The 71533-nt window shown below is 52.4% G+C and overlaps 1 protein-coding gene across 2 annotated transcripts; it reads right to left on the minus strand.

Moving 5' to 3' along the window:
* Positions 1-45282: 45282 nt before the first annotated feature.
* On the minus strand, positions 45283-49181 carry LOC136006733 (olfactory receptor 14A16-like). Of its 2 annotated transcripts, none has more exons than XM_065664797.1 (2): positions 49145-49181; positions 45283-46283 (listed from the first exon to the last, which is right to left on the minus strand). In XM_065664797.1, the coding sequence occupies exon 2, from the start codon at positions 46258-46260 to the stop codon at positions 45283-45285; it is 978 nt and encodes a 325-aa protein (XP_065520869.1). In that variant the 5' UTR covers positions 46261-46283; positions 49145-49181. The 2 variants fall into 2 exon arrangements, with proteins under 2 accessions (XP_065520869.1, XP_065520868.1); XM_065664796.1 differs by lacking the exon at positions 49145-49181 and adding an exon at positions 48006-48055.
* Between the last annotated feature and the right edge of the window lie 22352 nt (positions 49182-71533).

Below are 71533 nucleotides of genomic sequence, written 5' to 3' on the forward strand. Positions count from 1 at the left end.
AATCAATATTAAAATAATTAACAGCAATATACCTGCAACCAGTTGCCTCAACCAGGAGAGATCAGGTAACCATGAAGTTAACTTTTTCCAGGATAGGAAGGATAGGATACCTGTCGATAATAATTAAAGTAAGTATTACAGCACCTAAGGTGCTTGCCCCCTTCCAGCTGGGGACTAGAGTCTTACAAGCATTTTCTCCTCACAACCAAGGCCATCCTTTCCCTTTAGGAACGGGCCACCACTGGACTACGATACCCTCTATATTAATAGTATGATTGCAATTTGAATGGTGACCTGTATCTGTGGCACTTAAACAAGCATGATCTCCTACCCTGGTTCCTGGTGTAATACATCTTTGTGCACAGGTGTAATATTTATTACCTGGATTAGGATTAACTATTCCAAATTTTAACCTTTTAATTCCAGGAGAATTTCTCCTTTTGAATTAATGACACACTCATAGCTTCAATTAATTGGTCCTCTTTTACTTTTAGTTCTATTTCACCTCTTTTGAAAGTTATGATCACCTCCAAATGTTCTAATAAATCTCTTCCCAAGAATGATTTGGGTGAATTTGGCATATATAGAAATTTATGTTTCCCAATTTGTTTTCCTATCTTAGATTTTAAAGGTTTTAGAAAGAATGCTTTTTCCTGATGGCCTGTAGCTCCCACAACCATCACAGACTCTTCCTTTTAGTGTCAAATCTTGGTTCAGAACCAAATAATTTGTCCCAGTATCTGTAAGAAATTCCACTTCTTTTTCTGTGGGCTCTAGCTTGATTTTAACCAGTGGATCCGCTAGGGAAGATTCCCAGGTCCCCGTCAATCTAATTCCAATTCAGTGGTCAATTGAGTTTGTTGTTTTCCCTGTGGACATTACCATTTCCAGTGTCCAAATCCTTTGCAGTTTGCACATTGATCCTGACTAAGGGGAATTCTCCTATAACCTCCCCTCTGCCTCTCATACCCATTCCTTGGCCAAGACCTCTGCCTCTCATTCCCATTCCTTGGCCATGACCTCTGCCTCTCATGCCACTATATCCCTCATTCACTTGCCCCAGTGCTGCAGTCGTAGCTGTTGTTATGACCTTTCCTAATTTCTTTCCTTTAACTTGTTCTCTATCCCTGTATACTTTCCAAGCCACTTCCAGTAACTTTTCCATATCTCTTATTTCAGTCACAGATAACTTTTGAAGGTTTCGCCTGATATCCTCCAATGACTGCCCCACAAAGAAATTTGCAAGCTGTAATTTTCCTTCCTCCGAGGAAGGATCCAGTGTGGTGCATTTTTGCATAGCTTCTCTGAGCTTATCCAGAAACTCTGTTGGCCACTCCCTCAGCCACTGTCTTATTTCAGACGACACCGACCAATTTACTGCTTTAGGTATAGCATTTTCAAGCCCATATTTAATCCAATTCTGATCTTTTCAATGATGCATAATCTTCATCATCATCATAATCCCAATTTGGAGCTGTAAGGGGAATACGATCTTCAACCCTCCCCTCTATCACTCCTGCAGTAATCTGAGCATTTACCTAAGTACAGACAGTTTTTATAACCAATTGTTTTTCTGTCTCTGTTAATGCATACAGGATTACATCTATACCTTTTCAGTCAGGATCCTGGCTTTTTACCAGTATCTCAAATTTCTTTGCTACCCCTATAGGCTCATTTCAATACTCTTTTGCAATCTTCTTCCAATTATCCAAATCTCCTAAGGAAAAATTCACTTCTATTTTGGTACATCCCTCCGGTCCCATTGCTGCCCTCAGAGGGGCTTGCAGGACAGTCTTAGTTTTACCACGAATCCAGGCAGCAACAGGAGAGGAGGAAATTTGCTTTACACTTTGTTCTTGTTTTACACTTTGTTCTTGCTACTCATCTGAATCAGAGGATTCCTCCTCAATCAGAGGTGGTCTCTGATCCGGTACTTTTGGGGAAATATAATCCTCCATTCTATCCTCAACCCTGTTATCCTCAGCTCATTTCTTAAGTTTCAAACAAAATTCCCCAATATCACAACCAGAACAACATCTTTCCAATCTATTCCCTGCCTGCTTCCTTTCTCTTTCTAAAGCCAAAATTAAAGGATCTGAAGGTGCTATATTAGTTCCACATTCTTTTTGCATTCCAGGTGATTTTGCAACGCAAAAAACATATCTGCATATATTACTTCATCCCATTTTCCTTGCCGCCTCAATAACGCCATCCTCACAAATGGCACCCGAAGAGGGACTTGACAGAGAGCCGTGACTCAGCAACCGGTGAGGATGCCCAGCTGAACTCTGAAAGGCTGCAGCAATTAACCGATACCTCTGACTGAGGTAAGCAGCCGGGAATGGGAACATGGGAAATGCAGCATCCCCCGAGCACAAGTCGGTGTACAGAGTACTAGTGAAATTCCTAATGAAGAAGGGGGTTACCGTGAATGAAGATAGACTGAAAGACTTATTAATATGGGCCTCGACCCATGCCCCTGAGGCGACATCAACTAATATTTATCAGAAGGGAGTGTGGGACAAGATTGGGGTCTACCTTTGGGACGCAGCCACAAGGGATGACACGGCGGCACCCAAATTGCTGGGGGTATGGCGTTCAGTCTATGAGGCCCTTTACGGGGCAGTAGAGGAGGCGTCGGCACCATCAACCACTTCTGTCCCAACAAACAACACCCCTTCTATTTTTGCAAACAACACTCCGGACCCTCTTGACCCGGGGCCGATAGACCCAGAGACTGAGCCAGATATATCAGCGCCTGATCCTGATACTGGCTGTTGTAAGGCACAAGCTTTGCCGGTGCTCACACACTATCCTGTGCGCACCGATCGGTGGGGAGATGTCTGCCGGGAGGCTGCAGCAGAAGGAGATGTAGAGCGCTTGAAAGCACTCTCTATGCCTGTCCTTTTGTGAGCGAATGGGGCAGCAGAATGGGAAGTATTTCAATGAGGCCTGATTAAAGAGATTCGACGTGGTGTAAAGGAGTCCGGTCTCCACTCACCGTATACGAAAGGTCTCGTTCAGTCGCTTTTTAACACCACTCTGATGCTACCCAATGATTGCCGCACTTTGGCGCAAATAATACTAACCCCCGACTCAACATATGATGTGGAAGCAGGCTTGGAGGGATAATTGTGAGCGTGTTGCCATGGAAAATGTGGGGCGCCAGCAGGGGGTTCCCCTATACAGTATCGGGCCGAATGTTTTGCTGGGGGAGAGACACTTTCATGAGCATAATACGCAGACTGTGAATTGTTAGAGATGCTTTGATCCAGGGACAGAATGAAGCGTTGAAGGCCATGTTTATCCTTCCTGAGGGGCATGGAGGTGGCTCAAAGTCTTTAGCCACTGTAAAACAAGAAGCTACCGAGCCATATATGAGGTTTATTGATCGACTACATGATGTGTTAGAGCGACAGGTTGAACACCCTGAAGCCCGCCAGATACTTTTAAAGGACCTCACGGTAGCCAATGCTAATGTCGATTGCAAAAAGGTTCTTGATTCGCTACTGGCAGCTAATCCTGATGCGACTATTCTCCAGATGGTGGAGGCTTGTAATGTAGCGGGAGCCCAGATGTGGCAAATGCAAGCTCTGACACAGGCCTTTGCTGCCTGTCAAGCACAGGGGGCTTGTTTTTCTTGTGGCCAGATGGGCCATTTGGGACGGGATTGCCCGAAGGACCCCCCAGTATGTCCAAGGTGCAGAAAAGGCAAGCACTATGCCAATCACTGCAGGTCAAGATATGACAAGGAAGGAAAGCTCCTGCCTGAATCCTGGGGGGCGGGAAACCGATATCGAAGCGCCAAGGGGAAGGGCGCGAAGATATCAGGTGTTCCCCAGGGCTCCCAGGGCTCAAAAGTGTGGGCAGGGGCGGCAGCAGCCAACTCGGAGCGGCCACCCGCGGCAGCACCAGGTTGGACTTGGCCACCTCCAAATCCACATACCTAGTGGATTACAAGCCTGTAGCCATACCACTGGTGTACAAGGGCCCCTGTCGGAAGGACATGCCCTACTTCTGGGACGCTCTTCCACAACCCTCATGGGCCTATTCGTGCTGCCAGGGGTAATTGATGCAGACTATACAGGGGAAATAGAAATTATGGTGTGGACCCCTCAACCCCCGTGTTTTATACCAGCAGGATCTCGAATTGCCCAGCTCGTCCCATTTTGTGTGGTGCGAGATGAGAATCGAGAAACTTTAACTGATTCCCAAAGACTAGAAAAGGGTTTTGGCTCCACCGGGGCCCCAGCTGTTTATTGGGTTGAGGACATTAAGGCAAAGAGACCAATGTTCAGCTGTAAGGTCTGCAATTCCGCTAATCAGGAGGTAACTGTCAATGGTCTGATAGATACAGGCGCGGATGTTACCATCATTGCGGTCCAAGATTGGCCTTTGCATTGGGATTCAGAGCCGCCCCACACCTCGGTGACTGCGGTAGGTGGTCATATCAGCCCCTACCAGAGCAAATCTTTGACACTGATTGTAGGTCCTGAGAACCAAGTGGCAACACTTAAGCCCCTGATCCTCCTGTTTCTGGTAATGCTGTGGGGATGAGACACACTATCCCAATGGAACGTGTGGCTACAAAATTTTACCTAGAAGCCAGTGATGAGCAACCTACCCCAAAAATGACATGGCTCATAACTATACCTGTTTGGGTTGATCAGTGGCCTATGACTGCAGAAAAGTTGTGGTATCTTAATGATCTTGTGAATGAGCAACTGCGGCTAGGACATACAGTTCTAACCCACAGCCCTTGGAATACTCCGTTTTTTGTTATCCAGAAAAAGTCAGGAAAGCGGAGGCTTTTACAGCACCTCCAAGTTGTGAATGCTGTTCTTGAAGATATGGGCCCTTTACAACAAGGCCTGCCTTCACCACCGCCATTCGTCAGAACTGGCCACTCGTTATCATAGATTTAAAAGATGTTTCTTTACAATTCCACTTCACCCTGATGATACTCCATGTTTTACCTTCTCCATCCCATCCATAAATATGGCTGAGCCTAGCAAACGACATCACAGGACAGTTTTGCCCCAGCGAATGAAAAACAGCCCAACTGGATGTCAATGGTATGTAGCGTGTGCACTGTCACCAGTTCGTATATCCTTTTCTGACTCTTTGATATATAATTACATGGACGATATCCTAATCGCTGCCTCCACTGGACCACAGCAAGAAGTACTGACCGCAACAGTAAAAGCCCTAACTGCATTTCATCTTGTAATAGCTACAGAAAAGGTCCAGAAGATGGTGCCATGGCAGTACTTGGGATGGCGGATAGGGGAACGGGCTGTAGCGCCCTCATCATTGCAGATTTCGCAAGACGTAAAAAACCCTAAGTGACTTACAAAAACTCTTGGGGTCTATTAATTAGATAGGACCTACCTTCGGAATTTCTACAGAACTCTCCCCCTCCGTTTGACCTATTGAAGGGAAATCCTGATTTGTCATTCCCAAGGGAACTATCCCCTATAGCGCGAACAGCACTCCAGTCAGTCCTTGTGAAAATTCAGCACTCTCATTGTCCTGGGTTCAGCAGTGGCAGTCATTTTTTTCCTTCTTAGTAGCTAGTGCAGTGCTGTGTTTTCATTTTTTGGCCTGGGAAGAGAGCTGATAACGCTGATGTTTTCAGTTGCTGTTCAAATGTTTGGTCTGGCCAAGGACTTTCTGAGCCTCATGCTCTGCGAGGGAGGAGGGAAAGCTGGGAGGAAGCAGAGACAGGACACCTGACCCAAACTGACCAAAGAGGTATTCCATACCACAGCACGTCATGCCCAGGATGTAAACGGAGTGAGTGACCCGAAGGGCTGAAAGGACTGGAGGGTTGAATGAGGTATCGGTCGGTGCTCGGCTGGGGGGAGTGGGGCGAGTTATCAGTCGGCTGGTGCTGAGGTGTTGTATTCTTTCCTCTTGTTATTTCTTTAGCACTATTATTATTGGTGGTAGCAGTAGTGGTTTGTGTTATACCTTAGTTGCTAAACTGTTCTTATCTCAACCTGTGGGAGTTGCATTCTTTTCGATTCTCCTCTCCATCCCTCCAGGAGCAGGGGGAGGGCAAGAAGTGGGGGGAGTGAGTGAACGAGGTTTGTGTTGGGTTTAAGCCACGACACTCATGCTGACCGTTATGACCCCAGATTTCCGGTTGTTCTTTATATTTTATCACACACCTTCAAGCACACACCTCTCTCCCGGGACCTATTGTAGAAGGCAACTGCTATGCCGATGCTTTAAGGACCCCTGCACTGGTCCCGAATACCTTAATGAAGGCACGGCTGTCACATGATTTTTACTACCAAACGCTGCTGTTGCAGTGACAGTTTCACCTGTCCCAAGCACAGGCACGAATCTTGCCACAGTTGTCAGAATTTTTGGTTGCACCCTTCCATATGGAGTCAACCTCGCGGTCTGCATTCACTCGACCTTTGGCAGACAGATGTTACTCATTTCCCAGCCTTTGGCCTACTGAAATACATTCATGTTTCCTTAGATACTCACTCTAACCTCCTCTTTGCCAGCCCACTTGCTGTGGAAATGGCCCGCCATGTTTGCCAGCATTGGACACAGGCCTTTGCCTTTATGGGCACGCCAAGCTGTGTGAAAACTGACAATGGCCCGGCATACACATCCCATAAAGTTGCTGCCTTTTTATCTGCCTGGGGCATTGAACATGTCACAGGCATCCCACACAATCCCACTGGGCAAGCGCTTATTGAACGCGCCTTTGGGACCCTTAAAAACATGTTATTAAAACAAGAAGGGGGAAGCAAGGGCTATAACACCCCCCAAGAACGCATAGCAAAGGCACTATATGTTTTAAAGTTTTTGAATCGCTGGCAAGACGACCAGCCGCTGGTGGAAAAGCAACCTTGGAAGTAATTCACGGCCCAGCTCCAGTTACAATAAAAATTTTAGAATCCGGTCAATGGGAAGGGCCATATCCTTTAATAACTTGGGGAAGGGTTATGCTTGTGTCTCCACAGGTACCCGTATCAATGGATCCCTGCTCGATGGGTCCAATCGGCACTCAGATCCCCTGAGCCATAAATCTGAGCGTGTACATGCCGATTCATCAATGGTTTGGAACTGACTCCTGGGAATTACATAAGATTGGCTACTCGCTCCTCAGGGAACCAGCAAGCGGAACTACCACCTACACCAGTGCTTTCCACACCGGGGTAGCACATCCATTAGCAAAAATGAGGTTTATTGTGACATGTGCTGTTGTGTGCATTTCTGCGATTGCTTTATCACACCCCAGAGCCATTTGGGAACCAATAGCGGAGCAGCGAAATATTTGGGTGACCATGGTGAATGTTAGCGGGCAGGACACCATCTGTCTCTCGGTGTCATCCGCGAGCAACCCCTTTCGGACCTGTTTGCTAGGTCTTTCCCAATACCAATCGCATAGAATTACTGTGGAACGCAACACTTCATGTACCCCAGGTGTGCAGTAAATGGTATGACCATTGAGATGGATGGATACTGTAGCTACCCCATCTCCACAGTGAGCCACAAGAAACAGAGCTGCTAGGATCTGTAAAAATGGATTACTGGCTGTTCTTCAACTATTCTGAAACTAACATGTCGCGGGGGGTGGTCACTGTTAATGCTAGTATGCCAGTGTATCATAATAATTCTGTCTCGTGTAATTATACCAGTCCCAATATATCTAAACCCCTAAATAAACCAGTAGGTCTTTCTGCTGGTATATTTTTATATTTCAGAACTCTCCAATGACGCTGCTGTACTTGTCCCTGGGCCTGGTGCAGCTGCCGTGCTTGCCGGCTCTCCCACCATCAGCTTCTCTTTCCCTGGGTGCAGCTCTTCCCCCTCTGCCTTGCTGGGAAATGCTGCCTGGACTCCTGCATCTTCCTGGGGCTCGGCGGGCGGCTGCCAGGGGATGCTCTTGGCCGTCGCGGGGCTGTGCTCGGCCGCGGGGCTCAGCTCCTCCGCCGCCTCCTCCTGCTGCTCCTTCCTGGCCTCCGGCCCCGCTCCCGCTGCCGCCTGGTCCCCGGGGACGTTCTCCCGGGCAGCTTCGGCCACCGCCGGCTCCTGGGGCCGCTCCCCCTCAGCTCCCCCCAGCCTCATGAAGACGGAGGCGAGGACAAGGGCCAGGACGGTGAAGAGCAGCGGGACGGCCACGTACAGTTCCACGGCCACGTCCATCCCACCCTGCTGCTGGAGCCCGCCCGTATTACAAGTCATTGCCGCAAAGTACAGTGAAACAAGAACCTTAGCCCAAGTCCCACACTTGATAAACACTAACACAGCAAATACCGACTCTAAGTAAGATACAACATTCTGAAACTGTGAGATCAAAAGGAACAACTTTGAGAGCCAATAAATCAGCATTGTGACGAGTGACTATTGATCTAAAACAATGCATGCTTATCACAAATATGATTAGACACACTCTTGTCAGATTTGTCGTTATCTCAACCCCTCGTGCCCCACGTTGGGCACCAAAAGTCAAAACACAGCACTGCACCAGCTACCAGGAAGGAGAAAACAACTGCTATTGCTGAACCCAGGACAGTATCCACCCCTTATTCCATGCCATTCACGTCACGCTCAAATCCCACATTTTCAATATACCATCACTCTTATCTCAGTGCACTCTTATTTTAGTGTATGGACCAGTCCCTATAAAGCTGCTGAGTCCATCTGCTCCATGATGTCAGGCTCCATCTCTTGTAACAGTCTCTCAGAGCAGGAGAGGCTGTGTGCAGTGCTCACACTCGTGAATAACCTGGTCAATAGTGTCCGTTGCTAAGTGGAAATCCCATCCCATCCCATTCCATCCCATCCCATCCCATGCCATCTCCTCTCCTCTCCTCTCCTCTCCTCTCTCTCCTCTCCTCTCCTCTCCTCTCCTCTCCTCTCCTCTCCTCTCCTCTCCTCTCCTCTCCTCTCCTCTCCTCTCCTCTCCTCTCCTCTCCTCTCCTCTCCTCTCTTCTCTCCTCTTCTGTCCTCGCTTCCCCTCATCATATGCTGTAGAATATGATATTGTACCCTATAACATATTATAGCATCTCAGGACATATCATGCCATATCAAAGCATAAGATAGCTTACCTTGTATCATATTATATAACATATTATGTTTTATCATGTTATATCATGTTACATGATTTTATATTGTCATATCATAATTTCATTTCCAATTCATTGCATTTAGTTTCATTTCATCCTCGTAATTTTCTCTCCTCTCCAAAAATATTATGTTCGATAGTATTGTATCGTATTGTATTATATCATCTTATCATACCATATTTGATCATATCAAAATTTATTATATAACATCTGATCATATCACACCATACTCTACCATACCTTAATATCATATATTATATGATAGTATATCATATCATAGCGTATCATAAATACCATTCCGTACTGTACCGTATCATACCATATCATATAATGTGGTTAATTTAATTTCATTTTCATTTCATTTCCATTTCATGTCCATTTGATGTCATTTCAATTTTATTTCAGTTCATCTTCCTCATCTCATAGCGTATGCTGTATCATATCATATACTGTATTATGTTTGATCATGTTAGATCATGCTACATCATGTTATAGCATCATGTCGTATCATATAATATAATCTCATTTCATTTCCATTTCATTGCATTTGATTTCTTCTCCTCGTCATTTTCTCTCCTCCTCCTCTCTCCATAAATATACCATTTCCTATCATATTATATCATATAATTTCAATTAATTTAAATTCATTTTATGTTATTTAATTTCATTTCATGTCCATTTGATGTGATTTCATTGAATTTCATTTCATCCTTCTCATCCCTTCCTGTCTCGTCTCTTCTCTTCTCTTCTCTTCTCTTCTCTTCTCTTCTCTTCTCTTCTCTTCTCTTCTCTTCTCTTCTCTTCTCTTCTCTTCTCTTCTCTTCTCTTTTCTTTTCTTCTCTTCTCTTTTCTCTTCTCTTCTCTTTTCTCTTCTCTTCTCTTCTCTTCTTTTCTCGTCTCCTCTCCTCCCTCTCCTCTCCTCTCCTCTCCTCTCCTCTCCTCTCCTCTCCTCTCTTCTTTTCTCCTCTCCTCTCCTCTCCTCTCCTCTCCTCTCCTCTCCTCTCCTCTCCTCTCCTCTCCTCTCCTCTCCTCTCCTCTCCTCTCCTCTCCTCTCCTCTCCTCTCCTTTTCTCTTCTCTTTTCTCTTCTCCTCTAATCTCCTCTCCTCTCCTCTCCTCTCCTCTCCTCTCCTCTCCTCTCCTCTCCTCTCCTCTCCTCTCCTCTCCTCTCCTCTCCTCTCCTCTCCTCTCCTCTCCTCTCCTCTCCCCTCCTCTCCTCTCCTCTCCTCTCCTCTCCCCTCCTCTCCTCTCCTCTCCCCTCCTCTCCTCTCCTCTCCTCTCCTCTCCTCTCCTCTCCTCTCCTCTCCTCTCCTCTCCTCTCCTCTCCTCTCCTCTCCTCTCCTCTCCTCTCCTCTCCTCTCCTCTCCTCTCCTCTCCTCTTCTTTTCTCCTCTCCTCTTCCCTTCCCTTCCCTTCCCTTCCCTTCCCTTCCCTTCCCTTCCCTTCCCTTCCCTTCCCTTCCCTTCCCTTCCCTTCCCTTCCCTTCCCTTCCCTTCCCTTCCCTTCCCTTCCCTTCCCTTCCCTTCCCTTCCCTTCTCTCATTTATCTCCTCTTATCTCCTACCTCATATCTCTTATCACTTATCATCCCATAGCATCTCAACGCATCTCATCGCATTGCATCTCATCGCATCCTCGCATCCCATCCCACCCAGTCTCACTCCATCCCATCTCACCCCACCTCATTGATCCCAATCCCATTCTGTCCTGCCCCTTCCCAAACCTTCCCACATCCCAAACCTACCCCATCCCCTTGTGACCGAATTGAACTGCATGTGGACTGTCCATGGATTGACTGATTGCTGTGAGGAACTGGACTGGGACTCTTGACTGTTCAATTGGACATGATTAAAGAAGCTGTTTGTAATAAATTGATTTGTGTTTGGGCCCTATGAGGGTTTCAATGGTTCAATGCTGCTCTTCACAATGGGGTTTCAGCATTACAAATGGGAAACTAATAGGAGATGAGGCTTATGGGATCTATGTGCACCCCGTGAAGCTCAAAGGGGGGAATCGTAAGCTGTAAATCAAAACCACGCTTCATTGCTAGCTGTAGATTGGGACCTCTTCTGTTGAGAGCAAGATGAGGCTGGTTCTTCAAGGTAATGAACATTTCAGAACCAACTGAAGGAAAGTCCCTCTCCAGCATCCTTGTAACCCCTCTTCACACACTGGAAGCTGCTCGAAGGTCCCTTCTCCAGCCCCAACGTTCACAGCCTCTCAGTAGCTTCCTTCAAGGGGCTTCCATCACCTGCAGCAGCTCTGCTGGTGCAACACCCTCTATGGCCAGCACAGACATACGGGGCCTGATGCCCACCCTGCAGCTCTGCCACTCCCCCAGACCCACAGCTTCCGTGTCTTCACGTGAGGGTTTTGGTTCACCTCAGTCCCAGGCATCTGCATCACTCCCAACATTCCCACTCCCCCAGTAGCCCTGGTGCCCTTAAAGCATCCCATAACCCATCTGGTACCCAGAAACACACCCTGCCCCAGCCATCTCCATCCATCCCAGTAGCCCTAAGCCACTCCAAAACCAGATGGTACCTCAAAAGCCAACCAAACCCAGGCATCTCCATCCCTTCCAATCCACATGGTACCCCTAAACCACCCCAAAATCCACTCTGTACCCCAAACCCAACCAACCCCAGGCATCTCCAACTCTTCCAATCCCCGTGCTAGCCCTAAACCACCCCAAAACTGCATGGTACCCCAAAACACAACCACAGGCATCTCCATCCCTCCCAACACTGCTGGTACCCCTAAGTGACCCCAAACCCCATCTTTATTGAGCCCCATAAGGAAGGGTCCCCACAACGCAGCATGTTGGGGTGCAAGGATGCTGCTTTGGGTGACAGCCCCAGCTCATGGCCCTGCAGCAGGTTCTCCCACAGCTTCAGTCTAGAACCCAGCCGGGTCACCATGGCAACGGGTCAAAACAGGGCCCTTTGTGACCTCATTTGTCTCACCCTACTTGAGCGCTTTGGTCAGGGGAGCAGACAGTGACAGGAAAGAGCGGGAGGAAGGAGCCATTGGGTTGCTTCTGAGCTCAAGCCCTGTTGCGTTTGGTCCAAGCTTTCCCCTTCGCTACACTGATTCCTTTCCTGCATCCTGTGGGATGATGGAGAGACCCCCCAGAACCCCCTGGCAGGCTTGGGAGAGGGATGAGGCTCCTGAGGGGAGCATCTCTTCACTGGAGTCCTGTGAGGAATCCCTGGTCGTGCCATTGAGGACTGGTGAGTGTTGGTCTGGGAGCAGGACAAGGGGAGATGGGTTCAGTCTCGAAGAAGGGAAGTTCCACTTGGATAGAAGGAAGTAGTTCCCTATGGAAGGGGTGAGGCACTGGCACAGGGTGGATGTTCCATCCACGGACAGGTTGGATACAACCTTTGTTACATTGGATCATAGAGGTATAGGATGGGTTGGGTTGGAAAACCCAATGGATGATCTCCGGGTCCTTTCCAACCCAACCCATTCTATGATTCCATGACTTTATGACCAGCACCACTTTCCTTGGATGCTGGCGGGGGTCAGATCTTCCTCTGCTCTCCAAACCTCCCCTCTTCCTCCATTAGATGCCAGCTGGCTACCCGTGTACACACTGGAGCAGGATGACGTGGAGCGCATCGAGGCCTTTGTCAACACACCAACCACGGTGAGCACGGCCATTACGATGGTCATGGGTGCTGTTGGGTGCTGCCCTCACTGCTAGTGCTCCAGTACCCCTGTCCCCTCTCATACTCCCTGTTTGTGCCTCCATCCCCACTGGTTTCAGTCTGAGCATGAAAAGGTTGGATTCCTTGAGAGCGTTTGTTCCGTGCTGATCACCGCCAGGTTCTGTGACTTGCAACAGGGCCTGGATGTCTTCTGCCATAAGAACCACCTCGCAGAGACCATCCAGGTGAAGGGACCCCCATGGGGATGCTATGGGGCAAAGGCCTCCAGCACCCAGTGAGGGCAGCATTGGTGGACTCCCAGGTCCCTTATCCCCATTCTGCTCTATAGACACTGCTCCACGAGCAGCCCATGGACCAGCTGTGCACGGAGGTGCAGCATCTTGCCATGGATGCGATAGCAGAACTGAGGTACTAACGGCACATCCCTCCTGGGGTCCCCATTGCTCCAATCACCAGCATCCAACAGGAGCCTTCTTCCCTTTGCAGCTCAGTGAAGTCAGGGCTTGCGGACCAAGGGAGACACCTCTTAGAGACCTGCTGCAAGAGCGTCTTCTTCCTGCCTCCAAACGAGGAGTTTTCAGACCTGGATACCTACTACTATGTCCGGGTAAGGTGCTCCAGGAGCCAGCAGCTTCCTTTGGAGCACTGGGGCTGCAGGATGCCCATGGTTGAAGCTCTCTTGGTACCCAAAGGGCTCCGTTCTGTCCCTGCAGGCACTGCAGTCCATGGATAACATGCTCCAAAGTCTGGTGCTCAACTCTCCTGACCCCAGGGGCGGTGAGGAGCTGCAGAGCATCCTTCAGGTCTGGCCTGTGCGGAGCAGGGTGCACAGGGGCTGCTCCTCACCCACAGGGCCCCCCCAGAGCCATGGGGCCCCCTCCTCTGGGTAACCCAAGGCCCTCCTGGAGCATGGGGCTGCAGGGGGTGGCGGCTGCTGCCCACAGAGCTCAGGGCAGGGACCCCACATCAGGAGGCTGAGCCCGCCTGGGATGGGGTCTTTGCTGCCTCCTGGTATCATGGGCCGAGACCAGGCTGCTGGGGCCCATGGACTGGTTCCCTTGCCCTGAACTGGTGCATAAAGAGGTCTTTGTAGGAGGAGCTTGTCTATTATAGATATAAGTATATATGTATGTATATGTGTGTGTGTATATATGTATGCGTATACACGTGTGTGTATGTATATGTGTGTATTTGTATCTACTTATATATTTAGATATATTTATATCTACTTATATCTAAGTAGATGTATTTATACCTATATCTATATAATTTCTATTTGTATCTATTTCTATTTCTATACAGATATCTATAATACTGAAAATTTAATAATAATATATTGATGAACATTAGTATTAATATTAATACTTAAATCTATATTAATATTACTATTTTAATACTGATATTAATATATGTCTATAGGTAGACATTTATATTGTTTAATGTCTATATTAGTATTTTCATTTTTACTTATCTATATCTATATCTAACCCTAGATTTATTTATATTTATATGTGTTAATATTCGTATTTATATTTACGTTAATATTTATAATTTTTTATATATATATGTTTATATATCTATAATTATAATTATTTTTCTATGATATTTAGACCTACCCTATATCTATTTAGCTCTATGGCTCTATTCCTATTCACATGCTTTTACACGTACCGCGCAGCCCTAGGAGCACAGAGCGGGTTGGGCTGGAAAGGACCCAAAGCCCCTGCAGCCCCAGGGCAGGGGCAGCGCTGAGGCACTGATTTTCCCCGCCAGCTCCAGCCCAGCCCAGCCCTGGAAGCGGGGCCGTGCCTTGGTCCTTGCGGCCGGGGCATCCCCCACAGTGAGGGGACCAAGCCCTCACCCCCTGCACCCCTTCCCGTGCCACTGCCTCCATCCCTGCCCACCCCGCGGTGATGCTCAGCGGGAGCTGCACTGGAAGCGGGGAGGGTCCAGCCCCTGCCGCAGCTCCGGGGCTCACCCGCGCCTTCTCCCCCTGCCCAGCTCCTGCTGCACTTCAGTGGCTCCCCCAGCCCCGTCGTGAGGGAGAGGGCCCTGGGCAGGATCGTGGCCCTGACCCAGCTGCTGTGGCACCACCGCACGCGGAGGGTAAGGACCCGGCAGGACCAGGGCGGGCGGCAGCAACTCCTGCACCGGGAGACGGGGACCTGCAGAGCATCCTGGGTCTGCCTGCTCCTGCTCCTGCCCCTGCTCCTGCTCCTGCCCCTGCCCCTGCTCCTTCTCCTGCTCCTGCTCCTCCTCCTTCTCCTTCTCCTGCTCCTGCTCCTCCTCCTGCTCCTGCTCCTGCTCCTGCTCCTGCCCCTGCTCCTGTTCCTGCTTTTTCTCCTTCTCCTGCTCCATCCTGCTTCCGCTCCTGCTCTTTCTCCTCCTCCTTCTTCTGCTCTTGCTCCTCCGCCTGCTCCTTCTCCTTCTCCTGCTCCTGCTCCTTTCTTCTTCCCCTTCCCCTTTTCCTTTCTTCTTCTTTCTTCTTTCTTTCTCCTTCAGATTCTTCTGCTCCTTCTTCTTTCGCCTTCCTTCTTCTTCTTTCGCCTTCTCCTTCTTCTCCTCTCTCTCTTCACATTTCTTCTTCATTCTTCTTTCTTCTTTTGTTGTCCTTCAGGTTCTTCTTCTGGTCCTTGTCCTTCTCCTCCTCCTCCTCTTCCTCCTCCTTCTTGTCCTCCGTCTCCTTCTCCTTCTCTTCTTTCTCCTTCTCCTTCACCTTCTCCTTTTCCTCGTCCTCCTACTTCTCCTCCTGCTCCTCCTCTTTCCCCTTCTCCTCCTCTTTCTCCTTTCTTTCCTCCTTGTTCTTTGGGTTCTTCACCTTTTGTTCCTGTTCTTTCTCCCTCCCCAGGACCTGTGCCCGACCTGGAGGAGCCCCTTCAGCCACATCCCCTCAGAGGAGCTCCAGGTCCCGCTCCTGGGCCGGCTCCTGGGCTACCTCCTCCTCTTCCGCTTTGCCAAAGACGGGACGAGCTCCCCGGCCCTGAATGCTCTTTACGGCCTCCATCAGTACCTCCTGCGGCAGAAAGGTACAGGAAGCCATGATGGGCTCCCACCAACCTCTCCCGTTGGCTCCCTCTGTCCCATTGTCTCCCCTCTGTCCCACTGACTCCCCTGTGTCCCATTGAATCTCCCGTATCCCTTTGTCTCCCTTGTGTCCCACTGACTCCTCTGTGTCCCACTGACTCCCCTGTGTCCCATTGAGTCTCCCGTATCCCGTTGTCTCCCCTGTGTCCCACTGACTGCCCTGTGTCCCATTGAATCTCCCGTATCCCTTTGTCTCCCTTGTATCCCACTGACTCCTCTGTGTCCCACTGACTCCCCTGTGTCCCATTGAGTCTCCCGTATCCCGTTGTCTCCCCTGTGTCCCACTGACTGCCCTGTGTCCCATTGAATCTCCTGTATCCCATTGGATCTCCTGTGTCCCACTGACTCTCCTGTGTCCCATTGACTCCCCTGTATCCCATTGACTTTCCTATATCCCATAGAATCTCCTGTATCCCATTGACTCTCCTTTACCCAATTGACGCCCATATCCCATTGACTCCCCTGTATCCCATTGACTCCCCTGTATCCCATTGACTCTCCTGTGTCCCCCTTGCTCTTCAGAAAGGCCAAAGCCTCAGCATGAAGTGGAAGAGCTCAGATGGTATACAGATATCAGCCCCCAATACCTCACCATGGTAATGGAGCTGCCCCAATTTCTGGACACTATGGTGGGATGCTTCCCCAAGCAGGGACAACGCAGCTCCCATGCTCCCAACCTTCCTCCCATAGAGGTTTGCAGGCTATCTTTATCAACGGGAGAGGACAGAAATCGTCTGCGTGGTCATCGAGGCCATGAAGGACTCGAGCATCTTCGACAGGAGGGTGGCAGAGGACATCCTGGAGCTGGTCATGAGCGACCTCGACTTCTGGCTGACGGAGGTGGGTGCCCCATGGCTGCGTTCCCATCCCCTTCAGTCCTTCCTCCTCCATCCCAAACCTAGGAGGGGTCTTAGGTACCCAAAGCAGCAGAGACGGATGGGGAACATGGTCCCAGCACCATCCTCGCCCGTGCTCCCGCTTCCAGATGCCGAGCGTCGTGAGGAGCATCCATGAATGCCTGCGGCATAGCAGCAGGGAAGCGACGCGGCGAAGGATGGACACGCTCCTCGTACCGATGGCCATCAAGCACCCGAGGGCATTGACGATCAGCATGGTCCTCAACACGCCCTTGAGAGACAGGTACCAGCCTTGAGGGCTTGGTCCCTATGGCCACCAGGCCCAAGGACCCACAGCAACAGACGACCTTAAGGCCCTTTCTATGACGCTGAGGAGCGGGTCCCTGCATCCCACCCCATGGCATTGGGGCTGGAACTGGATGACCTCAAGGCCCTTCCCAGGATGCTGTGACATCCCTAAGGAGTGGGTCCCTCCATCTCAATGTGTGGCATTGGAGTTTTAATTGGATGATCTTAAGGCCCTTTCCATGATGCTCTGACATCCCTGAGGAGCAGGTCCCTGCATCTGACCCCATGGGGAGCACCACCGCTAACCCTCACAGTGCATCCCATGGGATGCATGGACCACGCTGACTCAGCGCCCTGCCTTCCAGCACTGACATAGAGATGTGGAAGATGGTCCTTACCATATCCAAGACATTGGAGGCCCTACGGGAGCTGCTGAGGATGCTCCAGGACACCCGGGATACTTCCATCCACACCTTGGTTGTGAGTCCCAAAGGGCCCTGATGGCCTCCCATGAGCCCTGCAGGCTCGATGGGGTCTCAATGCCTGTGTTTGCCTTAGACCATGGCCTCCGGTGCTGGTGGTGCTGAGGGCGCTGAGGAACCGCAGAGCCTGGTGACAGTGTCCGTGCTGCTGGAATGCCTCTTGAAGCTGTCGGAGAATCCTGACTTGGTGAGTGGGGCATGGGCATGGGTCAGGACATGGGCATGGGGCAGGGCATGGCCATGGAGAGCCCTTCTGGCTATGGGGTAGGACACGGGCATGGGGGAGGGCATGGCCATGGGGGACCCTCTTGGCCGTGGGACACGGGGAGTCCTCTTGACCATGGGGCAGGGCATGGCCATAGGGATGCCTCTTGGCCATGACCTTGGTGACCACAGCCTTAGGTCAAGGCTTCCCCACAAGAGCCCCAATCTCTTCCTGCAGGCAAGGAAACTGCAGCGGCTCCTGCCCCACATCATGGGCAGTATCCAGAATGCCAATGAGGAGCTCAGGATAAAGGCCCTGATGATCCTATGGAATGTGATGTGTTACCTACCAAGGGCAGAGGCCAGCCCCATTGCCGTGGGGCTGGTGCGGGACCTCCGGCCCCACTTTGATGGAGTAAGAGCTGCGTGGGCCCCATGCAGTGATTTGGAGCTCACATGGGGATGGCTCCAGGGCTTCGCATCCCATCAGGATCTGCCCCACATCCTCCCTTTTCCTCCTTGCCTCCAGGGATGCAGCCAGCTCCAAGAGCTCTCCATCCGCCTGCTCCGGTTCCTCCTGGAGCTGGTGCTTGGCTGCGACAGGAGGAGGATGCGGAGCAAAACCTGGGATCTGCTGCTCCCACTCTTCTTCCACATGAGCGACCAAAGCCGCAGAGTGGCTGAGGTATGGCTTTCCCCACCCCCGCCCCATATCCCACATTCCTGAGGGTGGGATCATCCCCAAGGTGCCGTCTCCCATCCCATCCTGTGCAGGCTTCCCGGGAAGCTCTCCTTGCTGCGGTGACGCTCCTGGGATGGGAAGAGCTCCAGCGCCTATTGGAGAGAAGGCAGATGTGGAGGGTTGCGGAGTGCTTGGTATGGGCCATGTATCCATCCCTGTTCCCACTGGAACCCCTTGGACCGCTCTGCCCATCACACATTGGGATGGGAAAGGGAGCGTTGGGAGTGCTCCAGCCAATGGGGGGTTCCGTAGTATCCCATTCCCTCTGCAGGTGGAGCGGAGCAGGAAGAGGACTAAGGGATACCTGTACCAGAGCCTGCAGTACCTGCAGGATGCTCAGGTCCCCCTGCAAGAGGCAGCCGTCAGGTTCATTGGTGAGCCCCTGCGGTCCCCATCCCGGCCCCCACTGCTGCATCCCTGATGGATGCTGATGGATCCCAATGGATGCTGATGGATCCCAATGGATCCCTGTGCCCAGGACTGGCTGCACGGCCCCTAAGAGGGAAAAGCCCAAGGAAGCTGGAGGAGATCTGCAGAGGTGAGGAGGGAGCAGGGGCTGGGGGGATGCTGGGAGCTATGGAGGAGCTCATCCCGGGTCTTTGGATCACAGCCCTGGAAGCGCTGCTGCATGAGGGCAATCCCGGCCTCCGTTCCCTGGCGGCACAGACCGTGCTCATCCTCAGGAGTGCACCGGAGCGGCGGAGCCTGGGACGCCGCCTGCAGACGCTCTGCTGCTGGGAATGGCACAGTTTTCCTTAGGGAAAAGGATGGCGGAGAAAAACACAGACCAACGTGCTCCACAGACCGAAGGGCAGCGCCTCCACCGCCCCATTCCCTGCTCTCCATCTCCATCAATAGCATCCGGGCAGTACGGCCACCAACCCTGATTCCCTGTTATCCCGTAATGAAGATGCAGTGATTCCTTCCGAGCTTCCCTGCTTCCATGGGTCAGCAAAGGGGGTGCCACTGTGGAAGGAAACGGTGCTTCCAAAGGAATTTGGTCCATTATAACGACAAAAGTCACGCATCAGCATCGCAATCCCCCCACCTCGCTTCCATTGAGCGCACCCGGGTACCCCGGTGCGGTCCCCATTGCTCCTCCACTTGGTACTACCCACTGGATAAAGCCACGCCTCCCAAGCAGGCACAGCCAATCAGAGCCTGCCCCATCCAGATTTGCCACCCCCCACTCCTGTGGGCGGGCTCATCGGGCATGAAACAGAGGGGTCACTCCCCCCAGTACCCAAAATTTGGTAGCCAATGCCTCAAAATAGGGGACACCCCCCCAAAATGGGATTCCAGCACCCAAAAATGGCTTGGACCCGCCTCCCCAGACACTCAAACTGGTCGCGACCACCCTTTTTTACCCCTCCCTTGTGGAACAAAGGACAATGGGGAGGTGGGGGTGGGCAGCAGCTTTATTCCCATCAGCATCAAAACGGGAGGGGAGGGCATTAAATAAGAGCATGGGGAAGTAGAAAACAATATACACAATTTGGGGGGGGAATGATTTTGTGGGGGGCAATGCGGGGATCACATGGAGGCCCCTCCCCCAGCCGTGGAGAGAATGGGTAGATAAAGGCACGATTTGGGGTTGGAATGGCACCATTTATACAAATATAGTGATTTATAAAGGGGGGGGGGGAGGGAAGGGTGGGCTAAACTCATTTGTTTCCACTAGGAATATATTTAGTGAGGGGGGAGAAAGTGCTGGAAGAGTCTAATTATTAATTAGCATTCATTTATTCAGGATTTGGGACCTAAATGAGGGACTGGGGGGGGGCTCCTTCACCCCCTTATTGCCTTGAATGGTATTGTCCCATTCCTGCCCACTCCCGCCCAGGGATATGGGGGGGAAAGGGGATGTATGGGGGTGCAGAGGAGCCCTATAGGTAAGCCTCAGTGCCGTAGGGAAAGCTTGAACCCCATATTGAAAGCTCAGCCCTATAGAGAAGGCTCAGCCCCATAGGGAAAGCCTGAACCCCATAGGGAAGCCTCAGCCCCATAGGGAAAGCTTGAACCCCATAGGGAAAGCTTAGCCCTATAGAGAAGGCTCAGCCTCATAGGGAAAGCCTGAACCCCGTAGGGAAGGCTCAGCCCCACAGGAAAGGCTTGAGCCCTATAAGGAAGGCCTGAACTCCATAGGGAACGCTCAGTCACATAGGGAAGCCACCAGGCCCATAGAGATGGATATTCTCAGTCCCCTATGGAGGTCTGTGGCCCCATAGAGATTCTCTCAGCCCCATATGGATGCCCTATGGATACCATCTTGATCTGCTTCTCCTATGGGACACAACTTCAGTGCACCAAAGAAGCCCCAAAACACTCCAAAAACAACTTGTCCTGCTTCTCCTATAGGATACAGGGTCAGAGAACCAAAACATCCCCGAAACACCCCAAAAAAACACAAAACCACCTTGTCCTGCTTCTCCTATGGGATGCAGGGTCAAAGACCCAAAACATTGCCACAACAGCCCAAAACAGCCCAAAACCACCACAAAAACAAACCAAAACCACTTTGTCCTGCTTCTCCTATGGGATGCAGGGGCAGAGTACAAAACCTCCCCCAAAACACCCCAAAACCACCCTAAAACTCAATAAAAGCTCCTTCTCCTGCTTCTCCTTTGGAATACAGGGTCAGAGCCCAAAAACTGTCCCAAAACCAACCCAAAACCAGTCCAAAAACACCCTAAACCACCCCAAAACGACCTTGACCAGCTTCTCCTACAGAATACAGGGTCAGAGCCAAAAACTGTTTCCAAACACCACAAAAAAACGCCCCCAAAAAATCCTTGAAAAAAAACCCAAAACACCTTGTCCTGCTTCTCCTATGGAATACAGGTCATAGCCCCAAAACAGTCCCAAAACAGACCAAAACCACACCAAAAGCACACCTAAACCACCTTCTCCTGCTTTTAATATGGGATACAGTGTCAGAGCCCCAAAACAGCACATAACACCCCAAAAATACCCAAAACACCCCAAAAACATCTTGTCCTGCTCCTGCTATGGGATACAGGGTCAGAGAACCAAAACAGTGCCAAAACACGCCAAAAGAAAGCCTGCTGAGCATTTCCTGACTCTCCAGTCTACGAATCAGCTGTTGGATAGGAATCAGGGAGTCTCGGCTGGTGCGATATTGCCGCCGGTGCACTGTTGTGGTCGCGATTGGCACTTGTCGTTCTTCCACTTTCAGCAACCCCACAACAGAAGGATCCTCTGAGAGACCAGGCAAGGTGGACAGCTGCTCAATTTCCTCAGTCTCCAAAGCAGCAATACCAAAAGCCCATCGGTACCCTTTTGGCTCTTTGAAGTACCCTCTCTTGAGGTAGTCTATGCTGAGGATGCATGGAGCCTCTGGACCAGTCACAATGGGGTGCTTTTGCCATTTCCTCCCAGCCAGGCTGATTTCAGCCCCCAGTACAGCCAACTCTTGGGATCCTCCTGTCACTCCAGAAATACAGGTGGGTTCCACCCCTTGACAGCTGCTTGCTTTTCCTACCTTCTAGCTCGTGACCATCGGCCCCATTGTCCCAGCATCGGAGCAATCAGGTGATGATGTGCTCCCCTGGTTGACGGGTAAAATCTTTTCGCATATTCCATAGCTCGGTTGAGGTCCGAGGTCAAGTCACCCCTTCTTCTTCTTCGTCGTGTGATGACTCCTGATCAAATGCTGGACCGGGTGGTGAACACATTGTTTCTTCATCTTGCTTCACCCTTCTTGCCTCTTTTTTTGCTTTTTCTCTTGCTTACAGGGGCAACTGATATTGGTACGAATTGGTCTTCTGCTTTAGCTGCAGTTATTATCACTGTGGTTTGAGTAGCAATTGTACTTGTCGCTGGGGGTGGTGTAGCTGTTGTACTTGTCGCTGGGATAGCTAAGCTGAAATCAGACTAAATGGTTGTGGGCAAAACACACTCTGTATGCGTGCCAACATGGTGATCCCCATCACAATCAGCAAACAGGTCTCAAAAGTGTTAAAAGGTCATTCAAAAACTTCAAAACTCTCCAAGGATGCTGTAAATGGTCTGGGGGGGTTGGGCTGGGAGGGTTAAAGAATGTCTCCTTCACAGGTTGACCACTCGAGAAGGAGAAATAAGATGTGTAATTGCTAAGCACTTTTATTATATACCTCCCGAAGTATAAAGGTGGTGACCTCACTGGGAACATAAGCCAGGTAAGTTTCGTGTCAATGATTCTATTGTATTACAAGTCATTACCATAAAGTACAATGAGACAAGAACCTTAGCCGAAGACCCACACTTGAAAAACACTACCACAGCAAATGCCGGCTCTAAGTAAGATACAACATTCTGAAACTGTGAGATCGAAAGGAACAACTTTGAGAGCCAATATATCAGCAGTGTGACGAGTGACTACTAATCTAAAACAATGAACGCTTATCACAAACATGATTAGACACAGAATCACAGAATCACAGAATCCCAAGGGTTGGAAGGGACCTCAAAAGATCATCTAGTCCAACCCCCCCGCAAGAGCAGGGTAACCTACAGTACATCACACAGGAACTTGTCCAGGCGGGCCTTGAATATCTCCAGTGTAGGAGACTCCACAACCCCCCTGGGCAACCCCTTCCAGTGCTCTGTCACTCTTACAGTAAAGAAGTTCTTCCTGATGTTAACGTGGAACTTCCTATGCTCCAGTTTACACCCATTGCCCCTTGTCCTATCACTGGATATCACTGAAAAAAAGCCTAGCTCCATCATCCTGACACCCACCCTTTACATATTTGTAAAGACTGATGAGGTCACCCCTCAGTCTCCTCTTCTCCAAGCTAAAGAGACCCAGCTCCCTCAGCCTCTCCTCACAAGGGAGATGTTCCACTCCCTTAATCATCTTTGTGGCTCTGCGCTGGACTCCTTCAAGCAATTCCCTGTCCTTCTTGAACAGAGGGGCCCAGAACTGGACGCAATATTCCAGATGCGGCCTCACCAAGGCTGAGTAGAGGGGGAGGAGAACTTCTCTTGACCTACTAACCACTCCCTTTCTAATGCACCCTAAGATGCCATTTGCCTTCTTGGCCACAAGAGCACATTGCTGGCTCATGGTCATCCTCCTATCCACCAGGACCCCCAGGTCCCTTTCCCCTTCGCTACTTTCCAGCAGGTCACCCCCCAACCTGTACTGGTCCATGGGGTTGTTCTTCCCCAGATGCAAGACTCTACACTTGCCCTTGTTAAATTTCATCAAGTTTCTCCCCGCCCAACTCTCCAGCCTGTCCAGGTCTCGCTGAATGGCAGCACAGTCCTCTGGTGTGTCAGCCACTCCTCCCAGTTTTGTGTCCTCAGCGAACTTGCTGAGGGTACACTCAGTTCCCTCATCCAGGTCATTGATGAAAATATTAAACAGCACCGGTCCCAGCACCGACCCCTGAGGAACTCCACTAGTCACAGACCTCCAGCTAGATTCTGCGCCATTGACCACAACTCTCTGCCTTCTTCCTTTCAACCAGTTCTCGATCCACCTCACTACTTGATCGTCAAGCCCACACTTCTTTAGCTTATCTATGAGGATGCTGTGGGAGACAGTATCAAATGCCTTACTGAAATCAAGAAAAATTACATCTACCGCTCTACCATCATCCCTCCACCTAGTCACTTCCTCATAGAAGGCTATAAGGTTGGTCATACATGACTTCCCCCTCATAAAACCATGTTGGCTGTTCTTAATGACCCCCTCATCCTTGATATGCCTAGTGATGGAGTCAAGAATAAGTTGTTCCATCACCTTTCCAGGGATGGAGGTAAGGCTGACCGGTCTATAATTACCCGGGTCCTCCTTCTTGCCCTTCTTATAGATTGGTGTGACCTTTGCCATCCGCCAATCCTCAGGCACCTCGCCCGTTTCCCACGACTTACCAAAGATGATGGAAAGTGGCCTAGCAATGACCTCCGCCAGCTCCCTCAGCACCCGTGGGTGCATTCCATCCGGACCCATCGATTTACAGATGTCCAGTTTGCATAGCTGATCCCTAACCCAATCCTCATCTACCAAAGCAAACTCCTCCTTTGTCCTGACTCCTTCTGGGGCTATAGAAATCCGGGGCCCTCGGGGAGAGTCTGCAGGAGTAAAGACAGAGGCAAAGAAGGCATTCAGCACCTCTGCCTTCTTTATATCCTCTGTCTCCAGGGCACCCACTTCGTTCAGCAGTGGGCCTATATTGCCTCTTGTGTTAGTTTTATTTGCTATGTATTTGAAGAAGCCCTTTCTATTGTCTTTAACCCGATTAGCAAGATTGAGTTCCAAGGAGGCCTTAGCTGTCCTAATTGCCTCCCTACATCCTCTAACAACTGTCCTATATTCCTCCCAAGCGGCCAGCCCCTCCTTCCATAATCCATAGATTCTCCTTTTCCACTTGAGTTTGCCCAGCAGCTCCTTGTTTAACCACGCCGGTCTCCTAGATCCCTTACTTGATTTCCTACTCATTGGGACGCTCCGATCTTGAGCTTGGAAGAAGCGGTCCTTGAATGCTAACCAACTATCTTGAGCCCCTTTACCGCCTAGTACACTTTCCCATGAGACTTCCCTTAGCAGTTGACTGAAGAGGCCAAAGTTGGCCCTTCGGAAATCCAGAACTGTGGCTTTGCTAGGTATTCTATTCCTCCCACACAGGATCCTAAACTCCACCATCTCATGGTCACTGCAGCCAAGGCTGCCATTGACCGTCGCCACTTCGACCAAACCCTCCTTGTTGGCGAGTACTAAATCTAGCAGCGCTGCTCTCCTAGTTGGTACGTCCACCATTTGCATTAAGAAATTATCATCAATGCACTCGAGGAACCTCCTAGACTGTGAATGACTGGCTGTGTGAGTCTTCCAGCAAATATCGGGGTAGTTAAAGTCCCCCACGACGACTAAGGCATGTAGCTGCGAGGCTACTTCCAGTTGCCTGTAGAAAGCCTCATCAACTCCTTCGTCCTGATCAGGAGGTCTGTAATAGACCCCCACAACTGTATCACCCGTGCCAGTCTGCCCCTTGATTCGTACCCACAGACATTCCACTTGCTCCTCATCCGACCCCGGACAGAACTCAATACATTCTAGTTGCTCTCTCACGTAAAGAGCAACTCCACCACCTCGCTTCGCTGACCTATCTTTCCTAAAAAAGACATGGCCATCCATGACCACATTCCAGTCATGTGAACTGTCCCACACCCGGGTCAGATCTGTCGCTATCTCAACCCTTTGCGCCCCACGTTGGGCATCAAAAAGAACTGTTTTAAACCCAGCTACGCAGCTCGTTCACCAGCTCCCTCTGGACTTGTTCCAGCAGTTCCATGTCCTTTTTATGTTGAGGACACCAGAACTGCACACAATGCTCCAGGTGAGGTCTCACAAGAGCAGAGTAGAGGGGCAGGATAACCTCCTTCGACCTGCACACTCCTTTTCATGCACCCCAGGATACGGTTTGCTTCTGGGCTGTGAGCGCACACTGAAGCCGGCTCGTGTTCATTTTTTCATTGACCAGCACCCCCAAGTCCTTCTCCGCAGGGCCGCTCTGAATCACTTCTCTGCCCAACCTGTAGCTGTGCCTGGGATTGCTCCAACCTAGGTGTAGGACATTGCACTTGGCATGGTTAAATTTCATGAGGCTGGCATCAGTCCACGTCACAAGCGTGTCGAGGTCCCTCTGGATGGCATCCCTTCCGTGCAGCGTATCAACCGGACCACACAGCTTGGTGTCATCGGCAAACTCGCTGAGGGCGCACTCAATTCCATTGTCCATGTCAGCGACAAAAATGTTGAACAAGACCGGTCCCAACACCGATCCCTGAGGGACACCACTCGTTACCGGTCTCCAGCCGGACATGGAGCCATTGACCACAACTCTTTGTGTGTGGCCATCCAGCCAGTTCTTTATCCACCAATTGGTGCATCCATCAAATTGATGTCTCTCTAATTTAGAGAGAAGGATGTCGTGTGGGACAGTGTCGAACGCTTTGCACAAGTGCAGGTAGATGACCTCAGCTGCTCTAGCCCAGTCCATCAGTTCAGTAGCCCCATCATAGAACGCCACGAGATTGGTCAGGCAGGATTTCCCCTTAGTGAAGCCATGCTGGCTGTCATCAAGCACCTTGTTGTTATTCATGTGCCTTAGTATGCCTTCCAGGAAAATCTGCTCCGAGATTTTGCCAGGCATGGAGGGGAGACTGACTGGTCTGTAACTCCCTGGGTCATCCATTTTCCCTGTCTTGAAAATGGGGGTTATATTTCCCTTTTTCCAGTCGTTGGGAACTTCACCTGACTGCCATGATTTTTCAAATATGATGGCCAGTGGCTTAGCACCTTCATTCGCCAGCTCCTTCAGGACCCATGGATGGATTACAGCAGGTCCCATGGACTTGTGTGCGTTCAGATTTTTAAGATGGTCTCGAACCAGATCCTCTCCTACAGTGGGCCCAAGGTCTTCATTCTCACATTCCCTGCATCTACCTTCTAAGAACTGGGTGGTGTAGTCAGAGCATTTGCCAGTGAAGACAGAGGCAAAGAAGTCATTCAGAACCTCAGCCTTCTCCAAACCCTGTGTAGCCAGTTCTCCCGAAAGCTTCCTCAGGGGGCCTACATTGTCCCTAGTCTGTTTTTTGTTTGCTACGTACCTGTAGAATTCCTTCCTGTTACCCTTAACATCCCTGGCTAGGTTTAATTCTAACTGGGCCTTAGCCTTCCTAACCTGGTCCCTAGCTTCCCGGACAACATCCCTGTACTCTACCCAGGCCGCCTGTCCTTGCTTCCATTTTGTATAAGCCTCTTTTTTCCTTTGAATTTTCCTCAGCAGCTCCTTATCCATCCAAGGAGGTCTCCTGGCCCTTCTGCCGCACTTTCTTCTAGTTGGGATGCAGCACTCCTGAGCTTGTAGCAGGTGATCCTTGAATATCAACCAAGCATGGTTGAGTCTCTTTGTCGGCTCCTCTATTACTTGCAGAAGGAAGTTGCCTTCCACACAATCGAGGAACCTCCTGGATTGCTTGTGCCGTGCAGCGCCATCGCTCCAACAGATGTCAGGGTGGTTGAAGTCCCTCATGAGAACAAGGGCCTGCAAGCATGAGGCTTTTCCTATCTGTCTGTAGAGTGCTTCATCCACAGGTTCTCCTTGATCAGGCGGTCTGTAACAGATGCCCACAGTAATGTCTCCCATGGCTGTTTTCCCTTTAACCCTGGCCCACAAACTCTCTGTCAACTGCTCACCTGCCCCCAGACAGAGTTCCATACTCTCCAGCCTATCCCTAACACAAAGGGCAACTCCCCCTCCCTGCCTGCCGGGCCTATCTTTTCTAAAGAGCCTGTAACCTTCCATTCCAACACTCCAGTCATAGGAGCCATCCCATCATGTTTCTGTGGTGCCTATTATATCATACCCCTGTAGACGTGCACACACTCTAATTCCTCTTGTTTGTTCCCCATGCTACGGGTGTTTGTATAGAGGCATCTGAGCCAAGCTCCAAATGAAGCCGGCTCGTTGGCTGGAGCAGCTGGAATATCTACGTTGCTCTGAGCTTTTATTGTAGGTGCTGGCAACTGACTGGGTGTGTTGGGATGGAATGATGCCCCCGTCCCCCAACATATGTAGTTTAAAGCATCCTTGACCAGTCTGGCAAGCCTCCTACCGAAACCACTCTTCCTTCTCATCCACTAGCCCCCAGTAGACCTGGCCTACAAACTTGGGTCCCGTGTCCTAGACACCCAAACCTCGGACTGCCACCACCTTTTTAACCATTTATCGACCTGGCCAATCCTCCTAGCTTTTTTAAGGCCCTGCCCTTTATCCTGGAGAATTGACAAAAAGGCAACCTGAGCTCCAGAGCCCCTAACCACCTCTCCCAGGGCTCTGTAGTCCTTCCTTGTGTTTCCCAGGCTACTACTGTCTCTATCACCAGCACCCACATGGATCACTAGAAGTGGGTAATAGTCCGTGGCACGTACTGGAGCAGGCAGGCTCCCTGCAACATCCCTGATCCCTGCCCCAGGTAGGCAGCACACCTCCTTCGAGACTGGGTCAGGCCGGCAGACGAGTGCTTCTGTCCCTTTCAAAGTAGAGTCCCCTATTACTACGACCCGCCGCTTTTTCTTGGCAGCGCCAGTAGAGATCTTTACCTGTGCATCCTCCGGCTGTTTCTGGTGCAAGTGCCTTTCCTCATCAGCCCCCTGCAGGACAGCAAAGCGGTTCTGGGCGGAGACAACAGATTTAGGAGGAAGCCCCTTGCTTTTAATTGTCCTCTTCCTCCTTTTCTTGTTGTTCTTTTTTGTCACTTATTCCCAGCTTCCCGGGTTGGTGGCCTCCTTCTTTCCTCCATGAGCTTCAGGGGACGCTTGAGGCCCCTGCACAGGTTGGCCCTGGAGCAAGCAGCCCTGCTTCCTCTCAGCTTCCCTGGCATCTTGCAGTCTGTTAATAGCGTCCCACAGCTCAGCCCCTGCTGCAGGAGGACCTGCGCCAGGGAGCACCGGGTGCAGCCCTGCCCCTCGTGCTCCGTTCCCTCCCCAGAGCAGTGCAGGCCCTCTCTACACTGTGGGCTCTGCACTGCAGCCTCCCCTCTCCTCGGCTCTGTCTGGGTGCCTACGCTGGCCACCGCCGGGGCAGGCAGAGCAGAGCTCCCAGAGCGGGCCCTGCTCACACCACGGGTGCTCCCCATCCCGCTCGCCTGCCCGCGCCAACTGCCTCGTCCTGCTCTGTTTGCCCGCCCTGCTCGCCGCGCTCCCTGGGGCAGGTTTTTACCCACTCAGGGCTGGTGCCGCTGCTCCTGGCCCCCCCCCGTGAGTCCCTGCTCACCTCAGCGGAGCTGCCGGCTCCCGGGCAAGGCCTGACGAGGACTTGAGGCTCCCTCGGTGGCTGTTGCCGCTCTGAGTTGAGGCTCCTGGACGCTGATCTCCCCCCGCCCCGGTGTTGAAGGCGTCCTCTCTCGAGCTGCTCACCTCAGCAGTTGACCCATGTCCTCCTGATGTTGAGGACACCAGAACTGGAAGCAGCTCCAGGTGGAGATACTGGGCTGCATCAATAGCACCATGAGCAGCAGGTCATGGAGGGGATCCTGCCCCTCTGCTCCGGAGGGATCCCGCTTGGATACTGCATCCAGTGTCCTCAGCGTAAGGACACGGAGCCGTTGGAGCGTGCCGTGTCCTTGCCCATGACAGGGGGTTGGAACTGGAAGATCTTAAGGTCCTTCCCACCCCAACCCATTCCCTGCTTCCCCGCCTTTTCCCACATGGATCCACGGAGCCAGGCCGCTGAGCCTCCCAGAGACGCCGCATCCCTCCTCATCCCCATCGGAGCGGCCGCAGCCATACCGGCAGCCATCGAGCAGCTTCTCCGCACCGGGCAGCACCTTCACCCGCTATAAACCATCCCCATAGGGGTGGGTGGCACCGTGGGGACCCCCGCTGTGCCCCATAGGGGTGGGTGGCACAGTGGGGACCCCATGGCGGGGGGGTTGGCACCGTTTTGGGCTGGATTAACCCCATTCCCATTGCAGGTTTGTGGCAGCACCGCAGCCACCCGATGGTGACTCCTCGTCGGGGGGGGTCAGCAGCCACAAGAGCTCCATGGAGCGGCACAACCCGGGTACGGTGACCCCGGTGTCCCCCCATGTGGCCACCGCGGCCCCTGTGGTGACACCAACACAACGGGGACTCATTGCAGAGCCCCTCTGGCACGTCCCAGCGCAGCCCCGCTTGCCGACAGGCAGGAGAAGCAGCGAACAGGAGTCGGCTGGGATGGATTCTCCCAAGCGGCATTCCAGGGTGAGGCACTGGGGTGATCCCAGGGCATCCCAAGGCGGGGGTTTAGGGAGCCCCAAGGTGATGCTGTGGGGGTGTCCCACACGGTGAGGCGCCGTACTCCAGCCATTCCAGCACCACCTCCAGCGACGAGCGCTGGTTCGACATTCCGGATCCCAACGACAGTGCTAAATTCCCAGATCCTTTCCCCAAAGGCAGCTCCAACGGCAGCGGCATTGACACCCCCAAACCCCCCCCCCCCCCCCCCCACTATCCCGGAGGGATAAGGGCCCCAAACCCATAGTGGCTCCAGGGGAGGATGACGCCACCACCACCACCAAGGGGGACCCATCACCCCCCAGCACAAGCTACAGGCACAGAGGAGGGACCCCCCACAGCCCAGGTGAGCCCCCCCAAATTGGGGTGTCCCCCCTCCCTGTATTGGGCCACCCCATCTTTATGGGGGGGGTACCCACATTCGCATCCTATCCATGAGCTTCCATCCTCTTCCTCTTAGCTCCAGCCCGCGGATGGGGTATCCTGGCTATGGCACCCCTGCAACTGAAGCTCCCCTTGAGTGTCCTCATTGGCTCCTCCATGATCATGGAATGGTAGAAGTTCCGGTTGGGTCTCCATGAGCCGCCTCTGGGCTTGGAAGCCCCTTTCCAAAGCGGAGTTGGGCTTTGGATTCACTCCTGGAGCTGGGAAGCTCCTTGTCTCCGGGTGCTACGGGATGGCCTCAGCTACCCAAGAGTGATCCCAAAGTTGTTGTCACACCCCCCACATTCCAATCATTATCCCTAAGGATTATCCCAAGGGCCTCTGTTGCTGTTACTGCGTCCAAATCCTGTGGGCTGGAATCCCTAAGCCCTGTTCCTTTTCCCGGTGCCACCACCTTGTCTATGGTTGTTTTCCTGATGGGATAATCTGGGAACTGGGAGCAGGAAACTGCCCATGGAAGCAGGAAACTGGTGGTTTGGGGTGATTTTGGGATGCTGAGGTTGGTTTTGAGGTGTTTCGAGGTGGTTTTCAGGTGGGTTTGGGATGCTGAGGTCAGTTTTGGGGTGGTTTTGAGTAAATTTAGGGGTTTGGGATCAGTTTTGTGGTGCTTTAGTGTGGTTTTCAGGTGGTTTTGGGGTGGTTTGGGGTGGTTTTGGGATGCTGAGGTCAGTTTTGGGGTGGCTTTGGGTCGATTTAGGGTTTTGGGGTCGGTTTTGTGGTGCTTTAGTGTGGTTTTGGGGTGCTTTGGGATGGGTTTGGGTGGTTTTAGGGTGTTTGGGGGGCATTTTTGGGGTGTTCTGTGATGGTTTTGTGTGGTTTTAGGGGTGTTTGGGTGCAGTTTTGGGGTGTTTTGGGTGCCAGTGGTCCCCGTGTCTCTGCAGGCCACATCTCTGCCTTGGAGCTCTCCCTGCGCCACGTGGATCCCGGGATGATGCCGCTGCTGGACACGGCTGCGGGGCTGGAATGGGCCAGTCTGGTCAATGCAGCCAAGGCCTATGAAGGTATCACACACACACACACACCCAAATGCACCCTCAGCATGGGGTCGGTTTGGGGGGTTTTGGAGGATGTTGTGGTGGATTTGGGGTGCTCAGGTAGGAATTGGGGTGGGTTTGAGGTGCTTTTGGGGTGCTGAGGTTGAATTTGGGGTGGTTTTGTGGGTGCTGTTTTGAATTTGGGGGTGTAAAGCAGTGGGGTTGGGGGGGGTTTAGGGGTAGTTGGGGGGTTTTGGGGTGTTTTGGGTTAGTTGGGGCTGGTTTTGGGGTGTTTGGGGCTGGTTTGATTGTTCGGGGTTGGTTTAGGGGCGTTTTGAGCTGTTTTCAGGGTGTTTAGGGCTGTTTTGTGGTGTTCCGATCTGGTTTGAGGGTGTTTCAGGCTGTTTTGGGGATGGTTTGGGCTGTTTTGGGGGTGTTTTGGGCTGTTTGGGGGATATTTTGAGCTGGTTTTGGGGTGTTTGGGTCTGCTTTGGGGTGTTGTGGGGGTGTTTTGGGCTGGTTTGGTCTGGTTTAGGGGTGTTTTGGGCTGGTTTGGGGGTATCTGGGGCTGGTTGGGGCTGGTTTTGGGGTGCTGACGTGGCATCCTCCAGTGCAAAGGGCCGTGTCCCTGTTCTCCCTCACGGAGCTGGGGTGAGCCCCGACCCCCCACCCCCAGAGAGGCTGCGGGGGTTGCCCCCCCCATCAGGTACAGGGACCCCCACTATATGGCGACCCCCCCATGTCCCCCTTGTATGTGGGGCTGGGACCCCCACATGTAGGTCTGGGAACACCCCCACCCAATATGGGGACACCCCAGGGCCTCCCCCCCATTGCCCTTTGCCCCCCCCACAGCACCCCCACAGCCTTGGACCTACCCGAGAAGGTGATGCAGCTCGAGGCCATGTTAAAGCAGCTCCACAGCGGCCTACAGAAGGTACCGTTTTGGGGTGGTTTTGGGGTGTTTGGGGGGCAGTTTTGTGAGGCTTTGGTTTGGTTTTGGGGTGGTTTTGGGCTCTGACCATGTATTCCATAGGAGAAGCTGGACAAGGTGGTTTTGGGGTGGTTTGGGCGTATTTTGGGGGTGGCTTTGGGCTGTTCTGGGGCTGGTTTTGGCTCTGAGCCTGTATCCCTTAGCAGAAGCAGGACAAGGTGGTTTTAGGGTGGTTTGGGGAAGTTTTGGGGTGGTTTAGGGTGTTTTTCAGGTGGTTTTGGGCCCTGGCCTTGTATCTCATAGGAGAAGCAGGACATGGTGGTTTTGGGGTGGCTTTGGGGTGGTTTTAATTGTTTTTGTGGTGGGTTCGGGGTGGCTTTGGGGTGTTTTGGGGGTGTTTTTGGACCCTGACATTGTACCCCGTAGGAGAAGCAGGACATGGTGGTTTTGGGATGGTTTTGGGTGGTTTTATGTTGGTTTGGGGGTGTTTCAGAGTGGTTTTGGGTGGGGGTTGGTGTGTATTTATGTACTCTGACCCTGTATCCCATAGGAGAAGCAGTACAAGGTGGGTTTGGGGGTGTTTTGGGGGTTGGTTTTTTGGCTGTTTTGGGGCCAGCTTTGGGCTGTTTTGGGGCTCTGACCCTACATCCCATTGGAGAAGCAGGACAAGGTGGTTTTCAGGTGTTTTGGGGGTGGTTTTGAGAGGTTTTGTGTTGGCTTTGTGGTGGTTTGGGGTTCTGACAATGGATCCTATCGGAGAAACAGGACAAGGTGGTTTTGGGGTGGTTTTGAGTGGTTTTTATGGCTGTTTTGGGGCACTGACCCTATATCCCATAGGAGAAGCAGGATAAGGTAGGTTTCGGAGTGGTTTTGGGCTGTTTTGGGGTGGTTTTGGGCCCTGACCTTGTATCCCATAGGATAAAGAGGATAAGGTGGGTTTTGGGGGGGGGGAGGTGTGGTTGGGTTTGGGGTGGTTTCCAGTGTTTTGGGGCTCTGACCCTGTATCCCATAAGAGAAGCAGCATAAGGTGGTTTGGGGGCGTTTCTGGTATGTTTTGGTGGTGGTTTTAGTTAGGTTTGGGGTGTTTGGGGTCTCTGGCCCTATGGCCCATAAGAGAAGCAGGACAAAGTGGTTTTGGGGTGTTTGGGGAGTGTTTTGGACAGGTTTTGGGTCTGTTTTGTGGTTCTGACCCTGTATCCCATAGGAGGAGTAGTACAAGGTGGTTTTGGGGTGTTTTGGGGGCTGTTTTGTGGCTGGGTTGGGGTGCTGACAATGTAACCTATAAGAGAAGCAGGCCAAGGTGGTTTTGGGGTGGTTTTGGGTGGTTCCGGTTTGGTTTTGGGGTGTTTTGGGCTCTGACAATTTATCCCATAGGAGAAGCAGGACAAGTTGGGTTTGGGGTGGTTTTGTTCGGTTTAGGTGTGTTTTGGGCCTCTCAATGTGTATCCCATAGGAGAAGCATGACAAGGTCATTTTGTGGAGTTTTTGGTGTGTTTTGGTGGTGTTTTGTGGCTGGTTCTGGCTGTTTTGGGGCTGTTTTTTGCTATTTTGGGGTTGGTTTGGGGCTCTGTCTCTATATATGTTTGCAGAAGCCGGACAAGGTGGTTTTGGTGTGTTTTGGGGCTGTTCTGGGGCTGTTTTGCGTCTCTGACCCTTCATCCCATAGGAGAAGCAGGACAAGGTGGTTTTGAGGTGTTTTAGAGTGTTTTTGCGGTGTTCTGGGGCTGCTTTGTGGCTCTGGCCCTGTATCCCATAGAAGAAAAAGGACAAGGTGGTTTTGGGTATGTTTTTGGGGTGTTTTGTGTCTGTTTTGCATCAGGTTTGGGGCTCTGACCCTGTATCCCACAGGAGAATCAGGACAAGGTGTTTTGGGGGTGTTTTTGGGCTGTTTTGGGATGTTTTGGTGCGTTTGAAAGGAAGAAGGCAGAGAGTTGTGGTCAATGGCGCAGAATCTAGCTGGAGGTCTGTGACTAGTGGAGTTCCTCAGGGGTCGGTGCTGGGACCGGTGCTGTTTAATATTTTCATCAATGACCTGGATGAGGGAACTGAGTGTACCCTCAGCAAGTTCGCTGAGGACACAAAACTGGGAGGAGTGGCTGACACACCAGAGGACTGTGCTGCCATTCAGCGAGACCTGGACAGGCTGGAGAGTTGGGCGGGGAGAAACTTGATGAAATTTAACAAGGGCAAGTGTAGAGTCTTGCATCTGGGGAAGAACAACCCCATGGACCAGTACAGGTTGGGGGGTGACCTGCTGGAAAGTAGCGAAGGGGAATGGGACCTGGGGGTCCTGGTGGATAGGAGGATGACCATGAGCCAGCAATGTGCTCTTGTGGCCAAGAAGGCAAATGGCATCTTGGGGTGCATTAGAAAGGGAGTGGTTAGTAGGTCAAGAGAGGTTCTCCTCCCCCTCTACTCAGCCTTGGTGAGGCCGCATCTGGAATATTGCGTCCAGTTCTGGGCCCCTCTGTTCAAGAAGGACAGGGAATTGCTTGAAGGAGTCCAGCGCAGAGCCACAAAGATGATTAAGGGAGTGGAACATCTCCCTTATGAGGAGAGGCTGAGGGAGCTGGGTCTCTTTAGCTTGGAGAAGAGGAGACTGAGGGGTGACCTCATCAGTCTTTACAAATATGTAAAGGGTGGGTGTCAGGGTGATGGAGCTAGGCTTTTTTCAGTGATATCCAGTGATAGGACAAGGGGCAATGGGAGTAAACTGGAGCATAGGAAGTTCCACGTTAACATCAGGAAGAACTTCTTTACTGTAAGAGTGACAGAGCACTGGAAGAGGTTGCCCAGGGGGGTTGTGGAGTCTCCTACACTGGAGATATTCAAGGCCCGCCTGGACAAGTTCCTGTGTGATGTACTGTAGGTTACCCTGCTCTTGTGGGGGGGTTGGACTAGATGATCTTTTGAGGTCCCTTCCAACCCTTGGGATTCTGTGATTCTGTGATTCTGTTTTTCACCTGTGACCCTGTATCCCATGGAAGAAGCAGGACAAGGGAATTTTGGGGTGGTTTTGGGCTGTTTCGGGGCTCATTTTGGGCTTTTTTGGTGCTCTGATCCTGTATGCCATAGGAGAAGCAGGACAAGGTCATTTTGTGCTGGTTTGTGGTGCTTTTCGGGTGGTTTTGGGCTCTGACACTGTATCCCATAGGAGAAGTAGGACACGGTGGTTATGGGGTGTTTTGGGGTTGGTTTTGGTTGGGTTTGGGGTGTTTTGGGGCTCTGACCCTGTATCCCATGGGAGAAGCAGGACAAGGTGGTTTTGGGGTGGTTTTGTTGGGTTTAGGGGTGGTTTTGGGCCCTCACTGTGTATCCCACAAGAGAAGCAAGAAAAGTTCATTTTGTGGTGGTTTTGGTGTGTTTTGGGGGTGTTTTGGGGCTGGTTTTGGCTGTTTTGGGGCTGGTTTTTGCTATTTTGGGGTTGTTTTGGGACTCTGACTTTGTATCTCACTGAAGAAGCCGGACAAGGTGGTTTTGGTGTGTTTTGGGGCTGTTTTGGGGCTCTTACCCTGTATCCATTAGGAGAAGCAGACCAAGGTGGTTTTGGGGTGTTTTAGGGTGTTTTGGGCTGTTTTGGGGCTCTGGCCATGTATCCATTAGGAGAAGCAGGACAAGGTGGTTTTGGGATGTTTTTGGGGTGTTTTGGGGCTGGTTTGAGCTGGTTTTGGGCTCTGACCCTGTATCCATAGCAGAAGTAGGGCAAGATGGTTTTGGTATGGTTTTGGGTGGTTTGGAAGTGATTTCAGTCTGTTTCGATACCCTGTCTCTGTATCCTATAGGAGAACCAGGACAAGCTGGTTTTGGGGTGGTTTTGGGGTGTTTTGGAGCTGTTTTGGGGTTCTGACCCTGTATGCCATAGAGAAGCAAGACAAGGTGGGTTTGGGGTGGTTTTAGGTGGTTTTGGGGGTTTTTGTAGCCCTGACCCTGTACCCCATAGGAGAAGCAGGACGAGTTGTTTTTGGGGTAGTTTTCATTGGTTTTGGGGCACTGACCCTGTATCCCATAGGAGAAGCAGTATAAGGTGGTTTTATGATGGTTTTGGGGTGGTTTCAGGGTGTTTTAGGGTGGGTTTGGGGTGTTTTGGTTGTGTTTTGGGGGTGTTTTTGGGCTCGGACCCTGAATCCAATAGCACAAGCAGGACATGGTGGTTTTGGGGTGTTTTGGGGGTGTTTCAGGGGCTGTTTTGGGGCAGTTTTGGAACTCTGACCCTGTATCCCATAGGAGAAGCAGGACAAGGTGGTTTTGGGGTGTTTTGGGGTTGATTTCGTGGGTTTTGGAGCTGTTTTGATTAACTGACCTGTATCCCATAGGAGAAGCAGGACAGGGTGATTTTGCAGTGTTTTGGGGCTGTTTTGGGGTTGTTTTGGGGCTCTAACCCTATGTCCAATAGGAGAAGCAGGACAAGGTGGTTTTGGGGTAGTTTTGGAGTGGTTTTGGGTTTTTTGAGGATGGACTGATGCTCTTTTGGTCTCTTTTGTGGCTCTGACCCTGTATCCCATAGGAGAAGCAGGATAATGTGGTTCTCCAGGCAGAAGTGGCAAACCTGCCTCACAAGAACCAGCGCCTGCAGCAGGAATCACATTCAGCCTCGCGCCAGCTCCGCTGCATCACCCGCACCTTCTCCAGCACTGTGGACAAGGAGGAGCTGTGACCCGCCTCCCAGGACAATGGCATTCCATAGGGAACAGTGTGATTTCATAGGGAACGCTGCCATTCCACAGGGATTGCTGGGATTCCATAGGGAGACACCGTGGCTCCATAAGGGACACTGAGGGTCTCATGTCTTCTCCGGCACTGTGGACAAGGAGGAGCTGTGACCCCCCTTCCATGACAATGGCATTCCGTAGGGAACAATGTGGTTCCATAGGGAATGCTGGGATTCCACAGAGAAATGCTGCAGTTCCATAAGGGACACTGAGGATCTCGCATCTTCTCCAGTGCCATGCACAAGGAGGAGGTGTGACCCCCATTGGAATGCTGGGATTCGATAGTGAGAGACATTGGTATTCCATAGGGAGACGCTGCAGTTCCATAAGGGACCCTGAGGATCTTGCGTTCCCTCCGGCACCGTGGACAAGCAGGAGCTGCGACCACCACTGGGATGCTGGCATTCCATAGGGAACTCTGCCATTCCATAGGGAACACTGGAATTCCACAGGGAGACACTGCGGTTCCACAAGGGACACTAAAGATCTTGCGTCTTCTCTGGCACCGTGGACAAAGAGGAGCTGTGACCCTCATTGGAATGCCTGGATTCAATAGGGAACACTGTGATTCCGTATGGTATGCTGGGATTCCATATGGGGACACTGCGGTTCCACTGTGGGACACTGAAGATCTTGGATCTTCTCCGGTCCTGTGAACAAACAGGAGCTGTGACACACACCCCACATCCCCCCATGGGACACTGGGGACCCCCCTTGGACCCTGGGATTCCATAGGGAGCACTGTGATTCCATAGAGAGACACTGGGATTCCATAAGAGACACTTGGGATCTCCAGTGCCTGGAGTGGGTGGAGTCAAAGGAGATGCCTCGCGGGACTCATATAGGCGATGCTGTGTCCTCCTATGGACCACCATATGGGGCTGAGAGGGTCTATATGGGACCAAGGGTATCCATATGGGGTTAGGAGCATCCTTATGGGGTTAGGAGCATCCTTATGGAGTTAGGAGCATCCATACAGGATATGGGGTTTCCATACGGGACCGCCAGCATCCATCTAGGGCTCAGGACCTCTATATGGGGCTGAAGAGCTCTTTATGGGCCTACAAGCAGCATCCATATAAAACATGGGACCAGCAGCATCCATATCGGACCAAGGGCCTCCATATGGGACCACAAGCATCCATATGGGATTGAGGGCCTCTATATGAGGCTAGGAGCATCCATATGGGTCTAGGAGCATCCGTATGGGGCTAGGAGCATCCATATACAACATGGGACCTCCATATGAGACCACAAGCATCTGTCTAGGGCTTAGGGATGAGGGCCTCCATATGTAGCTATGGGGCTCTATATGAGACTGAGGACATCCATATAGGACCCAGGGCCTCCATATGGGACTATGAGCTTCCACATGCAACATGGGGCCCCCAGACTGGACCATGAGCATCTATATTGGGCTAACGGCTTAAATATGAGGCAATGAGCTTCCATATGGGGCCATGGGCTTCCATATATGACCAGGAGCCTCTGTATGGGACCAAATGCAACTCTATGGGAGCATACGTGCACCCGTATGGCACTGAGGACCTTCCCTATAGGGCAGAGGGCATCCGTATGGGGCTGAGAGCATCTCTATGGGGCCAGGAGCTTCCCTGTGGGGCTGAGGACCAGCCCTTATGGGGACACAAACCTCCATAGGGGACTGAGAATATCCATCTCTATGGGGCTGAGGGCTTCAGACCTTCCCTATAGGGCTCAAGCCTTTCCTATGGGGCTGAGACTTTCCTATGGGGCTGAGCCTTCCCTACGGGGTTCAGGCTTTCCCTATGGGGCTGAGCCTTCTTACGGGTTCAGGATTTCACAATGGGGCTGAGCCTTTCCTGTGGGGCTGAGACTTTCCTATGGGGCTGAGCCTTCCCTACGGGGTTCAGGCTTTCCCTATGGGGCTGAGCCTTCTTACGGGTTCAGGATTTCACAATGGGGCTGAGCCTTTCCTGTGGGGCTGAGGCTTCCCTATAGGGCTCTCTCCCACACCCCCATACATCCCCTTTGCCCCCTGATATCCCTGGGGGGGGGGGGAGGGGGGCGGAATGGGACAACACCATTCAAGGCAATAATGGGGTGCAGGAGCCGCCCCCCGCCCCTCATTTAGGGGGCAAATCCTGAATAATAAAAATTAATACTATGCTAATTAATAATTAGACTCTTCCAGCACTTTCTCCCCCCTCACTAAATATATTCCTAGTGGAAACCAATGGGTTTAACCCACTCTTGCCTCCCCCCCCCCCCCCCTTTATAAATCACTATATTTGTATAAATGGTGCCATTCCAACCCCAAATCGTGCCTTTATCTACCCATTCTCTCCACGGCTGGGGGAGGGGCCTCCATGTGATCCCCGCATTGCCCCCCCACAAAATCATTCCCCCCCCAAATTGTGTATATTATTTTATACATCCCCATGCTCTTATTTAATGCCCTCCCCTCCCGTTTTGATGCTGATGGGAATAAAGCTGCTGCCCACCCCCACCTCCCCATTGTCCTTTGTTCCACAAGGGAGGGGTAAAAAAGGGTGGTCGCGACCAGTTTGAGTGTCTGGGGAGGCGGGTCCAAGCCATTTTTGGGTGCTGGAATCCCATTTTGGGGGGGTGTCCCCTATTTTGAGGCATTGGGTACCAAATTTTGGGTACTGGGGGGAGTGACCCCCCCGTTTCATGCCCGATGAGCCTGCCCACAGGAGGGGGGGCGGAAAATCCGGATGGGGCAGGCTCTGATTGGCTGTGCCTGCTTGGGAGGCGTGGCTTTATCCAGTGGGTAGTACCAAGTGGAGGAGCAATGGGGACCGCACCGGGGTACCCGGGTGCGCTCAATGGAAGCGAGGTGGGGGGATTGCGATGCTGATGCGTGACTTTTGTCGTTATAATGGACCAAATTCCTTTGGAAGCACCGTTTCCTTCCACAGTGGCACCCCCTTTGCTGACCCATGGAAGCAGGGAAGCTCGGAAGGAATCACTGCATCTTCATTGCGGGATAACAGGGAATCAGGGTTGGTGGCCGTACTGCCCGGATGCTATTGATGGAGATGGAGAGCAGGGAATGGGGCGGTGGAGGCGCTGCCCTTCGGTCTGTGGAGCACGTTGGTCTGTGTTTTTCTCCGCCATCCTTTTCCCTAAGGAAAACTGCGCCATTCCCAGCAGCAGAGCGCCTGCAGGCGGCGTCCCAGGCTCCGCCGCTCCGGTGCACTCCTGAGGATGAGCACGGTCTGTGCCGCCAGGGAAGGGAGGCCGGGATTGCCCTCATCCAGCAGCGGTTCCAGGGCTGTGATCCAAAGAGACCGAGATGAGCTCCCCCATAGCTTCCAGCATCCCCCCAGCCCCTGCTCCCTCCTCACCTCTGCAGATCTCCTCCAGCTTCCTTGGGCTTTTCCCTCTTAGGGGCCGTGCAGCCAGTCCTGGGCACAGGGATCCATTGGGATTCATCAGCATCCATTGGGATCCATCAGCATCCATCAGGGATGCAGCAGTGGGGGCTGGGATGGGGACCGCAGGGGCTCACCAATGAACCTGATGGCTGCCTCTTGCAGGGGGACCTGAGCATCCTGCAGGTACTGCAGGCTCTGGTACAGGTATCCCTGAGTCCTCTTCCTGCTCCGCTCCACCTGCAGGGGGAATGGGATGATACCGAACCCCCGCATTGGCTGGAGCACTCCCAACGCTCCCTTTCCCATCCCAATGTGTGATGGGCAGAGCGGTACAAGGGGTTCCAGTGGGAATAGGGATGGATGCAGGGCCCATACCAAGCATTCCGCAACCCTCCACATCTGCCTTCTCTCCAAGAGCCACCAGAGCTCTTCCCATCCCAGGAGCATCACCGCAGCAAGGAGAGCTTCCCGGGAAGCCTGCACAGGATGGGATGGGAGACGGCATTTTGGGGATGATCCCACCCTCAGGAATGTGGGATACGGGGCGGGTCCGTACCTCGGCCACGCTGTGGCTTTGGTCGCTCATGCGGAAGAAGAGTGGGAGCAGCAGATCCCAGGTTTTGCTCCACATCCTCCTCCTGTCACAGCCAAGCACCAGCTCCAGGAGGAACCGGAGCAGGCGGATGGAGATCTCCGGGATCCAGCTGCATCCCTGGAGGCAAGGAGGAAAAGGGGGGATGTGGGTCAGATCCTGATGGGATGCGAAGCCCTGGAGCCATCCCCATGTGAGCTCCAAATCACTGCCGGGGGCCCATGCAGCTTTTACTCCATCAAATAGGGGTCGGAGGTCTCGCACCAGCCCCACGGCAATGGGGCTGGCCACTGCCCTTGGTAGGTGGCCCATCACATTCCATAGGATCATCAGGGCCTTTATCCTGAGCTCCTCATCGGCATCCCGGAGCCTGCCCATGATGTGGGGCAGGAGCTGCTGCAGTTTCCTTGCCTGCAGGAAGAGATTGGGGCTCCTTGTGGGGAAGCCTTGACCTAAGGCTGTGGTCACCAAGGTCATGGCCAAGAGGCGTCCCTGTGGCCATGCCCTGCCCCATGGTTAAGGGGGATCCCCATGACCCATAGCCAAGAGGGTTCCGCATGCCCATGCCTTGCCCCTTGGCCAAGAGGGCTCCCCGTGACCCATGGCCAAGACGCCCCCCCATGGCCGTGCCCTGCCCCATGCCCGTGTCCTGCCCCATGTCCAAGAGGGCTGTCCATGGCCATGTGCTGCCCCATGCCCATGTCCTGCCCCATGCCTATGTCCTACCCCATGCCCATGCGCCACTCACCAAGTCAGGATTCTCTGACAGCTCCTGGAGGCTTTCCAGCAGCACGGACACTGTCAACAGGGTCTAGGGGTCCTCAGTGCCCTCAGCACCACCAGCACCAGAGGCCATGGTCTAAGGCAAACACAGGCATTGAGACCCCACCGAGCCTGCAGGGCTCATGGGAGGCCATCAGGGCCCTTTGGGACTCCCATCCAAGGTGTGGATGGAAGTGTCCTGGGTGTCCTGGAGCATCCTCAGCACCTCCCATAGGGCCTCCAAAGTCTTGGATATGGTCAGGACCATCTGCCACATGTCCATGTCAGCGCTGGAAGGCAGGGCGCTGAGTCAGCGTGGTCCATGCATCCCCATGGGATGCCCTATGGGGGTGAGCAGTGGTGCTCCCCATGGGGTCGGATGCAGAGACCCGCTCCTCAGGGATGTCAGAGCATCATGGAAAGGGCCTTAAGATCAGCCAATTAATGCTCCAATGCCACACGTTGAGATGGAGGGACCCACTCCTTAGGGATGTCACAGCACCCTGGGAAGGGCCTTGAGGTCATCCAGTTCCAGCCCCAATGCCATGGGGTGGGATGCAGGGACCTGCTCCTCAGCATCATCCATTGCCGTGGGTCCTTGGGCCTGGTGGCCATAGGGACCAAGCCCTCAAGGCTGGTACCTGTCTCTCAAGGGCGTGTTGAGGACCATGCTGATCGTCAATGCCCTCGGGTGCTTGATGGCCATCGGTACGAGGAGCGTGTCCATCCTTCGCCGCGTCGCTTCCCTGCTGCTATGCCGCAGGCATTCATGGATGCTCCTCACGACGCTCGGCATCTGGAAGCGGGAGCACGGGCGAGGATGGTGCTGGGACCATGTTCCCCATCCGTCTCTGCTGCTTTGGGTACACAAGACCCCTCCTAGGTTTGGGATGGAGGAGTAAGGACTGAAGGGGATGGGAACGCAGCCATGGGGCACCCACCTCCGCCAGCCAGAAATCGAGGTCGCTCATGACCAGCTCCAGGATGTCCTCTGCCACCCTCCTGTCGAAGATGCTCACAAGAGGAAGACTGCTTACTTCATCCTCAAGAGCCCTGCCCACAATCACTGCAGAGCAGTAAAGCTCCTGGAGCTAGGTATAATATTCCCCGCCTATACGCGGGAATTATGAATACGTATGTGGCTAATGCAATAGTGAAAGTATATAAACCTGTAGCAAATACTGGTCACTTGCGCCTGTGGCTACGGTCACGCGCCCAGCGCTGTTGCATTTGCTTTATTGACTTTGTCCCTCAATAAACCCTTGTTACCTCATTTAGAGGAGTGAGCTCGTATTTCACAGGGCAATGCGCCCGGGAGCCCCTGTGCTCCCCCAGCAACAGGGCCAGGACAGGAGCTGTTGCTGGGCCTCCCCTGCCCTTGGCAAGCACTGCCCCAGCCCCAGCCCCACTCGGGAGCTGCGCTTCCTCAGCCAAAGAATGCTGCTTCCAGCTGCGTGCCCATACAAAGAGCCCAGCTCCAAGAGTGCGAACGTCCAGCCCCTGCTGCCACAGCCAAGGGGCCAGGACAGGGTCAGTGCTGAAACCCAGCCGGGAACTCAGCACCAGCAGCCGCTCGCTCAGCGCCCGGCTGGGATGGGGACGAGAATGGGAACAGTGCGAAACCCACGGGTGGAGATGAGGGCAAATCAGGAACTGAATCACAGATCGGGAACCCAGAGGTGCTTTGGGTGCTCTGGGGATGTTTTTGGGTGTCCATCAGGTTTTGTAGGGTGCTGAGGTGTTTCTGGGTGTTATGGGGGTGTTTTCGAGTTATGTTACGGGGGTGTTTTGGCTGTTCCAAACTCCTACTAACCTGCCCTTGAACACTGCCGGGGACGGGGCAGCCACAGCTTCTCTGGGCACCCTGTGCCAGTGCCCCCCCACCCTCACAGGGAAGAATTCCTTCCTAATGTCTGATCTAAATCTCCCCTCTGTCAGGTTAAAGCCGTTCCCCCTTGCCCTGTCTCTGCACACCCTTGCAAAAAGCCCCGCTCCAGATTTCTTGTAGGCCCTGCTTAGATATGGGCAGATTGCTAAGATGTCTCCCTGGAGCCTTCTCTTCTCCAGGCTGATCACCCCCAGCTCCCTCAGCCTGTCTTCACTGGAAACGTGCTCCAGCACTTAGAGCATATTTGTGACTCTTCATAAGCCCATCATTGTGGGATCATGGAACAACAGAGGTTGGAAGGGACCTCACAAGGTCTCGAGTCCAACCCATCAGGAGCAGGGTCAGAACACGTGGTTCAGGGCTTGACACAGTCTGAGTTGGAAAACCCCAAAGCCGGAGACTGCACAGCCTCTCTGGGTGACCTGATGCAGCACTTGCCTGAGCCGATGGGAGCAACGCTTCCTTCTGTCCTGGCTGAGCCTCTCCCCTGTCACTATTCCCCATTGCCTTTTGTCCTCCCACCAGGCACAATCCTGAGGAGCCCGGCTCTGTGTTCTCCATGTCCTCCTTGCCGGCACAGGCAGCCACTCCCCGACAGCCTTCCCTTCCCAAGATCCCAGGTCCCCATTAGCATTCCCTTCTCCAGCCTGGACAAGCCCAGCTCCCCCAGCCGCTCCCTACAGGCACCGTGCTCCAGTCCCTCCCTGCCTGTCCTGAGGGCCCGTTGCTAAACCCACTCCTGCTTGCCAGTAGTGTTCCTGAACTGGGGATCTGAAACCTGGATGGAGTATCCCAGAGCATCCCTCCCCTTGTTCTCCTGCCGTGCTCCTGGTCACAGAGCCCGCGATGCTGCTGTCCTCCCTTGCTGCCAGGGCACACGCTGCCTCCTGGCCAGCTCCTGCCCACCCAGACCGTTCCCACGGGCTGCTCCCAGCCAGGCAGCCCCAGCCTGTGCCATTGCAGGGGAGTCCCCTGCAGGGACCCCTGTGTCCCCTGCTCTCCTGCCCAGGACACCCTGAGAGGTCTGCAGCCCCCCCCGCCATCCCATCTCCCCACACCAGCACAACAGCCCCGGCCCTTGCGCTCCCCAAGAGCTCTTCCTGCTCCAGGCACAGAGCAGCCATCCCAGAGCTGGAGCAGCCAGAAGGCCCATTTCATTCCCCTGCATTCCTGCCATGTGAGGACGTATCAAGAGAAGAGGTTTCTTCAGGATCATTTATTTCCCTTAAATAAAGTGAGAGACCACCACTGACACAAAGTGTGTGGCTCACACAACACGAGTGGCTACTTAAGCAGGAACAGATGGAAACTGACATTTCTATGAAGACAACATCACCACAAATTGAATCAGGAAAACAAATGTAAAGCAGCAAAGACAGACTTGGCCTCTCATGAACTGCACTGGGAGCCCTTTGCAGAGGACAGCAGGCAGTGTGTGGCTGCTGAAACACGTCCAGTCACCCGCTTCCTCACAGCATCCTTGAGCGCCTGGTTCCTCAGGCTGTAGATGAGGGGGTTCAATACAGGAGGCACCACTGAGTACAGCACTGACACCACCAGATCCAGGGAAGGGGGGGAGATGGAGGGGGACTTCAGGTAGGCAAACGTGCCAGTGCTGACAAACAGGGCGACCACAGCGAGGTGAGGGAGGCACGTGGAAAAGGCTTTGTGGCGTCCCTGCTCAGAGGGGATCCTCAGAACAGCCCTGAAGATCTGCACATAGGACACCACAATGAACACAAGACAGCCAAGTGCCAAACAGACACTTAGCACAAGGAGCCCAACCTCCCTGAGGTGGGAATGTGAGCAGGAGAGCTTGAGGATCTGGGGGATTTCACAGAAGAACTGCTCCACAGCATTGCCTCGGCAGAGGGGTAGTGAAAATGTACTGGCTGTGTGCAAAAGAGCATAGAGAAACCCAGTGCCCCAGGCAGCTGCTGCCATGTGCACACAAGCTCTGCTGCCCAGCAGGGTCCCATAGTGCAGGGGCTTGCAGATGGCCACGTAGCGGTCATAGGACATGGCAGTAAGGAGAAAATACTCTGCTGAAACGAATAAGAGAAAGAAAAAGGCCTGTGCAGCACAACCTGTGTAGGAGATGGCCCTGGTGTTCCAGAGGGAATTGGCCATGGATTTGGGGACAGTGGTGGAGATGCAGCCCAGGTCCAGCAGGGAGAGGTTGAGGAGGAAGAAGTACATGGGGGTGTGGAGGTGCTGGTCGCAGGCTGTGCTGGTGATGATGAGGCCGTTGCCCAGGAGCGCAGCCAGGGAGATGCCCAGGAAGAGCCAGAAGTGCCAGAGCTGCAGCTCCCGCCTGGCTGCGAATGGCAGGAGGAGGAACTGGGTGATGGAGCTGCCGTTGGACATCTGCTGCTTCTGGGCATGGGGCACTGTCAGAGGAGAAACAGGCAGTGACAGGTTACAGGAGACTGCTCAGGATAAAAGCAGTTCATTTCCCATAAGATTTCTACCACCCCCTCAAGTTCAAATGCATTTCCCCGTTCCTGGTGCTGGTGGCTGAGTGTCCTGGCAGAAGCACTGTGGCTCCAAGGACTCAGCTCTGTGCCACTGCAGGGATTTTACAAAGCTGCTTTGTGAAAGCTCCTATACCCACGAGGGATGTCAGATGTAACAGAGGTTCAGTGCCTGCACTCACAACTATGAAGATGCTGGCTGCAGAGCAGAGCCTCAGCGTGACTTTGTTAGGATTTTCTCAGAAGTTTCTCATCTGACAAGTGCTATTTTAGGTGTAGAAATCCTATTTTTTGTAACTGCCCATGTGGTCAGTATTAGGACAGGACAGATGAAAGGCCTCAGCAGCCCGTGGATTAGTGCATAGTCTGGAGAGCTGCGGAGTCCATCACTCTTGTTCCCAGCTGCCCTGCACTTGTCCTATCACTGCGCACACAGATAAAGAGAGAAAAGGAGAAAGAATGAGATAAAGAACAACTGGCAGGGAGCCCTGCTGACTCAAAGGGAAGAACTCCTCTCTCCCAGCCCTTGGCGCAGCTGTGATACACAGAGCAGGAAGCCAAGGACTCTGAGGACAGAGTGCCGACCCCGAGGGAAGGCTTTGTGCTCCCAAGGACACTATGGGAGAGCTGTGCCTGCCTGGGGGCAGGTCGCAAGCCCAGCAGGACAGGCAGAGCAGACAGGGAACTGCAGAGGAGATGTTCCAGAGAGACAGTCAGCTCCTTGCCCAGCACAGCGTGGCCAGCAGCCACCTCCAGTGCCAGCCACCAAGAGAGCTGCCTGAACGCAGCCTCCCCAGGGCTGGGCTGCACCTTCCCCCCACTCCCTGCCCATGTCTCTGCTGCCTGGAGCTGTCCCTGCCAGCAGCTGCTGCTCTGTGCCCAGCTCTGCTCCCTCTCAGGGCTCCCAGAGCCCATCCCATGGGCTGTGTGCTCAGCTCTGCCCTGCACACCCCTCCCGGCAGCAGGGCTCTGCCCAGGGGCATCTCTGCCTGGGCAGGGGCTCAGGAGCAGCTCACACAAGTCCTGACAAGACGCTCGCTGCCTCCTCCAAAGCACAGAAGTAAATTCCCAGCTCCCACTGCCCAGCCTGCCCACCACGAGGGAAGAACATCAGAGCTCAGGATCCTTCCCTCTAAGGCAGACGGTGCCTCAGTGTCTTTCAGAAGGACCCTCTGCAAACGTGCTCAGAGCGATGTGGAGCTCTGAGCAGCCCCGACCCACCCAGCACCCTCTCCAGTGCACACAAATACTTTTCCTTTCCTGCCAGGGGTTGTTCCTTCTCCCCCAGCTCCCCCCGCAGCTCCATGGGGAGCTCCCGGGCAGGCTGAGTGCTGACCCTGGCAGGCAGCAGAGTCCCTGCCCAGTACACAGGGACCCTGCTCGCAGGGGCAGCGCTGGGCACCCCTGGCTGCACACCCACATTCACACCCTGCAGCCAGCCCCGGGACAAGGGACCTGCCTCGTCCTGGCCCTCGCACGGCGCAGAGGGAAGCCCTGCTCTGCAGCACATCCTCCTCCTTATCTACACCCAGAAACCAAGAGAGTGCTCCTGACAGATCCCCTGGACCGTCCGAGGCAGCAGCTTGAGGAGATCCCTCCAGGAGCCGCAGCTGCATTGCCGTGCACCCAGAGCCTTACCATGCACGGGGCTGGGAAGGTTTCTCCTGCAGGGAGCTCTCAGCATCCTCCACTGCCGAGTGCCTTTAAGCTCTCTGAGGCTCTCAGGTCTCCCCTGGGTGCCTGCAGGCAGTGCCCCAGCCCTGCTCCTGGGCAGAGCTGTCTCTCTGCAGCGCTGCCCGCTTGCCAGCATCTGCCTGCGTCCCAGGAGCCCAGCCCAGCTCAGCAGCAGAGGCCCAGCCCAAGGTGGCTCTGCCTCTGCCCCTCTGAGGTTCATCCAGGGCTCCCTGGGGCTCCAGGGGAAGCCCGTGGGGAAGAGCCCGAAGCAAGCACTGATGCTCCCTCCGTCAGCTGGCAGACACACTGCCTTCCTGCAGTGCCGTTTCTGTGATGAGGGACAGAGTTAAGGCTAAAAACCTTCTTTTCTTAGAATCACAGAATAATTGAATTCGGAAAAGACCCTTAACATCGAGTCCAACCATTAACCTGCCCCTAACAAGTCCACACACTGAGCATGAGAACATCCCTGTTGGATACCCTGTTTCGATGGTCACCAACAGCAACTGGGACTTTGAAGTTGAATTTTACATCCTACCATAATTTCACTAATTTCGATTGTATTCTCTTTGTTGTTAAACATTCTTCTGGTAAACATTCTTCTGCATGGAATTCACCTGGACCTGCAGTGCCGTTTCTGTGATGAGAGACGGAGTTTGGTCTGAACATCAGCTTTTCTAAGAATTACAGAATCATTTAGATTGGAAAAGACTCTTAAGAACATTGAATCCAACCAATAACCAAACACTGTCAAGTCCACCACTGAGCCATGTCTTTAAGTGCCACACCTACATGTCTTTTAAATACCTCCATGTATATAAAAGGTCTTTTTATGTACCTAAGAGGTCTTTTATGTACCTCCAGGGATGGTGACACAACCACTTGTGCGGGCAGCCTGTTTCTTGTCCCATCATCAGACAGCACATCCAGGCCAGCCCAGGCTGGCATCTCCTTTACCCCTGCTGAAGGCTGGGATTCAGCCCGGTTAGCTGAGGCATCTCATCCTGGGACTGTAGCCCTGAGACTGGAAGGGGTCTCAGCTCCCTCCCATGAACACCACAAACCCACACAAGGTCTCACTTCCTCAGAAGGTGAAATTGTACCATTGTATAGATGAGGTCTTCATCAGAGGAGATTGCCCCACAGAGGCAGGGGAAGCAGCAACAGCACTGTGGGAAGCACTACACGATGCCAAAGTTCCACCTGGGCAATGTCAGAAACCAAGCAGAAAGCAGCAGATCAACGCTCCCACCCAGCTGGGTGTTGGCTGCAAATTTACACATCCCAGTAGGGAGCAGCATGCACCACTTTGAACCAGTAAAGACCAATATAGGCCACTACGGCCCCAGATACTGGTGGGGGTTCAATAGCCCAGTGCTCCCAGTCCCTGCCGCAGGTCTTCCCATTTGCAGCTGTGCTCAACTCCCAGTCCCCATCCCAGTGCTGCCACTACCTGCTGCAGGTGCTCCCAGTTCCTCCCAGTGCTCCCAGTCCCTGCCACAGGTGCTCCTGCTCATCCCCCACACGGGCTGGGGGGATGCTGGAGGCTATGGGGGGGCTCATCCCGGTCTCTTTGGATCACAGCCCTGGAACCGCTGCTGCATGAGGGCGATCCCGGCCTCCGTTCCCTGGCGGCACAGACCGTGCTCATCCTCAGGAGTGCACCGGAGCGGCGGAGCCTGGGACGCCGCCTGCAGGCGCTCTGCTGCTGGGAATGGCGCAGTTTTCCTTAGGGAAAAGGATGGCGGAGAAAAACACAGACCAACGTGCTCCACAGACCGAAGGGCAGCGCCTCCACCGCCCCGTTCCCTGCTCTCCATCTCCATCAATAGCATCCAGGCAGCACGGACACCCCAAACCCACCTTGCCCTGCTTCTCCTATGGGTCAGAGCCCCAAAACAGCCCCAAAACTCCACAAAATCACCCGAAAAACACCTTGTCATGCTTCTCCTATAGGATACAGCTCAGAGCAGTGAAACAGCCCCAAAACAGACCAAAACCACACCAAAACCACACTAAAAATTCCTTGTCCTGCTTCTCATATGAGATACATGGTCAGAGCCACAAAAGAGAACAAAAAAACAGGCCCCAAACACCCCCCAAACACCCCAAACCATCTCAACCCATTCCCATTCTATTCCATTCCACCCCATCCACTTGTGAGTGACTGAACTGCAGTGAGCCTGGACACGGTCCTCACTGCATTGTCTGTCTGATTGCTGTGAGGAACTGAACAGGGACTCTTGACTATTAAATTGGACGTGATTAAAGAAGCTGTTTGTAATAGATTGATTTGTGTTTGGACCCTACGAGGGTTTCAGTGGTTCAGTGCTGCTCCTCACAATGGGGTTTCAGCATTGCAGATGGGAAACGAGATGAGGCTTATGGGATCTCTGTGTATCCTGTGAGGCTCAAAGGGAAGAATTGTAAGCTGTAAACCAAAACCACGCTTAATTGAGAGCTGTAGATTGGGACCTCTTCTGTTGAGAACAAGATGGGGCTGGTTCTTCAAGGTAATGAACAAATCAGAGCCAAGTGAAGAAGAGTCCCTCTCCAGCACCCTTGTAACCATCTGCAGACAATGGAAGATGCTAAGAGATCTCTTCTCCAGACACAGAGTTCTCAGCCTGCCTCTCAGCAGCTCATTCACTGGGCTTCCATCACCTGCAGGAGCTCTGCTGATGCAGCACCCTCCATGGCCACCACAGACCCATGGGTCCTGATGCCCTCCCTACAGCTCTGCCCCCACAGCTTCTGTGTCTTCACGTTGAGGTCCTGGTTCACCTCAGTCCCAGGCATCTGCACCACTCCCAAAATTCCCACTCCCCCCAATAGCCCTGGTATCCTCAAAGCATCCCATAATCCATCTGGTACCCAGAAACCCACGCTGCCCCAGCCATCTCCATCCATCCCAGTAGCCCTAACCCACCCCAAAACTACATGGTACCCAAACCCCATCTTTATTGAGCCCCATAAGGAAGGGTCCCCACACGCAGCATGTTGGGGTGCAGGGATGCTGCTTTGGGTGACAGCCCCAGCTCATGGCCCTGCAGCAGGTTCTCCCACAGCTTCAGTCTAGAACCCAGCCGGGTCACCATGGCAACGGGTCAAAACAGGGCCCTTTGTGGCCTCATTTGTCTCACCCTACTTGAGCGCTTTGGTCGGGGGAGCAGACAGTGACAGGAAAGAGCGGGAGGAAGGAGCCATTGGGTTGCTTCTGAGCTCAAGCCCTGTTGCGTTTGGTCCAAGCTTTCCCCTTCGCTACCCTGATCCCTTTCCTGCATTCCACGGGATAATGGAGAGACCCCCCAGAACCCCCTGGCAGGCTTGGGAGAGGGATGAGGCTCCTGAGGGGAGCATCTCTTCACTGGAGTCCTGTGAGGAATCCCTGGTCGTGCCATTGAGGACTGGTGAGTGTTGGTGTGGGAGCAGGACAAGGGGAGATGGGTTCAGTCTCGAAGAAGGGAAGTTCTGCTTGGATAGAAGGAAGTAGTTCCCTATGGAAGGGGTGAGGCACTGGCACAGGGTGGATGCTCCATCCACGGACAGGTTGGATACAACCTTGGTGACATTGGATCATAGAGGCATAGGATGGGTTGGGTTGGAAAACCCAATGGATGATCTCCGGGTCCTTTCCAACCCAACCCATTCTATGATTCCATGACTTTATGACCAGCACCACTTTCCTTGGATGCTGGCGGGGGTCAGATCTTCCTCTGCTCTCCAAACCTCCCCTCTTCCTCCATTAGATGCCAGCTGGCTACCCGTGTACCCACTGGAGCAGGATGACGTGGAGCGCATCGAGGCCTTTGTCAACACACCAACCACGGTGAGCACGGCCATTACGATGGTCATGGGTGCTGTTGGGTGCTGCCCTCACTGCTAGTGCTCCAGTACCCCTGTCCCCTCTCATACTCCCTGTTTGTGCCTCCATCCCCACTGGTTTCAGTCTGAGCATGAAAAGGTTGGATTCCTTGAGAGCGTTTGTTCCATGCTGATCACCGCCAGGTTCTGTGACTTGCAACAGGGCCTGGATGTCTTCTGCCATAAGAACCACCTCGCAGAGACCATCCAGGTGAAGGGACCCCCATGGGGATGCTATGGGGCAAAGGCCTCCAGCACCCGGTGAGGGCAGCATTGGTGGACTCCCAGGTCCCTTATCCCCATTGTGCTCTATCGACACTGCTCCACGAGCAGCCCATGGACCAGCTGTGCACGGAGGTGCGGCATCTTGCCATGGATGCGATAGCAGAACTGAGGTACTAACGGCACATCCCTCCTGGGGTCCCCATTGCTCCAATCACCAGCATCCAACAGGAGCCTTCTTCCCTTTGCAGCTCAGTGAAGTCAGGGCTTGCGGACCAAGGGAGACACCTCTTAGAGACCTGCTGCAAGAGCGTCTTCTTCCTGCCTCCAAACGAGGAGTTTTCAGACCTGGATACCTACTACTATGTCCGGGTAAGGTGCTCCAGGAGCCAGCAGCTTCCTTTGGAGCACTGGGGCTCTGGGATGCACACAGTTGAAGCTCTCTTGGTACCCAAAGGGCTCTGCTCTGTCCCTGCAGACACTTTTGTCCCTGGATAACATGCTCCAGAGGCTGGTGCTCAACTCTCCTAACCCTAGGGCGAGTGAGGAGCTGCAGAGCATCCTTCAGGTCTGGCCTGTGCGGAGCAGGGTGCACAGGGGCTGCTCATCACCTATGGGGCCCTCCCCAGAGTCATGGGTCCTCCCTCTCCTGGGTAGCCCAAGGCCCTCCCGGTGCATGGGGGCTGCAGGGGGTGGCGGCCGCTGCCCTCAGAGCTCAGGGCAGGGACCCCACATCAGGAGGCTGAGCCCGCCTGGGATGGGGTCCTTGCTGCCTCCTGGCACCATGGGCTGGGACCAGGCTGCTGGGGCCCATGGACTGGTTCCCTTGCTCTGAACTGTTGCAAAAGAGGTCTTTAGAGGAGGAACTTGTCTGTTACAGATATGTATATATATGTGTGTATATATGTATACATATGTATATGTATGTGTATATATGTGTATTTATGTGTATATATGTAAATATATGTGTATATATATGTATATGAATATATATATATTTGTATTTACTTATATATTTAGATATATTTATATCTCTTTATATCTATGTAGATATAACTATATATATTTGTTCATAATTATTATTAAGGAATTAATGATAGCAAGAATATTAATGAATATTAATATTAATATATAAACCTATAAATACACCAATATTAATGCATTAATACTGATATTAATATCAATATTTTAATCTAAACATGTATATTAATGTTTATATCTATATTTGTATATCTGTATCAATAATTGTGATAATTATTTTTTCTACGATATTTCTATGATATTTAGACCTACCTTATATCTATTTAGCTCTATGGCTCTATTCCTATTCATATTTAGCTCCACGGCTCTATTCCTATTCACATGCTTTTACACGTACCCTGCAGCCCTAGGAGCACAGAGCGGGTTGGGCTGGAAAGGACCCAAAGCCCCTGCAGCCCCAGGGCAGGGGCAGCGCTGAGGCACTGATTTTCCCCGCCAGCTCCAGCCCAGCCCAGCCCTGGAAGCGGGGCCGTGCCTTGGTCCTTGCGGCCGGGGCATCCCCCACAGTGAGGGGACCAAGCCCTCACCCCCTGCACCCCTTCCCGTGCCACTGCCTCCATCCCTGCCCACCCCGCGGTGATGCTCAGCGGGAGCTGCACTGGAAGCGGGGAGGGTCCAGCCCCTGCCGCAGCTCCGGGGCTCACCCGCGCCTTCTCCCCCTGCCCAGCTCCTGCTGCACTTCAGTGGCTCCCCCAGCCCCGTCGTGAGGGAGAGGGCGCTGGGCAGGATCGTGGCCCTGACCCAGCTGCTGCAGCACCACCGCACGCGGAGGGTAAGGACCGGGCAGGACCAGGGCGGGCGGCAGCGACTCCTGCACGGGGAGACGGGGACCTGCAGAGCATCCTGGGTCTGCCTGCCCCTGCTCCTGCCCCTGCTCCTGCTCCTGCTCCTGCTTCTGCCCCTACTCCTCCTCCTGCTCCTGCTCCTGCCCCTGCTCCTTTTTTCTTCTCCTTCTCCTTTTCCTTTCTTCTTCTTTCTTCTTTCATTCTTCTTTAGGTTTTTCTCCTTCTTTCGCCTTCTCCCTCTCCTCCTTCTCTTTCTTCTCCTTTCTTTTTTCTTCACTCTTCTTTCTTCTTTTGTTGTCCTTCTTCTTTTCCTCTCCCTTCTCCTTCTCCTTCTCCTTCTCCTTCTCCTTCTCCTTCTCCTTCTCCTTCTCCTTCTCCTTCTCTTCTCCTTCTTCTCCTTCTCCTCCTTCTTCTTCTCCTTCTTCTCCTTCTTCTTCTCCTTCTTCTCCTTCTTCTCCTCCTTCTCCTTCTCCTTCTCCTCTCCTCCTTCTCCTTCTCCTTCTTCTTCTCCTCCTTCTCCTTCTCCTTCTCCTTCTCCTTCTCCTTCTCCTTCTCCTTCTCCTTCTCCTTCTCCTCTCCTCCTTCTCCTCCTTCTCCTTCTCCTTCTCCTTCTCCTTCTCCTTCCCCTTCTACTTCTCCTTCCCCTTCTAATTCTCCTTCCCCTTCTCCTTCTCCTTCTCCTCTCCTCCTTCTCCTCCTTCTCCTTCTCCTTCTCCTTCTCCTTCCCCTTCTCCTTCTCCTTCCCCTTCTACTTCTCCTTCCCCTTCTACTTCTCCTTCCCCTCCTTCTCCTTCTCCTTTCTCCTCTTTCTCCTTTCTTTCCTCCTCAGTCTTTGGGATCTTCACCTTTTGTTCAAGTTCTTTCTCCCTCCCCAAAACCTGTACCTGACCTGGAGGAGCCCCTTCAGCCCTGTTCCCCCGCAGGAGCTCCCGGTCTCGCTCCTGGGCCAGCTCCTGGGCCACCTCCTCCTCTTCCGCTTTGCCAAGGACAGGACGAGTTCCATGGCCCTGGATGCTCTTTGCAGCCTCTATCAGTACCTCCTGCAGCAGAAAGGTACCGGAGGCTGTGATGGGCTCCCCCCAACCCCTCCCATTTGCTCTCCTGTGTTCCATTGACTCTCCTGTATCCCATTGACTCTCCTGTGTCCCCCTTGCTCTTCAGAAAGGCCAAAGAAAAAGCATAAAGCAGAAGAGCTCAGATGGGGTGAAAACAACAGCCCCCAATACCTCACCATGGTAATGGAGCTCCCCCCATTGCTGAACCCTATGGTGGGATGCTTCCCCAAGCAGGGACAACGCAGCTCCCATGCTCCCAACCTTCCTCCCATAGAGGTTTGCAGGCTATCTTTATCAACGGGAGAGGACAGAAATCGTCTGCGTGGTCATCGAGGCCATGAAGGACTCGAGCATCTTCGACAGGAGGGTGGCAGAGGACATCCTGGAGCTGGTCATGAGCGACCTCGACTTCTGGCTGGCGGAGGTGGGTGCCCCATGGCTGCGTTCCCATCCCCTTCAGTCCTTCCTCCTCCATCTCAAACCTAGGAGGGGTCTTGTGTACCCAAAGCAGCAGAGACGGATGGGGAACATGGTCCCAGCACCATCCTCGCCCGTGCTCCCGCTTCCAGATGCCGAGCGTCGTGAGGAGCATCCATGAATGCCTGCGGCATAGAGCAGGGAAGCGACGTGGCGAAGGATGGACACGCTCCTCGTACCGATGGCCATCAAGCACCCGAGGGCATTGACAATCAGCATGGTCCTCAACGTGCCCTCGGGAGACAGGTACCAGCCTTGAAGACTTGGTTCCTACAGCCACCAGACCCAAGGACCCACGGCAATGGACGATCTAAAGGCCCTTTCTATGATGCTGAGGAGCAGGTCCCTGCATCCCACCCCATGGCATTGGGGCTGGAACTGGATGATCTTAACGTCCTTTCCATGATGCTGAGGATAGGGTCCCTCAGTCGTGACCCATGGCATTATGGTTGGAACTGGATGATCTCAATGCCCTTCCCAGGGTGCTGTGACATCCCTAAGGAGTGGGTTCCTCCATCTCAATGTGTGGCATTGGAGTTTTAATTGGATGATCTTAAGGCCCTTTCCATGATGCTCTGACATCCCTGAGGAGCAGATCCCTGTATCCGACACCATGGGGAGCACCACCACTCACCCCCATAGGGCATCCCATGGGATGCATGGACCACGCTGACTCAGCGCCCTGCCTTCCAGCGCTGACATGGACATGTGGCAGATGGTCCTGACCATATCCAAGACATTGGAGGCCCTACGGGAGCTGCTGGGGATGCTCCAGGACACCCAGGACACTTCCATCCACGCCTTGGTTGTGAGTCCCAAAGGGCCCTGATGGCCTCCCATGAGCCCTGCAGGCTCGGTGGGGTCTCAATGCCTGTGTTTGCCCTAGACCATGGCCTCCAGTGCTGGTGGTGCTGGGGGTGCTGAGGAACCGCAGAGCCTGGTGACAGTGTCCGTGCTGCTGGAATGCCTCTTGAAGCTGTCGGAGAATCCTGGCTTGGTGAGTGGGGCATGGGCATGGGGCAGGACATGGCCATGGGGCAAGAAATAGGCATGGGGCAGGACATGGCCATGGGGCAGGGCATGGCTATGGACAGCCCTCTTGGGTATGGGGCAGGATATGGGCATGGGGCAGGGCATGGCCATGGGAGGCCTTCTTGGCCAAGGGACAAGGCATGGGCATGGGGAACCCTCTTGGCCATGGGTCACGGGGAACCCTCTTGACCATGGGGCAGGGCATGGCCATGGGGATGCCTCTTGGCCATGACCTTGGTGACCACAGCCTTAGGTCAAGGCTTCCCTACAAGGAGCCCCAATCTCTTCCTGCAGGGAAGGAAACTGCAGCGGCTCCTGCCCCACATCATGGGCAGGCTCCGGGATGCCAATGAGGAGCTCAGGATAAAGGCCCTGATGATCCTATGGAATGTGATGGGTCACCTACCAAGGGCAGAGGCCAGCCCCATTGCCGTGGGGCTGGTGCAAGACCTCCGGCCCCTCTTTGATGGAGTAAGAGCTGTGTGGGCCCCATGCAGTGATTTGGAGCTCACATGGGGATGGCTCCAGGGCTTCGCATCCCATCAGGATCTGACCCACATCCCCCCTTTTCCTCCTTGCCTCCAGGGATGCAGCCAGCTCCGAGAGTCCTCCATCCGCCTGCTCCGGTTCCTCCTGGAGCTGGTGCTTGGCTGCGACAGGAGGAGGATGCGGAGCAAAACCTGGGATCTGCTGCTCCCGCTCTTCTTCCGCATGAGCGACCAAAGCCACAGCGTGGCCGAGGTACGGACCCGCCCCGTATCCCACATTCCTGAGGGTGGGATCATCCCCAAGGTGCCATCTCCCATCCCATCCTGTGCAGGCTTCCCGGGAAGCTCTCCTTGCTGCGGTGACGCTCCTGGGATGGGAAGAGCTCCAGCGCCTGTTGGAGAGAAGGCAGATGTGGAGGGTTGCGGAGTGCTTGGTATGGGCCATGTATCCATCCCTGTTCCCACTGGAACCCCTTGGACCGCTCTGCCCATCACACATTGGGATGGGAAAGGGAGCGTTGGGAGTGCTCCAGCCAATGGGGGGTTCGGTATCATCCCATTCCCCCTGCAGGTGGAGCGGAGCAGGAAGAGGACTCAGGGATACCTGTACCAGAGCCTGCAGTACCTGCAGGATGCTCAGGTCCCCCTGCAAGAGGCAGCCGTCAGGTTCATTGGTGAGCCCCTGCTGTCCCCGTCCCGGTCTCCACTGCTGCATCCCAGATGGATGCTGATGGATCCCCATGGATGCTGATGAATCCCAATGGATCCCTGTGCCCAGGACTGGCTGCACGGCCCCTAAGAGGGAAAAGCCCAAGGAAGCTGGAGGAGATCTGCAGAGGTGAGGAGGGAGCAGGGGCTGGGGGGATGCTGGAAGCTATGGGGGAGCTCATCTCGGTCTCTTTGGATCACAGCCCTGGAACCGCTGCTGCATGAGGGCGATCCCGGCCTCCGTTCCCTGGCGGCACAGACCGTGCTCATCCTCAGGAGTGCACCGGAGCGGCGGAGCCTGGGACGCCGCCTGCAGGCGCTCTGCTGCTGGGAATGGCGCAGTTTTCCTTAGGGAAAAGGATGGCGGAGACAAACCCGGACCAAGGAGCTCCACAGACCGAAGGGCAGCGCCTCCACCGCCCCATTCCCTGCTCTCCATCTCCATCAATAGCATCCGGGCAGTACGGCCACCAACCCTGATTCCCCGTTATCCCGCAATGAAGATGCAGTGATTCCTTCCGAGCTTCCCTGCTTCCATGGGTCAGCAAAGGGGGTGCCACTGTGGAAGGAAACGGTGCTTCCAAAGGAATTTGGTCCATTATAACGACAAAAGTCACTCATCAGCACCGCAATCCCCCACCTCGCTTCCATTGAGCGCACCCGGGTACCCCGGTGCGGTCCCCCTTGCTCCTCCACTTGGTACTACCCACTGGATAAAGCCACGCCTCCTAAGCAGGCACAGCCAATCAGAGCCCGCCATCCCCCTCCTGTGTTTGGGCTCATCGGGCATGAAACAGGGGGGATGCTCCCCCCAGTACCCAAAATTTGGTACCCAATGCCTCAAAATAGGGGTTGGAAAGGCACGATTTGGGGTTGGAAAGGCACCATTTATACAAATATAGTGATTTATAAACGGGGGGGGGGGGGGGGTGAAGCAAGGGGGGATTGAACCCATTGGTTTCCAGTAAGAAAATATTTAGGGAGGGGGGAGAAAGTGCTGGAAGAGACTAATTATTAATTAGCATACAATTAATTATTCTTATTCAGGATTTGGCCTCTAAATGAGTGGCTGGGGGGGGCTCCTGCACCCCCTTATTGCCTTGAATGGTATTGTCCCGTTTCCCCCCACCCCCGCCCAGGGATATGGGGGGAAAAGGGGATGTATGGGGGTTCAGGGGAGCCCTATAGGGAAGCCTTAGCCCCATAGGGAAAGCTTGAACCCCATATTGAAAGCTCAGCCCTATAGAGAAGGCTGAGCCCTATAGGGAAGCCTCAGCCCCATAGGGAAAGCTTGAACCCCATAGGGAAGCCTCAGCCCCATAGGAAAGTCTTGAGCCCTATAGGGAAGTCCTGAACTCCATAGGGAAGGCTCAGTCCCACAGGCAAGCCGCCAGGCCCATAGAGATGGATATTCTCTTGATGAAATTTAACAAGGGCAAGTGTAGAGTCTTGCATCTGGGGAAGAACAACCCCATGGACCAGTACAGGTTGGGGGTTGACCTGCTGGAAAGTAGCGAAGGGGAAAGGGACCTGGGGGTCCTGGTGGATAGGAGGATGACCATGAGCCAGCAATGTGCTCTTGCGGCCAAGAAGGCAAATGGCATCTTAGGGTGCATTAGAAAGGGAGTGGTTAGTAGGTCAAGAGAGGTTCTCCTCCCCCTCTACTCAGCCTTGGTGAGGCCGCATCTGGAATATTGCGTCCAGTTCTGGGCCCCTCTGTTCAAGAAGGACAGGGAATTGCTTGAAGGAGTCCAGCGCAGAGCCACGAAGATGATTAAGGGAGTGGAACATCTCCCTTGTGAGGAGAGGCTGAGGGAGCTGGGTCTCTTTAGCTTGGAGAAGAGGAGACTGAGGGGTGACCTCATCAATGTTTACAAATATGTAAAGGGTGGGTGTCAGGGTGATGGAGCTAGGCTTTTTTCAGTGATATCCAGTGATAGGACAAGGGGCAATGGGAGTAAACTGGAGCATAGGAAGTTCCACGTTAACATCAGGAAGAAGTTCTTTACTGTAAGAGTGACAGAGCACTGGAACAGGTTGCCCAGGGGGGTTGTGGAGTCTCCTACACTGGAGATATTCAAGGCCCGCCTGGACAAGTTCCTGTGTGATGCACTGTAGGTTACCCTGCTCTTGCAGGGGGGTTGGACTAGATGATCTTTTGAGGTCCCTTCCAACCCTTGGGATTCTGTGATTCTCAGTCCCCTATGGAGGTCTGTGGCCGCATAGGGCTGGTCCTCAGCCACACAGGGAGGCTCTTGGTCCCATAGAGATGCTCTCAGCCCCATACAGATGCCTTATGCCCTATAGGGAAGGTCCTCAGTGCCAAATGGACACACATATGGTGCCATAGAGTTGCATTTGGTCCCATACAGAGGCCCCTGGTCATATATCAAAGCCCATGGCCCCATATGGAAGCTCATGGCCCAATGTAGATGCACGTGGTCCTGTCTGGAGGCCCCATGTTGCATATGGAAGCTCATAGTCCCATATGCAGGCCCTGGGTCCTATATGGAGGTCCTTAGTCTCATATAGAGGCCCACAGCTACATATTGAAGCCCTCATCCCTAAGCCCTAGATGGATGCTTGTGGGTCTGTATGGAGGTCCCATGTCATATGTGGATGCTCCTAGCCCCAAACAGAAGCCCTCAATCCAATAGGAATGCTTGTGGTCCCATATGGAGGCCCTTGGTCCAATATGGATGCTGCTGTTCCCTTGTTGTATACGGATGCTGCTCGTAGGCCCATATAGAGCCCCTCAGCCCCATATAGAGGCCCTCAGCCCTAGATGGATGCTGGCGGTCCCGTATGGAAGCCCCATGTCCTATGTGGATGCTCCTAACTCCGTAAGGATGCTCCTAACCCCACATGGATACCCTTGGTCCCATTTAGACCCCCTCAACCCCATATGGTGGCCCATAGGAGGACACAGCATCCCCTATATGAGTCCCATGAGGCATCTCCTGTGGCTCCATCCGCTCCAGGCATTGGAGATGCCAAGTGTCCCTTATGGAATCCCAGTGTCTCCCTATGGAATCACAGCGCTCCCTACGAAATGCCAGTGTCCAAGGGGGTCCCCAGTGTCCTATGGTGGGGGAGGATCACAGCTCCTCTTTGTCCACAGTACCGGAGAAGATCCAAGATCCTTAATGTCCCTTATGGAACCGCAGCATCCCCATATGGAATCCCAGCGTTCCCTATGGAATCACGGTGTTCCCTGTGTAATTCCAGCATTCCAATGAGGGTCACAGCTCCTCTTTGTCCACGGTGTCTGAGAAGATGCAAGATCTTTAGCGTCCCTTATGGAACCGTGGTGTCTCCCTATGGAATCCCAGTGTTCCCTATGGAATCGCAGAGCTCCCTATGGAATCCCAGCATCCCAATGGTGGTCACAGCTCCTGCTTGTCCACAGTGCCGGAGAAGATGCAAGATCCTGAGCGTCCCTTATGGAACCACAGCGTCTCCCTGTGGAATCCCAGTGTCTCTCCCTATGGAATCCCAGCATTCCAATGGGGGTCACAGCTCCTCCTTGTGCACGGCACTGGAGAAGATGTGAGGTCCTCAGTGTCCCTTATGGAACTGTAGCAACTCCCTAAGGAATCCCAGGAATCCCTATGGAATGGCGGTGTTCCCTGTGGAATCACGCTGTTCCCTATGGAATGCCATTGGCCGGGGGGGGGGGGGGGCGGGAACAGACATAGGGGACGGGGGCAGCTCCTCCTTGTTCACGGTACCAGAGAAGATGCGGGTGAAGCGGCAGAGGTGGCGCGAGGCCGAGTGCGATTCCTGTTGCAGGCGCCGGTTCTTGTGGCGCAGGTTGGCCGTTTCCGCCTGGAGAACCACCTTGCCCTGGTTCTCCTATGGGATACAGGGTCAGAGCCACAAAAGAGACCAAAACCAGGCCCCAAACACCCCCAAAACACTCAAACCCACCTTGCCTTGCTTCTCCTATGGGATACAGGGTCAGAGCCCCTATACACCACAAAAGAGCCCCAAAACAACCCAAATCCCCAATAAAACACCCCAAAACTACCCCAAAACCACCTTGTCCTGGTTCGCCTCTGGGATAGAGGGTCAGAGCCCCAAAACAGCCCCAAAAGAGACCAAAACCACACGAAAACCACACTAAAAACACCTTGTCCTGCTTCTCTTATGAGATACAGGGTCAGAGCCACAGAAGAGACCAAACAACATCAATCCATCCTCTAAAAAGCTAAAACCACCACAAAACCAACACAAAAACATCTTGTCCTGCTTCTCCTATGGGGTACAGGGTCAGAGCCCCAAAACAGCCCCAAAACATCACAAAACAGCACAATACCATCCCCAAACAAAAACCCGAAAACCACCCAAAACACACCAAAACCAACTTGTCTGGCTTCTCCTATGGGATACAGGGTCAGAGCCCCAAAACAGCCTGAAAACAGCCTCACAACAGCCCAAAACCACCACAAAAACACCCTAAAACATCCCGAAACCACCTTGACCTGCTTCTCGTTTCGGATACAGTGTCAGAGCCAAAAACCACCCCAAAACCACCCCAAAACCACCCTAAACCGCACCAAAATTACCTTGCCCTGCTTCTCCTATGGGATATAGATTCAGAGCCCCTAATCGGCCCAAAACAGACCAAAACCAAACCCAAACACAACAAGCCACCCCTAAAACACCCCCAAACCCGACTTCTCCTGCTTCTGGTATGGGATAAAGGGTCAGAGACCCCAAACAGCCCCAAAAAGGCCACAAAACAAGCCCAAAACATCCTAAAACAGCTCAAAAGCAAACCCAAACAAACCATAAACCAACCTAAAACACCCCAAAAACACCCCCAAACCACCTTATCCTTCTTCTCCTAGGGGATACAGGGTCAAACCAGTTGCAAAGCAGCCCAAAACAAACCAAAACCACATCCAAACACACCAAAACACCTCATAACACCCCAGAACCAACTTGTCCTGCTTCTCATATGGGATCCAGGCTCAGAGTCTCAAAACAGCACCAAAATGCCACAAAACATCCCGAAACAGCTCAAAACCAAACCCAAAACACCACAAAACCACTCCAAAACACCTTAAAACACCCCAAAACACCCCAAAACACCCCAAAACCACATTCTCCTGCTTCTCCTATGGGATACAGGATCAGAGCCCCAAAACACCTCCAAAACAATCAAAAAAACACCCCAAAACCACCCCCAAAACACATCAAAACCACCTTGTCCTGCTTCTCCTATGGGATACAGCTTCAGAGCACCAAAACAGCCCCCCCAAAACACCCTGAAACACCCAAAAACACCCCAAAACACCCCAAAATCACCTTGTCCTGCTTTACCTATGGGATACAGGGTCAGAGCCCCAAAACACTGCATAAGCACCCCCAAAACACCCTTAAAAAGCCCCAAAACTGCACCAAAACCACCCCAAACCCACATTGTCCTGCTTCACCTATGCCATAGAGTATCAGAGCAGAAAACAGCCCCAAAACCACCCCAAAACCAGCCTAACACACCCCAAAAGCACCTTCTCCTGTTTCCCCTATGGGATACAGTGTCAGAGCCCAAAACCAGCCCCAAAGCACCCTAAAATACCCCAAAACCACCTTGTCCTGCTTCATCTATGGGATAAAGGGTCAGAGCCCAAAACTGATCCAAAACAACACAAAAACACCCCAAAACAGCCAAAACCACCTGAAAACCACCTTGTCCTGCTTCTCCTATGGGATACAGGGTCACAGATACAAAACAGCCACAAAACACCCCCAAAACAACCAAAACCAACAAAAAACCCCACCTTATCCTGCTTCTCCTATGTGATACAGGGTCAGAGCCACAAAACAGCAACAAAACAGCCCAAAACACCCTTAAAACACACTAAAAAAAAAAAAAAAAGCACCCTAAAACAACACAAAAGCAACTTCTCGTGCTTCCCCTATGGGATACAGGGTCAGAGCCCCAAAAAAGCCACAAACGGCCCCAAAACAGCCACAAAAGCCCCCAAACAACATGGAAAACTGCACCCAAAACACCCAAAACCACCCCAGAAACACCCCAAAACAACCCTGAAACCATGCCAAAACTACCCTCTCCTGTTTCTCTTATGGCATACAGGGTCAGAGGCCAAAACCAGCCCCAAACTAACCCAAAACCAGGACAAAAACACCCTAAACCACTCCAAAACCATCTTGTCCTGCTTCTCCTATGGGACACAGGGTCAGAGCCCAAAACCAGCTGCAAAACAGCCCAAAAGAGCCCAAAATCATACCCAAACCACCCCAAAACCAATCCAAAACCACCTTCTCTTGCTTCTCCTATGGGATACAGGGTCAGAGCCCCAAAACACTGCATAAGCACCCCCAAAACACCCTAAAAAAGCCCCAAAACTGCACCAAAACCACCCCAAACCCACATTGTCCTGCTTCACCTATGCCATAGAGTATCAGAGCAGAAAACAGCCCCAAAACCACCCCAAAACCAGCCTAACACACCCCAAAAGCACCTTCTCCTGTTTCCCCTATGGGATACAGTGTCAGAGCCCAAAACCAATCCAAAACCAGCCCCAAAGCACCCTAAAATACCCCAAAACCACCTTGTCCTGCTTCATCTATGGGATAAAGGGTCAGAGCCCAAAACTGATCCAAAACAACACAAAAACACCCCAAAACAGCCAAAACCACCTGAAAACCACCTTGTCCTGCTTCTCCTATGGGATACAGGGTCACAGATACAAAACAGCCACAAAACACCCCCAAAACACCCAAAACCAACAAAAAACCCCACCTTATCCTGCTTCTCCTATGTGATACAGGGTCAGAGCCACAAAACAGCAACAAAACAGCCCAAAACACCCTTAAAACACACTAAAAAAAAAAAAAAACAAAGCACCCTAAAACAACACAAAAGCAACTTCTCGTGCTTCTCCTATGGGATACAGGGTCAGAGCCCCAAAAAAGCCACAAACGGCCCCAAAACAGCCACAAAAGCCCCCAAACAACATGGAAAACTACACCCAAAACACCCAAAACCACCCCAGAAACACCCCAAAACAACCCTGAAACCATGCCAAAACTACCCTCTCCTGTTTCTCTTATGGCATACAGGGTCAGAGGCCAAAACCAGCCCCAAACTAACCCAAAACCAGGACAAAAACACCCTAAACCACCCCAAAACCATCTTGTCCTGCTTCTCCTATGGGACACAGGGTCAGAGCCCAAAACCAGCTGCAAAACAGCCCAAAAGAGCCCAAAATCATACCCAAACCACCCCAAAACCAATCCAAAACCACCTTCTCTTGCTTCTCCTATGGGATACAGGGTCAGAGCCTCAAAACCACCCTAAACCGGCCCCAAACCAGAACAAAACCAGCCCCAAAACCCCCCAAACAACCCACCACAAAAAACTAAAACACCCTGGAACAGCAAAACTGTCTTCTCCTGATTCACCTATGGTATACAGGGTCAGAGCCCCAAAACAGTCCCAAAACACACAAAAACTACCCCAGATACCACCTTCCCCTGCTTCTCCTATGGGATACAGGGTCAGAGCCCAAAGCTACCACAAACACACCCCAAAACCACCCTAAAACACACCTAAATCTCTTTCTGCTCCTTCTCGTATGGTATACAGGGTCAGAGCCCCAAACCAGCAGTAAACCAACAAAAAACAAGCCCCAAAACACCCTAAAACACGACAAAATCAACTTGTCCTGCTTCTCCTATGGAATACACGGCCAGAGCATAAAACTGTTCCAACACACCCCAAAACACCCCAAAACATTAAAAAAAAACCCACCCTAAAAGCACCCCAAAACCACCTTCTCCTTCTTCTCCTATGAGATACAGGGTCAGAGCACAAAACCAGACTAAAACCATCCCCAAAACACCCCAAAACACCCTAAAACCAACTTGCCCTACGTCTCCTATGGGTTATAAGGTCAGAGCCACAAAATACCAAAACCAACCCCAAACCCCCATCCTAAAACACCCCAAAACCACACCAAAACACACCAAACCCACCTTCTCCTGCTTCTCCTATGGGATACAGGGTCAGAGACCCAAAGCACCCCAAAGTACCCCCAAAAAAACCCAAATACCCCAAATCCATGCCAAAACCATGTTGTCCTGCTTCTCCTATGGGATACAGTTTCAGAGCCCTAAAACAGATCCAAAATGTCTCAAAACCACCACCAAAACATCCAAACCCACCCTAAACCAAATTCTCCTGCTTCTCCTATGGGATACAAGGTCAGAGCACAAAACCAGACTAAAACCATCCCCAAAATGCCCCAAAACACCCCAAAACCACCTTGCCCTATGTCTCCTATGGGATATGAGGTCAGAGCCACAAAATACCAAAAGCAGCCCCTAAAAAACACCCTAAAACACCCTAAAACCACTCCAAAACACACCAAAACCACCTTGTACTGCTTCTCCTATGGGATACAGGGTCAGAGCCCCAAAACAGCACCAAAACCACAATAAAAACACCGTAAACCACTCCAAAACCACCTTTTCCTGCTGCTTCTATGGGATAGAGCATGAGAGCCCCAAAACAGCTCAAAAACCCCCGAAAATCACCTTGTCCTGCTTCTCCTATGGGATACATGGTCAGAGACCCAAAACACACCAAAACGCCCCAAAACCACACCAAAAACACTAAAACCACCCCAAAACCACCTTGCCTTGCTTCTCCAATAGGATACAGGGCCAGAGAGACAAAACAACCCAAAACAACCCAAAACAACCCCAAAACCACCCCAAAATCACCTCGTCTTGCTTCTCCAATAAGATACAGGGCCAGAGCTCCAAAACACTGCAAAACACTCCAAAACAACCCCAAAACCACCCCAAAACATCCTAAACCACCCCACAACCACCTTCTCCTGCTTCTTCCATGGGATACAGGGTCAGAGCCGAAAACCACCCCAAACCACCCCAAAACCACCTTCTCCTGCTTCTCCTATGGGATACTGAGTCAGAGCCAAAAAACACTCCCTAAACAATCCCAACCCCTCCCCCAAAACACACCAAAACCACCCCAAAACCACCCCAAACCATCTTGTCCTGATTCTCCTAGGGTATACAGGGTCAGAGCCCCAAACATCCCAAAAATGGCCCCAAAACAGACCCAAAACACCCCCAGAATGCATAAAAACCACCCCAAAACCACCCCACACCAAACTTCGCCTTCTCCTATGGGATACAGGGTCAAAACTGTTCCAAAACATCGCAAAACAACAAAAAACATCCACAAAACACCCTGAACCACCCCAAACCACCCCAAAACCACCTTGTCCTGCTTCTCCTATGAGATACAGGGTCAGAGCCCCAAAACACCCCAAAACCACTCCAAAACCATCTTCTCATGCTTCTTCTATGGGATACAGGGTCAGAGTTCAAAAACACACCAAAACACCCCAAAACCACACCCACAACACCCCAAGACCACCTTGTCCTGCTTCTCCTATGGTATACAGGGTTGGAGCTCCAACAGACCTAAAAATCACACCAAAACCACCCCCAAAAACCCAAAACCAACCTAAAACACCCCTGAAAACACCTTGTCCTGCCTTTCCTACGGGATAAATGGTCAGAGAACCAAAACAACCTCAAAGCGGCCCCAAAATAGCCTCAAAACAGAAGACCCAAAAACCAGACCAAAACCACCCCAAAACCACCTTGTCCTGACTCTCCTATGGGATAGAGGTTCAGAGCTCCAAAACACCCCAAAACACACTAAAATTACCCAAAAAACATCCCCAAACCACCCAAAACCATCCTCAAACACCCCACAACCACCTTCTCCTGCTTCTCCTACACGATACAGGACAGAGCCCCTTAACACACCATAAACACCCCCAAAACACCCTAAAAAACATGAAAACCACTCCAAAAAACCATCTTGTCCTGATTCTCCTATGGTATACAGGGTCAGAGCCAAAACCAGCCTCAAACCAACAGAAAACCAAATCAAAACCACCATAAAACACCCAAAAAACACTTTGTCCTGTTTCTCCTATGGAATACAGGTTCAGAATACCAAAACTCTACAAAACATCCCAGAACACACCCAAAACCACCCCAAACCACCCCGAAACACCCCAAAAACACCTTGCCCTCCTTCCCCTATGGAATACAGGGTCAGAGCCAAAAAACAGCCCCAAACCAACCCAAAACCAGACCCCAAAAAAACGTAAAACACCAGAAAACCACCTTCTCCTGTTTCTCCTGTGGAATAGAGGGTCAGATCCCCAGTCTGTTCCAAAACACCCCAAAACCACCCAAAACCATCCTGAAAACACTCTAAACCACTCCAAACCCACCTTTTCCTGCTTCTCCTATAGGATACAGGATTGAAGCCCAAAACTGTTCCAAAATATCCCCAAACCACCCAAAAACATCCCCAAAACACCCTAAACCACTCCAAAACCACCTTGTCCTGCTTCTCCTACAGGATACAGGTTCAGAGACACAAAACAGACCCAAACCACCCCAAACCACCCCAAAATCCCCCTGTCCCACTTCTCCCACAGGATACAGGCTCAGAGAACAAAAAGGCACCAAAACACCCCCAAGCCACACCAAAACCACCCAAACTCACCCCAAACCCATCTTGTCCTGCTTCTCCTGTGGGATACAGGGTCAGAGCCACAAAATAGCCCCAAAACACCCCAAAACAGCCCAAAACCATGCCCAAACCACCCCAAAAACACACAAAACCAAACTAAAACAGCCCCAACCACCCTAACAACACCTTCTCCTGCTTCACCTATGGCATACAGGGTCAGAGCCCCAAAACAGAACAAAAAACTCACCAAAAACGCAATAAAACACCCCCAAAACACCTTCTCCTGCTTCTCCTATGTGATACAGGGTCAAAGCACCGAAACAGCCCGATAACAGGCCCAAAACAGCTCAAAATAACCTAAAACACACCAAAACCACCTTCTTCTGCTTCTCCTAAGGGATACTCAGTCAGAGACCCAAAACACCCTATAAAACCCAAAACCACCCTAAACCACCCCAAAACACCCTAAACACACCTCAAAAACACCTCGTCTTGCTTCTCTTATGAGATACAGGTTCAGAGCCCCCAAAATGCACCAAAAGAGCCCAAAACAGCCCAATACCACCCACAAAACAACCTAAAACCAGCCTAAAACGCCCCAAAACCACCTAGTCCTGCTTCTTCTATGGGATACAGGGTCAGAGCCACAAAAGAGCCACAAAAAGGCACAAAACAGTCCCAAAACACCCCCAAAACTCCCAAAACCAGCCCAAAACATCCCCCAAAGCACCCCAAAATCACCTTGTCCTGCTTCTCCTATGGGATATAGGGTCACAGCCCTAAAACCATCACAAGTACACCTCAAAATCAACCCAAAACCACCGTGTCCTTCTTCTCCTATGGGATACAGGCTCAGAGGCCAAAACCACCTTATAACCACGAAAACCCACCCCAAAACCACCTTGTCCTGTTTCAACTATGGGATACAGGGTCAGATCCCCAAAACAACCCCAAAAGTGATCAAAACCACCACCAAAACCACCCCAAAACACCCCAAAACCACCTTTTCCTGCTTCTCCTATGGGATCCAGGTCCGAGCCCAAAAACACCCTAAAAAGGGCCAAAACCACCCCAAAACCACACCAAAACCATCTTGTCCTGCTTCTCCTATGGGATACAGGGTCAGCACCCGAAAGCACCCCAAAACACCTCAAAACCATCTTCTCCTGCTTCTCCTATGGGATACAGGCTCATAGCATAAAACCAGCCGCAAAACCACCACAAAAACACTCTGAAACACCCCAAAACCACCTTGTCCTGCTTCTCCTATGGGATACAGGTTCAGAGCCCCAAAACACCCCACAAACACCCTAAAAACACCCCAAAACCACCTCGTCTTGTTTCTCCTATGGGATACAGGTTCAGAGCCCCCCAAAAGCCCCCAAAGTGTCCCAAACAGCCCAGACCACCCACGAAACACCCCAAAAATAGCCTAAACCACCCCAAAACTAACTTGTCCTGATTCTCCTATGGTATACAGGATCAGAACCCCAAAAGAGCACCAAAACAGACACGAAACAGCACAAAAACCACACCCAAAACACCCCCAAAACACCCCAAAAACACAATAAAACACCCCAAAAGCAACTACTCCTGATTATCCTATGGGATACAGGGTCAGAGCCACAAAAGAGCCCCAAAACACCCCAAAACAGCCCAAAACCATGCCCAAACCACCCCAAAAACACACAAAACCAAACTAAAACAGCCCCAACCACCCTAACAACACCTTCTCCTGCTTCACCTATGGCATACAGGGTCAGAGCCCCAAAACAGAACAAAAAACTCACCAAAAACGCAATAAAACACCCCCAAAACACCTTCTCCTGCTTCTCCTATGTGATACAGGGTCAAAGCACCGAAACAGCCCGATAACAGGCCCAAAACAGCTCAAAATAACCTAAAACACACCAAAACCACCTTCTTCTGCTTCTCCTAAGGGATACTCAGTCAGAGACCCAAAACACCCTATAAAAACCCAAAACCACCCTAAACCACCCCAAAACACCCTAAACACACCTCAAAAACACCTCGTCTTGCTTCTCTTATGAGATACAGATTCAGAGCCCCCAAAATGCACCAAAAGAGCCCAAAACAGCCCAATACCACCCACAAAACAACCTAAAACCAGCCTAAAACGCCCCAAAACCACCTAGTCCTGCTTCTTCTATGGGATACAGGGTCAGAGCCACAAAAGAGCCACAAAAAGGCACAAAACAGTCCCAAAACACCCCCAAAACTCCCAAAACCAGCCCAAAACATCCCCCAAAGCACCCCAAAATCACCTTGTCCTGCTTCTCCTATGGGATATAGGGTCACAGCCCTAAAACCATCACAAGTACACCTCAAAATCAACCCAAAACCACCGTGTCCTTCTTCTCCTATGGGATACAGGCTCAGAGGCCAAAACCACCTTATAACCACGAAAACCCACCCCAAAACCACCTTGTCCTGTTTCAACTATGGGATACAGGGTCAGATCCCCAAAACAACCCCAAAAGTGATCAAAACCACCACCAAAACCACCCCAAAACACCCCAAAACCACCTTTTCCTGCTTCTCCTATGGGATCCAGGTCCGAGCCCAAAAACACCCTAAAAAGGGCCAAAACCACCCCAAAACCACACCAAAACCATCTTGTCCTGCTTCTCCTATGGGATACAGGGTCAGCACCCGAAAGCACCCCAAAACACCTCAAAACCATCTTCTCCTGCTTCTCCTATGGGATACAGGGTCATAGCATAAAACCAGCCGCAAAACCACCACAAAAACACTCTGAAACACCCCAAAACCACCTTGTCCTGCTTCTCCTATGGGATACAGGTTCAGAGCCCCAAAACACCCCACAAACACCCTAAAAACACCCCAAAACCACCTCGTCTTGTTTCTCCTATGGGATACAGGTTCAGAGCCCCCCAAAAGCCCCCAAAGTGTCCCAAACAGCCCAGACCACCCACGAAACACCCCAAAAATAGCCTAAACCACCCCAAAACTAACTTGTCCTGATTCTCCTATGGTATACAGGATCAGAACCCCAAAAGAGCACCAAAACAGACACGAAACAGCACAAAAACCACACCCAAAACACCCCCAAAACACCCCAAAAACACAATAAAACACCCCAAAAGCAACTACTCCTGATTATCCTATGGGATACAGGGTCAGAGCCACAAAAGAGCCACAAAAAGGCCACAAAACAGCCCAAAATCACCCCAAAACACCCAAAACCACCCCCAAAACACCCCAAAATCCCCTTGTCCTG

This window comes from Lathamus discolor, unplaced genomic scaffold, assembly GCF_037157495.1.
Source record: "Lathamus discolor isolate bLatDis1 unplaced genomic scaffold, bLatDis1.hap1 Scaffold_61, whole genome shotgun sequence".
Classification (NCBI taxonomy): Eukaryota; Metazoa; Chordata; class Aves; order Psittaciformes; family Psittacidae; genus Lathamus; species Lathamus discolor.

Bases quoted from the DNA above. Each gene is read 5' to 3' on its own strand.
- LOC136006733 (XM_065664796.1), bottom strand. From the start codon at position 48,051: ATGCTGAGAGCTCCCTGCAGGAGAAACCTTCCCAGCCCCGTGCATG. The intron at 46,284-48,005 runs GTAAGGCTCTGG...CTCCTCTGACAG, and splicing joins CCTTCCCAGCCCCGTGCATG to TGCCCCATGCCCAGAAGCAG.